We start from the raw sequence: 52,978 nt of genomic DNA, 5'->3' as shown, positions 1-52,978 counted from the left end.
TCCCTCCCACCCCCGTCCTGCATGTCCCCCCCTGGCCCCACCCCCGTCCTGCATGTCTCCCCCAACATCTGCTCCCAAGGCACTTCCTCTCCTCCCCCCCCCCCCGGGGCTCCTTTATCTGCCCTCCGGTTCCCCCCTCCCCCCAGGTGCACCCAGGTGCTCGGATGGAGCTCGCCGTGGTCGGGCGGGGCTCGTTGCTAGGGAAGCGAAGGCGCCTCGTCTCTGTCCGGTCGCCAAGGAAGTGAGACCGGTTGCCAAGGCGGCCTGTGGGGCCGGTTGCTAAGGAAGTGATGGCGTGGGGGCGGGCGCGCGGGTTGCCAAGGAAGTGAGCGGCGGTCGATCCCCCCGTTTCCGGTGCAGCGGGAGTGGCGGCGGGGCTCCATGGTGACAGCGCAGGTGAGTCCCGCTCTGACCCCCCCCCCCCGCCTCCCATTCACAGGGTCCGAACCGGGCCTGAAAGGGCCCCAGCGGGGGGATGCGCTGCGGGGGTGGGGGGCTTCGTAGCGACCGGCAGGGAGCCCCCTCCCCATCAGAGGGGCGAGCAAAGGAGGGGCGGCAGCGCTGTTGCACACGCCTATCCGCGTCGGGCCGTGAAAAGGAGAGATGGCAGCCGTGTCGTGCACGTGCGTGCGCAAAGGAGGACCGGCAGTCCCTGTTGCACATGCGTGTGTGCACCTGGGTGTGCAAAGGTGGGACGCCACCCCGTTGCACGCGCGTGTGCGTGCCTGGGTGTGCCAAGGTGGGACGGCACCCCCTGTTGCACGCGTGTGGGCGCACCTGGACGTACAAAGGTGGGACGGCAGTCCCTGTCACATATGCGTGTGCATATCTGGGCGTGCAAAGGGGGCATGGCAGCCCCTGTCATGCATGGGTGTGTGTATCTGTGTGCAAAGGGGGCATGGCAGCCCCTGTCATGCATGGGTGTGTGTATCTGTGTGCAAAGGGGGCATGGCAGCCCCTGTCATGCATGGGTGTGTGTATCTGTGTGCAAAGGGGGCATGGCAGCCCCTGTCATGCATGGGTGTGTGTATCTGTGTGCAAAGGGGGCATGGCAGCCCCTGTCATGCATGGGTGTATACACCTGGGCATGCAAAGGAGGGAGTGTTCCCACCCAGATGAGCATGTGAAGGAGGAACCAATTCCATGAGTATAGAAAGGAAGAAATCTCTCCTGTGGACATGTAAACGGGTACTTTTCCTTCCCCCATCCCTTTCCTATGCATGTGTCAACCTCTTAATCGGATTGCTGTGTATTTTCAGAATGATTTCTGTGGAGTTACAGGCTGTTGGTGATCTCATAACCCACTGCAATAGCTTTGAGTTCTCTCCACCACAAAGTTCACTATTGGTCAGCTGCATTTATTGTGTGTTATCATGACATTTAATGTCCTATCCGAGATCTAATGTGTCACAGTACCTACAGTATAGGATTGTTAGTCTGTATAGTGTGGTTCTCGTGTTGGTTTGAAGCTGAAAGCGGACACTCAGAAACTTTGTGATCTCATAACCAGAGATGAAGTTACAGCCTTAAATGTTCATGTAGCTTGGGGTTTACATAACTCTCTGTAAGCTCTGGTGGGAGGAAGGTATCTGGGAAGTAATAATGCCCAAACAGTGTTGGGATTGTAATGGGCAGCAGATTAAACATGGGTTTGCATTGTCATATGGCAACAAAAAAGGAGCAAAGGGGTGATGGTCCCTTTCTGTGGTATGATCACACCTGGGACAATCTGTTCAATTCTGGGCACTTCTTTAGCAGAGAGTGAGAGAGAAAAAATTAGTGGGAAAGACCAACAGAGTGGGGGTAGAAGGTATTGGGTTCTGAGAAAATATTAAAAGAACTAAATGCAGTTAAGTGAGTACATAAGTCTACAAATATCTGAAGACCGTACACAGCAAGAAGGGAATGTAGTTATTTAGGATGATGCTTGGCGGTATAACCAAAGTACGGAGATGCGATTTTGAAAAGTAAGAATTAGGCTGCATATTAACAAAGTCTTCCTGACAGAAAGACCTGTTAAGTTTTTCAGATATAGCTGCTCCTTTGCTTGGGAGTATTAAAAATAGAGAGGTTAAAGCACACTAGCATATGTTCAGTATGGTATCAGTCCTGTATTGGCCCCATGGACTGTTCACTACCATCTCTGATTTCTAAAATTCTAATGATTAAATGTGACAATTTGTGAGATCACTTATTTTTTTTCCGGGTATGACTTCATAGTGTAGTAAAAGAGAATAGGGCTTAAAATTCTTCCTGCAATCATTCAGGGCAAAATTTAAAATACACTAATCTCAGTCTTGAAGTCTAATGGATTAGAGGCCATTTGGGATTTTATCCAGATCTCTTTAGATTTACTGGTTTCATGACGAACAACTGTTAATCATAGCATACAAATAAATGGTGCTGTGACGCAAAGCAAGTGATAGTTTACAAGCCCCTCTATCTCCAGCTGTTTCTTGTAGTGCAAATTTTGCAATATAATTTTTGGTGACTATAAAATATGCAGTATAAATTGTCCTTTAATTTTTAGGTGAGACAAATTTCTGTTCAGATTCCCTAGAATAATTTATAATGCTTTCACGGGGAAGAAGAGTTCAACTAATTAATACACAAGTAACTGTTAACAACAGCAACCAGCAGCAATGGAAATGAATCATGATGAGTTAGCATGACAATAGTGCAAATCAGGGATGAGATGAGATGAAGGAACTGACTTGTTTGTGGCAAAAGTAGATCTGAGATGTGCATTTGAGCAAAGGCAGTCCTAGGTGACTGACAAATAGACAACATAATTCTCACTAAATATATATAGGATACCAAACTGAGAGAGTGAGTGGTTGATTCCTCTGCTGTTATGTGTATTTTCTCTTACATTCAAGATGGCCACATGTGAATAGCAATATGCCCTCGTACTGAAAAAAAAATCTACCAGAAGATTAAATGAACCTAGGATCACATAATCCTAGTCAATATCTCTTGCGGAAGGTGCCAGAGATAGAGGCAAGAGGATAACATTAAAAATAAAACACACCTCTGGTTCTGGCTGCTGAATGAATTTCATTTGTGAATAAAAAGTTAGTCTGTTGTTGATAAGGTACATCCCCAGCAGTATTAATTATTGTGTTGTTTTTGTTTTATTTTTCATAAACTTTTTGGCCCAAGAAGAATCTGGAGAATATGTCTTGTATATAGTTTTGATTAACAGAGTCTGCTTCAAAGAATCCTGTAGGACAGTTTGCTGCTACAAACGTTAGTTTAATTTGTTTGACAGAAGAGTGTTACCAAAGCAGTCGGAGATGGTCTTATTCAAAGATTATCCACATTGATTAGAGGTGGCATTTCTGTAACAGATCATAGCCCATGCTTTCAGAATCTCATGAACATTTCCATGCCTAATTTGAACGTACGTATGGTGGTAAAGGTGCAAACAGATGCACATTCATTTTTGTCCATGCGGTTCTGAGATATTTTCAGTTGCAGGAACTCTGCATGCCAGGGCAGAGGTGGAGGGAGAATCATATATGTAGGTGACATTCACAAGTTTATCAGCAAAGAAGGAGGGTATGCTTTGTGTGCTTTTACAAGTCTTCAATCTGACTTTCATATTTTCTCTAGACTGGCATTTTTAAATATGTATTCCTTTCTGTCCAGGTAGTAAGCCTATCCTTATTGGAGTTGTGAATCAGGAGGGAAAAGATCACTGTATTTTAGTCAGCAGCATCTGGAGACTCATTGGCTATACACTGTATTGAATCCTTTGTGCAAGTCTATAAAGCACTGATGCTTAGCCACTTTGGTCAACTCAATGCACGTTCCGGATCATCTACTTTGAGTTCTAAGTGTCTTCATATGGCATACCTTCTCCATGCAGGGAGGCAAGCAGTTTCCATTAAGGCACTGAGATAATTTTAAAGGTCTTACTGAAATTTCAGTAAATATTATTACATGTGTTTCTTCGGTGCTCTAAGATTACCTCCTGTTCTTATAAATGCCTTGTTCCCAGCATGGGCATTGGGATAGAAAATGTTGCTGGTCCTTTAGCTCTACACCTGAACTTCTCAGGAGGTCCCCTCAAGGACAGAGACAAGATGCAATTACAGAATCAAAAATGTAGTCCTCAAATGTGGTATTTTTGCTACAGATCCAGCTAGCATTAGAATAGAGGGAAAGCCCTGAGGGAACCAAACAAATTGACTTTGAAATGTTTCCAACAGCTGGACCTAAGTATAAAGCAAGTTCAGAAAAGCCCATCTAGGATTTAAACAGGCATCCTTCTTAGAGGGTTCATTTTTTTAAAATTGGTTTGTCTGAAACCTTTCAGTTGCGTTTTATGAGCTATGCAGTCACATACTTTTGGTGGCAGCCCATTGATGAATGGCTGCACATTTTCTTTTAAAGGGAAGCTCAATGTGCTAATGACTGGGGATGGATGAGCATGTTTCACCATCTCCAGGTGTCTCCTCATTACAGAACCCATAAACTGCGGGGCTTTGTGAATCAAATTGTTATGTAGCATGAGTTTTGTCTAATGCAGAACCTTGTAAAACTAGATGGCATTCGATCACTTAGTACTTTAGATCTTGGTTGTGGAATATATTCCATCATTTTTGGGTTCTGGAGCAGAGCTGGCCTAGACAAAGAATCCAAATAAAGGTATATTGAGACGAGAATAATTATGCCATAGATTTGTTGACCCTGTGACATCTAGAGTACATATGGCTATCTTCAGCTTAAGATGTATGAGTTGAAGCTGGGGGAAACTGGTGTTACTTTGCAAGCCCCAACCCTAAAGTAGCAGTTACACTAGAAGAAGGTGGAGTATGATCAAAGACCCATGTACTTTTTGCTCGTGTTATTTATTTTGATATTAAGTTTAATTTATTTTATTCTTTTCTCTAATTTTTAAGGACAGGGTCCTCGGCCTCTCATAACAAGTGGTGCAAACGGGCCTTAAACCAGCCTTAGGAGGGAGGAATGTCAGGCTGATGTAAATCTGGTATCCTGAGTCTCCCATTCTCCATCTCTCCGCTCCATGCAGAATATGTATTGGGGCTGGCTACGAGGGGATAGGGGCATGATGGGAGTTGGAGGATGAAGATCCAGGACCACACTCAGTGCACTTTGCTGATCCCTTGTCAGCTTAGTTGTCCCAGGTCGTATAAGTTATAATAGCCTATGGCTGCTCTAACTTGCACTAGGGGCTGGTTCAGGACCAGAGAGTTATAAACATAACCTAGAGCCATCTTTATGGCTTCTTCCTACCCACTCCCCTATGCTAATTGTGAATTGGGACCTGCGTCCTCTATTTTTAACATGCTACAGATGTTTGTATTGCAAATGCATAACTGCACCATAGATGTTGGTAGGGAGGAACCTGAAGGTTTTGGCAACGATCGGGAAGGGAAGCTGAGTTTTACAGCTTTTAATACTGTATGGGAATACTCCTTCCACCCACCTTATGAGCATAGTTGGTGGTGACTTGAAAGTTTGTCATAACCAGCAATGCAATCCTTAACAGCAAAAAGCTGTCTGATTGCGCCTGCCTCAGCATCATCCACTATCTCTAACATCCACAACAAGCACAGTAGTTAAATTAAGTGTTGATATTTAATTGCCAGTTCGTTTCAGAGTTAACACACCATTAAGATGAATGGGGATGGTTTACTCTGCTTTCCTAAGTGTGCAGACAACTCTGCCTTGGTTTGTGCCAATTCACATTGAAGGTTTTCTTTGCAATGTTAAGGACTATAAATACATTTGTGTGTGTGTGTGAGAGAGACTGTTTAGCCCTGGTACACGCTACAAATTTCTATCAGTATAACTACATCTCTCAGGGGTGTGGAAAAACCACACTCCTGAGTGACGTAGTTATACAAACCGAACTCCTGGTGTAGACAGTGTTATGTCAACAGGAGGGCTTCTGTCGACATAGCTACAGCCTCTTGGGGAGGTGGAGTTACCTATGCCAATGGGAGAAGATTTCCTGTTGTTGTAGGTAGCATCTTCATGAAGCGCTACAGTGGCAGAGCTGCACCAGTGCAACTGCAGTGCTGTAAGTGGGGACAAGCCCTTAGATTCTGCCACATGTTTATATCACAGACAGTCGATTCTGTATCAAATTCCAGGGCTCTGGAAACACAGACCATGCTAGGTATAATAGTTGAAAGGCGAAAATAAAGCTTTATTGGTTTCTCTTGAATCCTGGCAGCTACGGCAGTTCCATTAAAGATTTATTATGCTGTAATTAGACCTACAAAAGGTGACTTAAAATGTAACAAAGAAAAGGAAAAAGCATCCGTGGTACTTTTCCGGGCAATATCTTTCCTTTAAGAGATCCTAGAGATGAGTTTTAAACTTGTGGCCAGAAACTGAAGCACTGCATCTTTCTGATGACATAACATGTAAATAACATAGGACTAATTAAATCTGAATCCTGACCCTGAAGTGCCAGAACCCAAATGTGACTCCCTCCAGAATCCAGTGTATTTATATTTGATTTCCAAAGAACCTCACAGTCTGTCAGGTGCTGCTGCAGTAAAAACAATCAAGGACAATTTTTAGGCAACTAAAAATGCAGGCAGTTAAAGCTGGTAGTGCATAAGAGGCTGCACAAAGGCTGCTGTTCACCAGTTCCTTTTTGTCCTGTGATGGTCTCTGTGACCTTCCATTTCTCTGCAGTATAAGGGCAGCTGAAGAGGGGGAGGCAGCAGCATTAGGTTAATGTAACTGTTTGATGCCCTTTCCCTGAAATTAAATGTGCTGTGCCAGGAAGGGTTTTGGCAGGGGAGTGGCTACTCTAAGCTCTTCATTATGAAATGAAAATGTTTAGTAACAGCAGGTAGTTTTAATCAGAGACATCTTTCTAAATTTATGTATAAGTTCTTCAGATGTGTCCTGAATTTATAATTTTGCTGGATGAGTTGAGGCTCTTGATCTAAACACTGATAAGGTTCCTCACAAGAACCTCTAAACAGCATCTTTAATGCAGTAGGCAGCAGCATAAGCACCAGATAAAGTGACTCAAAAGTCATGTGTATGTTAGATTGATAAGAGCTGTGATTTGAACCTGAAGCTAATGCTTTTAATTGACTATTCCAAACCAGAATGTAGAAGAAGTTGATTGCAATGGGTTTAACTAATAAAAAAAAGTGTTAAACAGCATTTCTAATTTTTTTTTAAAGGGAAGGGAAAGGGGTAAATTGACCAACTATAGTGATTTTATTTCATGAAGATTCTTTGCAACATTTCTTTACATAACAAAATATTAATCCATATGTAAGATTTTGATAGATTGTTTCAAATAGATGAAGGCTTTTAAAAATGTTTACCTGAACTGTTATTTACAGGTCAGGTGACCCAAAGTCTGCAGAATTAAATGAGTTGAATCTGTGCCTTTGCCCAAAAAATGACTGAAAGCTGTAGTCACGCGCCCTTCCTTTGTTTATTTCTAGGTTTTCAGCGCTCCTGGCCTTCCTGGATCACCTGTCTGTCAAATCTCCCCTGCCACCGTCCTGTCATCATGTCCAAGTTAAAGAGTTCTGAATCCGTCAGAGTGGTGGTGCGGTGCCGGCCAATGAATGGGAAAGAAAAGGCAGCTTCATATGACAAAGTTGTTGATGTGGATGTCCAGTTAGGGCAGGTATCAGTGAAGAATCCCAGGGGAACATCTCATGAGCTGCCTAAAACTTTCACCTTTGATGCTGTCTATGACTGGAATTCCAAGCAGTTTGAACTTTATGATGAGACCTTTAGACCTCTGGTGGATTCTGTCCTGCAAGGGTTCAATGGGACTATCTTTGCCTATGGGCAGACTGGGACAGGGAAAACATATACAATGGAAGGAGTGCGTGGTGACCCTGAAAAAAGAGGGGTCATCCCCAATTCGTTTGACCACATCTTCACCCACATCTCTCGATCTCAGAACCAGCAGTATTTGGTTAGAGCTTCTTATCTGGAAATATACCAAGAAGAAATCAGAGATTTGCTATCAAAGGATCAGTCCAAGAGGCTGGAGCTGAAAGAGAGACCAGACACTGGTGTGTATGTGAAGGACTTGTCATCTTTTGTCACAAAGAGTGTCAAAGAGATCGAGCATGTCATGAATGTGGGGAACCAAAACCGCTCAGTTGGTGCTACCAACATGAATGAGCATAGCTCCCGTTCCCATGCCATTTTTGTGATCACCATTGAGTGCAGCCAGGTGGGACTTGATGGGGAGAATCACATCCGTGTAGGAAAACTCAACCTAGTGGACCTTGCAGGCAGTGAACGCCAGGCCAAGACTGGAGCACAGGGGGAAAGGCTGAAGGAAGCTACCAAGATTAACCTCTCCCTTTCAGCTTTGGGCAATGTTATATCTGCCCTAGTAGATGGTAAAAGCACTCACATTCCATACCGGGACTCAAAACTAACTAGGCTACTTCAGGACTCACTAGGTGGCAATGCTAAGACTGTGATGGTGGCCAATATAGGCCCTGCCTCTTACAATGTAGAAGAAACTCTTACTACCCTGCGATATGCCAACCGTGCCAAAAACATCAAGAACAAACCAAGAGTTAATGAGGATCCTAAGGATGCACTGCTACGAGAATTCCAGGAAGAAATCGCTCGGCTCAAGGCACAATTGGAAAAACGGTCTGTTGGTAAAAGAAAGAGGAGAGAAAGGAGAAGAGATGGTGGGGAAGAGGAAGAGGAGGATGGAGAAGAGGGTGACGAAGGGGATGACAAAGATGACTACTGGAAGGAGCAGCAGGAAAAGCTGGAAATTGAGAAGAAAGCTATTGTAGAGGATCACAGCTTGGTGGCAGAAGAAAAGATGAGGCTGCTAAAGGAGAAGGAGAAGAAGATGGAGGATCTCAAACGAGAGAAGGAAGCAGCAGAAATGCTGGGTGCCAAAATCAAGGTAGAGTGCTTGTTGGACTCCTTGAAGGGAATGTTCTCTGCGTTTAAGGAAGGATGGCAGTTCATCAAATTGGGACAATAACTTTGTAGAGAAAGTTTCAGAGTAATGGTGAGAGGAGGTGCCTGGGTCAGAAGTTTTAAAAATCAACTTTATGTAGACAGAGGTGGGAATTCCTTTAAAAATTGAATTTAGAATTAGTGGTTCACATTTGTAAGATGTTTTATATAATTTATAAACTGTGGTTGTAGAACCTACTTGTAGGACCTTGGGAAGTCAATACAAGAGATTAAATGTGATATACACACTTCTTATTGTGCTGTAACTTCTAAGTAACAAGCTTCATTCTGTTACTGATTATTATGTGTGAAAGCCTCCATCTCAACCTCTCAAAATGTGGGACAGATTGCCACAATGAAGAACACAAGACAAATTACTAGTGCATTAACCTTACAATTATGTAGGATTTGACAGAGAGAACAATTTCCATAACAACAGGTTTAAATTTGGCTGTTCAGTCAGTGACACCCGTTATAAAGGAGAGTTCAGTGGTAAGTATGTAAGGAATTGTTTTTTTTAAAAGGATGGGTTACATGGCTGCTTGAGAGGTTAACCTCTCGGTATATTTTTTCTTTCAGGCAATGGAAAGCAAGCTCCTTGTTGGAGGGAAAAACATTGTGGATCACACAAATGAACAGCAGAAAATCTTGGAGCAGAAACGTCAGGAAATTGCAGAACAGGTAAGAGGCAGGAAACAGTTTATTATTTTGTGGCAAAGAGCTGCTATTCTAGACCTTTCAGAAAACATGAAGGTAAGAGAAACTATAAACTAGTGTTCTTGAGATTAATGATTGATCCCTAGCCCTAGTTTAATGATTACTGGCAAAAGAGAGATAAAAAGGGCTTGTGTCCTTCTTACTGCTTTATGATGTATAGAGAAGGCCTGTAATCTTTTTTTTTTCCTCATTGTTTTTTACATTAGAGACTCTGGTCCTGTCTTGGTTAGAAATTTCTGTGGTGGAGGACTAATGAAATGATATCCTCATAAGACCCTAGAGGGTGAAAGCTGCAGCAGTTAAATGAGGGGAGGGATATTTAGTCAGACTATTTACAACTTTTTCTATTTTGTGTTTTTGTTGGTGCATATTTAACTGCAATGACTAATTAAGATTTTGGAGAAAGAAAGTCCTTGCTACGGTTTCAACACTCCCACTCCTTTAACTGAGTTTATTCACAATAAATATCCTATGCGGCGCCCAACAAACCCTTCAAAGTCAAATAAACACAGGGTTGATGTTCCTGATATTTCTAAGGTAAAAAACAACTTGAAATTGGAATCTAAATCAAGAATCCTGGATCCCAGGCAAAAGGGATGCCTTGGATGTGGCTTTCATGTATGCAGGCACCAAAAGCAGCAATATGACAGTGTTGATCTAATCTTGTTTGTGGTATTCCTTAGAAACGTCGGGAGCGAGAAATCCAGCAACAGATGGAAAGTCGGGATGAGGAAACACTGGAGCTAAAAGAGACCTATAGTTCCCTGCAGCAAGAGGTGGACATTAAAACCAAAAAACTCAAAAAGGTAAAAAGTAAATAATGCTAGATCAGATGGATTAGAAACTGAATGGCACTGCATGTGAAGGTGATAACAACATTGCACAGTCATTGCTCTGGTTCTTCTCACCTGTTCCAGCTTTTTTCCAAGCTGCAAGCTGTGAAGGCAGAGATCCATGATCTCCAGGAGGAGCACATCAAGGAGCGGCAAGAACTGGAACAGACCCAGAATGAGCTTACCAGGGAGTTAAAGCTAAAGTAGGTCCCATTGCTCCATATGCTGCCCTTAACTCTTGCTAAAGGTATTTTATTCTTGGGAGTGGATTGCAAACCAACTGCTTACAGAACAAGAGACAGAACTAGAAATTCCTTCTCTTTTTCTAGGGCTGTGTTGGAGAGATGGTGGGATGTTAATTCTCCTATTTGCATATGTCCCATTTTTGTTCTTGCCTGTTATCTACAGGCACCTGATTATTGAAAACTTTATTCCACTGGAGGAAAAGAACAAGATCATGAACAGATCTTTCTTTGATGAAGAGGAAGACCAGTGGAAACTGCATCCCATAACTCGGCTGGAGTGAGTTTACCCCCTAACCTTTCTTTAAAACTGGGTCACATGAAGACTTCAAGCTGGCCAAAGCAAGATTCTCCATATAGTTTTAGCCTCATCCAGTAAGAGTTCTTAAAGTCAGAATGAAGTTCTAGCCAAACTATAACCTGAGTATAATAAAGGTGAAAGCAAAGTTAGGAAAACTCTAACCTGTGAGGAGAGGAAGGAAGTTCTACTGATAGTCTTACAGATATATATATATATATATATATAGCATCTTTCTTCCAAAGGATTGCGAATTGCTTTGCAAACTACATATAGTACTGTGTTTGTGATTTAAAAAGTCAACAGATTCAACATATCTACTACCATAGTTATTTCCTATTTTAAATATAAGCTATCTCAGAGGCCAGTGTATAGGGACTGCTGACAAATCCTGACTCTCTATATATGAGGTTCCAAAGAGCAAATGTAGAATGAAAGGGCCAGAGGAATGTACATCATCCTATGGTTTGTACTATAGGAATGTGTAGGAATCCCACAGTAAGCACAAAACAACAAATTGTAGAGGCTAACTTGTGAAGGACAGTATCTAATACCACTTGCTTGGGTTTTTACTGTTAAGTTGGAGCACATTCCCAGGTGCCTGTAGCAATCTTCTTTTTCCAAATAGATACACTGGATTGCCTCAGGGCATTGCAGATATTTTGATTTATTCAAATAATGAGAAATCTTTTTAGTTTTTGGCATGTGAAAGATTCCGTACTCATCTCCTTTTCAGTAACCAGCAGATGATGAAAAGGCCAGTGTCAGCAGTGGGATACAAGAGGCCTTTGAGTCAGCATGCCAGGATGTCCATGATGATTCGTCCAGAGGCCCGGTATAGGGTAAGCCCAAACATGGATGCAGACTGCATCTGTTTACCTCTTGTATTCAGAGGAGTATGAATTTCTGAGAATATATAGTTGTCCTACATAAACTGTGTGACAGATGCAGAAGACTGTGGAGAGGAAGCTTCCCTCTTGACATATTAAAAATGTGTCTTAAACCCAGCAGTCTGGTGTTGCTCAAGAAGAGTTTATGACCTTCATGCTGCTGCTAAGTTACCTTCACCTAGTGTTGATCAGAAGTGATAAAGTAAAAGCTTAAGCAGGGTGATAGGAAAGTCACAAGCCAGAGAGAATGCAGTGGCCCGAGAACAGTCTTTGTGACAAGGGTAATGTGACCACAAGCACAAGGGAAATATATGCTTCCAATAAATCTAGGAGTTCTGGTAACAATCCTTATCAAAGTGTGGAATACGTCAGTACAGTGAGTGGAAAGTATGAGTATGTGTGGACATTGATGGTTCCGGTTCTGCTTCCGCTTTCTTAGGCAGAAAATATTGTGTTACTGGAGCTAGATATGCCTAGCCGAACAACCAGAGACTACGAGGGCCCAGCCATTGCTCCTAAAGTGCAGGCTGCTCTAGAAGCAGCTCTGCAGGATGAAGATGAGATACAGGTGGATGCCTCCACTTTTGAGAGCATGTCAAATAAAAAATCGAAATCCAGGTGAGTCAAGTTGTAGAAAGTAGGTTATATCCACCTCTGTCCATTGGACCCCAGTCAGCAATGTATGCATGCATAGGGTCACTGTCCGTCTGCAGGACTGGTCAGTGAGATGAAAACTAAATTAGCCCTGAGGTAGGTGGAGAGAGATGGGTAAACAGGGCAGAGGAGCAAGCTGAGATTGTTAGAGAATTATATCCAGTCAAACTCATTCAGCTTTTGGGAGATTCGTTTTGATGTGTAACAGGCAACTTTCTTTGTTTTTACTTCTTCAGGTCTAAAACTGGAAGGAAATCGGGGGGATCCTCTTCCTCAGGCACCTCTGGGTCTCAGCTCTACCCACAGTCCCGGGGGCTGGTTCCTAAGTAAAAACAACAATTCCTCTCCAGGGCGTGAACAGCATTTACCTTCTGAGAGCGAAGACAAGTAAAAATCTGCAGAGAGGACTCTCAGCCAGACTCCAAGCCCTTTCCTTTGGGGAATAGCAATTGGCTCTTTGCAGTTTAACTGACTTGTGTCAAAATGTGCCAGTCCCAGGTGTGCTGAACCTTGCAGGAAAAGATTTGCTCACAATCTAGCAATCAGCCCCTATTGGGAACAGATTTTAGTTAGGAAATCAGAAATGCATGAGGTACGTTAAAGTGTGTTAGAAGCAATGGGAAGCATGAGGATCACCTCACAGCATCGCCCTCTCTCCTTCTGTTCCAGCCCCCTTGCTGTACTGGGCTCTCTTGCTGTTGGGCAACAGGAAAGAGTTGAAAGTCATCTCAACAGAATCAACTCTCCAGAACCTCAGAATGAAAACTTAGGGAGGTTAAAAAGTGGAGGGTATATCCAAGCTTGACTAGGTGCATTGTTTTCCTCTTTCTATTGAAAGAATGGCATCTTCATTTGGGGTTAGAGTTGGGTTGAACAATCCTGAGAAGGGCGGGATTGGAGATCTGTTTCCATGCACTTCACAGCTAGACCTTTCCACTTCCCTTTAGAAAAGTAGAACAAGGGAGGATCTTGGAAGTATATTTTGCTCCTATAGAATGGAAGAAATAGAAACTGAAGTTCTCTATCTGTTTACAGACATCAGTAAGAGCTCTTCTAAACTGACCTGCTAAAGACTCAACCCCTACTGGCAGGAACCACCTTGTCAAAGAATAAGTCTGCATACCAGTGCCAGATCCATACTAGCTCTCTTCCTCTCTCTTCTCCATCCCACACCTGGCTTTTTAGACCAGTTTCCATACTGAATATCTAAACCCCAGAGCTTGTATGGCCATTTTCTCAGATCTTCCACCATTTGTAGGAAATGTAGATCTAGCTTGGTGCTAGGTCTCTGCCAGGAGGCACACGTGGCCGGTTCTGCCATTCCCTATGACGTGGATGGAATCTGGAGCACTATGAGGCAAAGCCATATTAGACTTCACTTTTCTGATAAGTATGCAACCTTTCCCTTGATGTTATGAGGAGCTTCAGTGCAGGAGCTTCCTTTTGTGTCTCATCCTGCTCCAAGTTAAGAACATTCCCTTTTCAGTTTTAAGCTTCCCTGAATACAGTGAGGCTAGGTGGGAATGAGGGCCATGTGTAATCACCAGTCTGGGGGTGCAAGGAAATCCGATATAAATCCCAAGGATGGTACACTGAAATTGAAAGGGGAAGAACTCCTGCTTTAGATGGTCTCTTTTCAAAGTTTGCCCTATGACTAATATCACAGGCCTGCATGGTCCAGTGGGGAGAGGGGAGCTGCTGTATTGGATGGGCTCAGAAGGCAGAGTAAGGTGTTCCTGTCTTGCGTCTCACTGTTCAACTTGTAACTTTTAGTTCCTTGTATATTGAGAGTTGAGCTATTTTTTTCTTGATTGTTGTCAACTGTTGTCCTGTGATTGTTTTTTTACCCATTACCTCTCCCTCGCAGATGACCTCTCACGAGACCGACCAGTGTATGAGAACTTGCCTGTTTTTAGAAATACTCTAATGTAGGGACTCTACTTTGTGTTCTTGTTAAGTATCCATTGACTGACTCTGTCCAGTCTGGAACAACTCCATTGTATCTGACCGCCATGAGCAGAAGGAACACAACACTTCTGGCATAAAGCTCTCCTCTGCATCTTGCTGGCATGGTGCCTTGGTGAGTCAGCTGCTCAGGCCTTTTGTCCTTTCTGCTTAACTTGGGTTAAGTTCTAACTCAGCTGCTTTGATTCAAGGAGTATATTTCTGGATGAGAACCAAATTAATATTTTTTTTAAATTTTGATGGGGGGGGGGGAGGAGAGTTTTGCCTATGGGTGAGGGAGGAGCCATCTGCTCATTTTCTGCTAACCTAATAATGGAAGCCTAACATAACTTTCTTTTTTGTAAACCACTGTTTCTGTACAAAAAGCCTTGTGATGGTCTCTTGTGGTATAAAACAGAGTGTCAACGTCCCATCCCCCCCCCCCCCCCCCCCGGGTATATAATCTTGTTTACTTCATAATTGAAAAAGAGGATTGTATGGTTTAAGTATTCAGAGAATTGAAATGAGACAAAGTGACTGTACAGACTGCGATGGTACTATATACATCTATGCCTCTTCACTCACTACTATTCCATTGGGTTTCTGTATGAAATTTTGTAGTATTTCCCATGTGGCAGGAATAAGTGCATTGGAAATCACAGCCCAAACCCAGACTGTTCTGCTTTTACTCTTAATATGCTAGAACGGCTGATACCTCAGAAAGCCCTGTTTATAAATGCGTATAAGTGAGGGTGAGAGAAAGGGAATGGGGTAAGCAAAGTATAAAATTGACTTTTAGTTAGCTTTACCCACAGCTCCATTTTAAACAGTATGTCCAGTGAATAAGAGATAATAAGCAAATCTCAGGGCAACAGCAGCTTTCAGCTTCTCACTCTGATTACCTACCCCTTGAGTAGATCCATAGGGTACGTCTACACTGCAATTAAAAAATTGTGACTGGCCTGGGACAACCAGCCTGGGCTTGTGAGGCTCAGGCTAACGGGCTATTTAATTGCAGGGTAGACAATTGGGCTCAGGCTGGAGCCTGGGCTCCAGGACCCTGCAAGGTCCCAGAGCTCAAGCTGGAGTCCAAGCCCGAACATCTACACCACAATTAAACAGCGCCTGAGCCCTGTGGGCCCAAGTCAGCTAGCACAGGCCAGCCACGAGTATCTAATTGCAGTGAGGACATACATTTTGTGGGGCAGCGATATTGGGATGAAGTGAATGCATGTATCTTAAATTGTACAATGTTAGTGAAGTTCTGGATTGACATGTCTAAAAAGTTATCCTGCCAGGCTTGTCTCTCTCTGCTGCATGTGGGTATGATCTGAACCATCTGGGCTTCCTGCAGGTTAACAGCCAAAGAAGACAGGAAATCCACCAAGTTCCTGGAAGAGACCCTGGGAGAGTGTACACAATCAGTCTCTTCAGAGGACTGTTTAAAATCCTCCTCCTCTTTGCTCTGCTCTGTATAATTGGATACGATTTTATTTTTCAAGTTACATGCAGTAAAGGTAGCTTTTCTGTTCCAGAGTCAATTCCCACATGAAACCGAACACATAGGAATTACAGCACTTAACATTCTTAATATAGGTCTGATAGCCCCTTGTTGAAAGGTTTGCATGCTGCTTGAATCTTATAGAACATATACCTCTGTGATGACCTTTTGAACTGTAATGATGCAATATACAGACTTTTGGTTTGATACAGAACTCTCTAGCTGTAGTACTTCCTCACTGTGTCTAGATTCATTGCCAAGTTTCAGAGAAGCACTGATTCCTGTAAATCTGGATATTTTATCTGACCTGTCTTTTAATTTCTGATATCTGACCATACAACCAGGCCTTAAAAGGGGAAGAAGTGATTCTTGTGGCTTTCTTTCTACAGTGTTAAACACATAGACAAATGAGAAGAACATATGTGCACAATGCAAAAGCCATAATCAGATGCTCAGCTGGAACTGAACAAGAACAGTGGTGCCTGGCTGCTTTGCACCGTGCAGTGGTCATTTAGCTCTCTATGATCTAGGCACTTAATACCTTACCCTCCTCAGCCCAATTTCGCTAGTTTCTGGAATGAAATGCCCAAGGATACTTGTGGGCACAACTGTCTTTGTGAGATTTCACTCCTTGGTCTTACACTGATCTTGACCTTTTCTTTGGCGACCTGTAGACAATGAAAGTCCCTAGTTCTGTCAATAGGTTTTACAACTTATATTTATTTGTATCATCTCTTTTGGCTAGGAATGTAAAAGTGATCCTAAAGTAAGATATGTAATAAAATCAATCAGATTTATTGTATCTACCAAAACGTGTCCTTTCTTCATTCTTAAATGAATTTATAAATCATTGCAATGTTCACAAATCCTTAGGTGGCTGTAAAACACCAGGCCCTCATTCTATTAGAAAGTGTCTGCAGAAGCTAGCCTGTTATAACAATGGAATGTAAATGTCATTGTGACAGGTAGCCCCAGAGAATAGCATACTCTTGTTATTAACAGAATATGTATAGTTCAAGCCATAGCAGCACAAACGTCCTCGTTCCCCTCCCCGAAAATGTGGCTCACCTCTATCTTGGAGAGACCACTTGTGGGGCTGAAAGGGTAGGTTAGTCCTTTTGTCCTTTCTGCTGAGTGACAAAAAGGGATCCAGTTAGTGGTAATTATGGTGGAGGTTTTTGTGATGTAAACGTCTGGACAATGGAGTGAGACCACTAAGCTCATTTCATATAAGTCACTATATGGTCTCTAATGAAAGTTGAGTATTTTGGTTGGGAAAAAACCACTGTCTTTCAATTTTGATAATTTATTACATGAAGCCTGGTGTTCTGTTCCTCAGGTATTTTATGACATGGCATGGTGAGGGACCTGTGTCCAAAAAAAAAAAAAAAAGCTCCAACGGAAAAACCCTAAGCATTCATTCTCTTCGAGCCTCTCTCACTACACACGCTCAGCAGTAAGACCCAGCTCTACAAAGGTATTTAGGCTCCTAACTTATATTGATATAAACAGAAGTTAGAAGCATAAAAAGGGGGAGGGTGTTCACACGGGGGTTTATGGCCCTGGGTCGGAGGGGGGGGTTCACACATGGGTGAATGGCTCTGAGTGGGGGGAGGTGTATGGCTCTGGGGGGGGTGGTCACACGGGGGTGAATGGCTCTGAGTGGGGGGGGTGGTCACACGGGGGTCAATGGCTCTGAGTGAGGGGGGGTCTATGGCTCCGGGGGGGGTGGTCACACGGGGGTGAATGGCTCTGAGTGGGGGGGGGTGGTCACACGGGGATCAATGGCTCTGAGTGAGGGGGGGTGTATGGCTCTGGGGGTGGTGGTCACACGGGGGTCAAAGGCTCTGAGTGGGGGGAGGTGTATGGCTCCGGGGGGGGTGGTCACACGGGGGTCAAAGGCTCTGAGTGGGGGGGGTGGTCACACGGGGGTCAAAGGCTCTGAGTGGGGGGGTCTATGGCTCCGGGGGGGGTGGTCACACGGGGGTGAATGGCTCTGAGGTGGGGGTCTATGGCTCCGGGGGGGGGTGGTCACACGGGGGTCAAAGGCTCTGAGTGAGGGGGGGGTCTATGGCTCCGGGGGGGGTGGTCACACGGGGGTCAAAGGCTCTGAGTGGGGGGGGTGGTCACACGGGGGTCAAAGGCTCTGAGTGGGGGGGGTCTATGGCTCCGGGGGGGGGTGGTCACACGGGGGTGAATGGCTCTGAGGGGGGGGGTGGTCACATGGGGGTCAATGGCTCTGAGTGGGGGGGGTCTATGGCTCCGGGGGGGGTGGTCACACGGGGGTCAAAGGCTCTGAGTGGGGGGGGTCTATGGCTCCGGGGGGGTGTTCACACGGGGGTTTATGGCCCTGGGTCGGGGGGGGGTTCACACAGGGGTAAATGGCTCTGAGGGGGGGGAGGTGTATGGCTCTGGGGGGGGTGGTCACACGGGGGTGAATGGCTCTGAGTGGGGGGGGTGGTCACACGGGGGTCAAAGGCTCTGAGTGGGGGGGTCTATGGCTCCGGGGGGGGGGTGGTCACACGGGGGTCAATGGCTCTGAGTGAGGGGGGGTCTATGGCTCCGGGGGGGGTGGTCACACGGGGGTCAAAGGCTCTGAGTGAGGGGGGGTCTATGGCTCCGGGGGGGGTGGTCACACGGGGGTCAAAGGCTCTGAGTGAGGGGGGGTCACACGGGGGTCAAAGGCTCTGAGTGGGGGGGGTGGTCACACGGGGGTCAAAGGCTCTGAGTGAGGGGGGGGTCTATGGCTCCGGGGGGGGTGGTCACACGGGGGTCAAAGGCTCTGAGTGGGGGGGGTGGTCACACGGGGGTCAAAGGCTCTGAGTGGGGGGGGTCTATGGCTCCGGGGGGGGTGGTCACACGGGGGTGAATGGCTCTGAGGGGGGGGTGGTCACACGGGGGTCAATGGCTCTGAGTGGGGGGGGGTCTATGGCTCCGGGGGGGGTGGTCACACGGGGGTCAATGGCTCTGAGTGAGGGGGGGTCTATGGCTCCGGGGGGGGGGGTCACACGGGGGTCAAAGGCTCTGAGTGGGGGGGGGTCTATGGCTCCGGGGGGGTGTTCACACGGGGGTTTATGGCCCTGGGTCGGGGGGGGGTTCACACAGGGGTAAATGGCTCTGAGTGGGGGGAGGTGTATGGCTCCGGGGGGGGTGGTCACACGGGGGTGAATGGCTCTGAGGGGGGGGGTGGTCACACGGGGGTGAATGGCTCTGAGTGAGGGGGGGTCTATGGCTCCGGGGGGGGGTGGTCACACGGGGGTCAAAGGCTCTGAGTGGGGGGGGTCTATGGCTCCGGGGGGGGGTGGTCACACGGGGGTCAATGGCTCTGAGTGAGGGGGGGTCTATGGCTCCGGGGGGGGTGGTCACACGGGGGTCAAAGGCTCTGAGTGGGGGGGGTCTATGGCTCCGGGGGGGGGTGGTCACACGGGGGTCAAAGGCTCTGAGTGGGGGGGGTGGTCACACGGGGGTCAAAGGCTCTGAGTGGGGGGGGTCTATGGCTCCGGGGGGGTGTTCACACGGGGGTTTATGGCCCTGGGTCGGGGGGGGGTTCACACAGGGGTAAATGGCTCTGAGTGGGGGGAGGTGTATGGCTCTGGGGGGGGTGGTCACACGGGGGTGAATGGCTCTGAGGGGGGGGGTCACACGGGGGTCAATGGCTCTGAGTGGGGGAGGTGTATGGCTCCGGGGGGGGTGGTCACATGGGGGTCAAAGGCTCTGAGGGGGGGGGTCACACGGGGGTCAATGGCTCTGAGTGAGGGGGGGTCTATGGCTCCGGGGGGGGTGGTCACATGGGGGTCAAAGGCTCTGAGTGGGGGGGGTCTATGGCTCCGGGGGGGTGTTCACACGGGGGTTTATGGCCCTGGGTCGGGGGGGGGTTCACACAGGGGTAAATGGCTCTGAGTGGGGGGAGGTGTATGGCTCTGGGGGGGGTGGTCACACGGGGGTGAATGGCTCTGAGTGGGGGGGGTGGTCACATGGGGGTCAAAGGCTCTGAGTGGGGGGGTCTATGGCTCCGGGGGGGGTGGTCACACGGGGGTCAAAGGCTCTGAGTGGGGGGGGTCTATGGCTCCGGGGGGGGGTTCACACAGGGGTAAATGGCTCTGAGTGGGGGGAGGTGTATGGCTCTGGGGGGGGTGGTCACACGGGGGTGAATGGCTCTGAGGGGGGGGGTCACACGGGGGTCAATGGCTCTGAGTGGGGGAGGTGTATGGCTCCGGGGGGGGGTGGTCACACGGGGGTCAATGGCTCTGAGGGGGGGGGTGGTCACACGGGGGTGAATGGCTCTGAGGGGGGGGGTCACACGGGGGTCAATGGCTCTGAGTGGGGGGAGGGTGTCGGTAATGAGGCCTGGGGTGGCTCCTACGAGATCCCGGGGTCAGGGCAGGGAGCGGCTGGAGAAGGGGCCTGCGGGGCTGCCGGAGCCCCCCACCGGCGTGTGGGGACAATGGCCGCCCCCGGGCAGGGAAGCCGGGCCCGGCGGGGCCCTGTCAGCTAACGTGGGCAGGGCAATGACGGCTCAAGCCCAGCGTGCTTCCGTCACCGGCACGCCGGCCCTGGGCGGCCTGGTGCCGGAGAGCCTGCTGGGAGGTGTAGTCTCGGGGCTGGAGCGGCCCGTTCGCCGTTCGCGCCGGGCCGCGGTGGGACTACAATTCCCATCAGACCCTGCGGGTTGTTTTCCTTCAAACGGAAAAGCTCCCCGCCTCTTCCCCCCGCCAGAGCCGAGCGCGGGGGTTGGATTGTCCTGCCGAGGCCACCGTTGAGGAGGTCCCTCCCCCTCCACCTCGGAGCCCTTTGACCCCGTTGTTATGTCGGGCCTGAGCCGCCACTGCTGCTGCATTCCATAGCGCCCGGGAGCTACCCCTCCCCTTGCCTCGCGCCCTCCCTGCCGCCGGCCGCGCCAGCCCCGCCCCCCGGCTAACGGTCCGCACCCGCACCGCGCGCTCCCGCCTCCGAACCCCGGCCCGCGTGCCCGCGCCCCGGCCCCCCACACCTCTCCCCTCAGCCCGGAGCAGGAGGAAGATGAAGGAGATGAAGCAGCGGAGGAAGAAGGAGCGCACATGGGCTGAGGCCGCCCGCCTGGTGAGGGGGAGATCCCCCTAGGAAGGGGGGCGGGGAGGCCCCGCGGTGGCCGGGGCTGGGGAAACACCCTGCCCCCGTGACTAGCGGGGCCCGTGCTGGGCGGGGGGGGGCCCTGCGGGAAGGGTTGTGAGGAGACGGACCCCGGTGTACAATGGGGAGAGGGCGGAGATCGCCTTCCCTCGGGGCGAGGTGAACCCCCCCCTCGGAGGGAAGATGGGATGTCTCCCAGAGAGGGGCCCGGGCACGCTGGGGGGCTCCCCAGTGCAGCCAGGGCAGTGGTCGCTCCAGGGGGGTTGGGCGCAGGGGGGGACACCCCACCCTGTGAGGAGAAGGGGCCTGGCTCCAAGGGAGCTGAGAGACACCTCCTGAGGCTGCTTAGCATTATTTGTGTTGCTGTCGTGCCTGGGAGTCCCCATCCTGGACCAGGACCCCTTTGTGCATGCTAGTGCTGTGCAAACAAAATAAAGAGCTGGTCCCTGCGCCAAGGATCCTGCAGAGAGGCCAACATCCCCCTCCCACCCAATCTGGACATTGCTTTTCCCATACAAGAAAAGAGAGAGAGAGAGAGAGCAACCTCCTCCCCATCTTCAATATGAGATGGGAAAGAGAAGAGGCTGTTTTAGAGCACAACACCCCCCACACACATCCAGCCCAACATAATCACAGCATGACTTCTTCTGTAGAAAGGTGGAGAGTCACAGCTCCCACCATTACAACTCTGCCCGCTCCTTTTTTCACCTCCATCCCTCAAGAGAAAGAGATAAATTACTAGCCTCTTTTCTCTGTATATTACTGGTAGGAAGAAAGGGAATGGTTCTAGTCCTAACACATGCACACTCTGTACTGCCAGCAGGGTCTTCATTGCAAACTACAGGAGTGCTTCCAGAAACACTACCTCTATAGTTGCAAAAGAGTCCTGTGGCACCTTCTAGACTAACAAATGTATTGGAGCATAAGCTTTTGTGGGCAAATACCCACTTCGTCGGATGCATGCATGACTACATGCATCCAACGAAGTGGGTATTCACCCACGAAAGCTTATGCTCCAGTACGTCTGTTAGTCTATAAGGTGCCACTCTTAGTCTGGATCTGTAAAAGTGGCAAACATGTCTACCTCTCTGATACTTTACCTCGACAGTATCCTCTTGAGAGACTGTCATATTACATGGGGGAAGGGTCTACTGTCAGATATTTCTCCCTTCCAGATTGCCAGGTTTGTGGGGGCTTCTCTCAGAGAGGGTGAGAAACAGGTCCTTTCACATGCTCTCACACATATTACCAAGGGGAGGGAATGGGTCTTCTAGAAAGAGATTCTCCTTTAACCATGGAAAGAGGAGGATTTTCTCTTTTAGAAAGGTGTGACCACACACCCCATTTATGGTGGTTGGATAAGGCATTTTTCTGGAGAGGCCTTCAGCAGTTTGTAAGCATTGCTTAGATTTCTCAGTATCTGTCTTACAGTATCTTCTCAAATGGTATGAATAGTCTGACGAGGCATTGACAAGGTCTGAGGTGATTTCTTCACCGTAGAAAATGGTACTGTTTGTTAGAGAGCCTTTAATTTTTCTGCTTGGTTCAATTTTACTTACAGGTCAGCAAAGTCCGGGCAGTAGTATAGTAACCATTCTCAGTTTTGTCAGGTCCTACTTCTTATTCTGCTTTCCCTTCTTAGATTTATTTAAACCTCCTTGGAAGGGATCATAGCTTGAGGTCCAGAAAACATTACTGTCAGGAATTTCCTTCATGGCAACAAGCTTCTCCCTGACACCACTAGTATGGGGAAACTAGGTATTGTAAAGGCTATGGTGTTCAAGCGTACATGAAAACATAAATATCCCTCCTGTCTACCAAAGGGCTTTACTTGTTTAGTGTCTTCATGGTCAACATTTTCATTTGGTCATAAGCATGTTCTTGGTAACAAATCTGGTATGTGTGTGGTTAATTTTGTGGCATGTATTTTCATCAGTTTTTTAAAAATTCCATTCATTCAAGCGGCAGATTTCTAGAATAAATACCTGCTTTGGTTATAAGAACATAACGGCCATACTGGGTCAGACCAAAGGTTCATCTAGCCCAGTATCCTGTCTTCCTACAGTGACCAATGCTGGGTGCCACAGAGGGAATGAACAGAACAGGTAATCATCAAGCAATCCATCCCATCACCCATTCCCAGCTTCTGATAAACAGAGGCTAGGAACACCATTAATTATGTCCATTAATACCATCCTATTGGAGCCTTGCTGTACAGGCAAGTCTCATCTTAAGCTGGGGTTACGTTCCACAGTCAGTGCATAAAGCGAAAATTGCGTATAGTCAAAATTACATTGAATGTAAGGGTGGGCGGAATCACCCACACTACAGGTACAGTATTTAAATTGTTATTTTTCTCTTTTTTGTTTGTTTATTTTTGCCAACCGCGCAAAGCTGAATTCATGCGTGTTAAATGCACGTAAGATGAGACTCGCCTGATGAGATTCTGTTGCCTATCACCATGTGGGACAAACCTGTCTTTTATAAAAGAACTAAAGCCAGATCTTAATCTGGAATCCAGAGGTCAACTGTAAAATCTAAAATGGAAACAAATTTTTAAAAAGTCTGTACCAAATAAGAAAATATAAACCCACCAAGAAACTAGAATCAAACTAAAATTTTTAAAAGAGGAGGAAAAGACGGGAATATGGGCCAGTTGATCCAAGTGGAAATTGAACTCTTCAACTGTTGTCTGAACAGTTGGTGCCTTTAATACCCAGCCCCTTAATTCAGTTCATAACACTCTCCATTTCAACTCTGTTGGAGTGGGAGAATAGTCACGTTGCAAATGGCACACTCAGCTTTTTGCATGCTTTATTGTGCTGATTGTTGCTGCTATCTACTTTTAATGCTGATTGGAAAAAGTTTGTTTTGTTTTGTTTTTTCCTCCAGGAACCAAAATGTCTTCACAATAAACTTTTAAAAAATAAAATCCATGAATGTAAGTGACTAGGGGAGGCACAGTGATCCTGCTGTCTCCATGTGAATACTAGTGGATTGGATAGTTTTTCTTCTAAGCTCTGTTTGGGCCAAAGGCACTTGATCATTGATTTACTGGCACAAGATACTTTGTGTGTAGTATGTTGGCATCTATATAAATAATAATAAATGCGTCTTGGGGTTTTTTGTTATGTATTTTATGTATCAAGGTTATGTACCAGATCATGTAGACATTTAATAAGAGCTGGACAATTGTCTTGGGTCCATCCGATTTGGCTTTGCATCCAGTGGATTCTAGTAGTTATTCTAGCTTTTTCTGAATAGGACTTGCTTGCACGCAAGAGGAGATTCCCAGGGCTGACCAACAAAGAAAACATAAGAATGTTCTGACGCAGTATGGCCAATGGTCCATTTAGCCCTATATCCTGGCTTTTGATAGTGGCCAATGCCATATGCTTCAGAGAGAAAGAACAGGATAGGGCAGTTATTGCGTGATCTATCCCCTGTTGTCCAGTCCCAGCCTCTGGCCGTCGGAGTCTTAGGGACACTCAGAGCATGGGGTTGTATCCATGACCATCTTGGCTAATAGGCATTGATGGATCTTTCCTCCATGAATTTACCTAAATCTTTTTGGAACCCAGTTATAATTTTGGCCTTCATAACATCCCTTTGCAACAAATTCCACAGGTTAGCTGTGTGTATTGTGAAGAAGTACTTCGCTATATAACCTATTCAGACTAGAATGTCTGCCTTCTGGTAGCTTGTATTGTCCTTTGTGTGAAGATTATTATTTTTGAGCTCACTTGACTTTGACTTTCGTTCTTCTCCTGCTCTTCAAGCTAAAAGTTGCAGCTGGAAAAAAACTAGTGCCAGGTTCATGCTCAGAAGTGCTTCAGCCCGCAGCTCCTGTGTGGGTCCTAGTCTTGTGGGTGGAATACTTGAATGTAGGCACTTGGGGTCACCTGCCAGCAGAGCAGCCCCAGTGTGGGGAAAAGACTAAGGTTATATGTGCACTAGAAATGCTACAGCTGTGCCACTGTAGTGTAGACACTTATTATAGCGAAGGAAGGGGTTCTTCCATCGCTGTAGTAAATCCACCTCTCTGAGAGGAGGTATCTAGGTTGAAGGAAAAATTCTTCCATTGACCTAGCACTGTCTACATTGGGGCTTAGGTCAGCTTAATTTACATTTCTTGGGGGAGTGTGTGAATTTTTCACACCCTCTGAGTAATGTAGCTAGATCAACTTAACTTTCTAGTGTAGACCAGTGCTAAGTCTGCTTGCATAATTTTTCTCGCCACCCAACACACTAAACTCTGTGGTAACTCACTGCTTATTGGCTGTCCAAAAAGTAAGTCTGCAACTCATCTACTTTGGCAACTCATCAGTAGTAATTTAATGGCATAGCACCCATGTTAGTTAATCCTCACTGGTATCTGGTCTACCAGTGAATCTCTTCATGGATGTCATTTGTTACCTTCCTCATGGTTGGGGCCTCTCCCTATGTGCATTAAGTGTATGAGGTCTCTAAACCCCAGCTTCATCTTTGTTCTATTTCTGGTTTGTCATTGGCTCAACCTCATACCAGATTATCCTCTTAGGGAGACCAAGCCTTTCCTAGCTGTTCTGGGTTGTGGGGCTCCTTGCAAGCTGATCTTAAATCCATTAAAAATAGATGTTTGTTTAGTACTAGGCTTTACCACACCCCTGTCAAAGTGTTTTTAATTTGACTCTGTTACATTTTTTATTCTGTTAGATGCCTCCATGGATGGGAAGGAAAAGAACTTTTTGCAGCTTCTAGTCCTGTGGAGTGAATTCTTTGCACATACTTTTTTTTTTTTTTTTTTAAACAGAATTTTGAGATTCAGTGTAGTACATATAGCCACAGGGAATATTGAACAGGTGTGTTCAGGTATATATACCTGTTCATAGAATCCTAGATATATGTTCATATATATACAGGTATATATACCTGTTCATTATAAACCTGAGGATTATATTGCTAGTCTAGTAGTAGGGTAATTGGAAGAGTACCATAAAGGTTCACAGTTAGGGTCTTTGGGAAGGCAGGAAATGGAAATATTACAAACAACACATTCAATTTCTGTGGTAAGTGTTGTCTTATCCCAGTGGTACTCAAACTTTTGTGCTGGTGACCCCTTTCACATAGGAAGCCTCTGAGTGCGACCCCCTTTATAAATTAAAAACACTTTAAAATATATTTAACGCCATTATAAATGCTGGAGGCGAAGTGGGTTTGGGGTGGAGCCTGACACCTCGCGATCCCCCATGTAATAACCTTGTGACCCCCTGAGCGGTGCTGCCCCCCAGTTTGAGAACCCCCAAGATATTCCTTCTGGCCAGTGCTCAATACTGCATTAATAGGTTCCTAATGGAGCCACGATATCCTGCCATAATCAGCCAGAGGAGGCCTTGCTTCAGTGCATGCAGGGCCTTTCAGGGTAGGTGAAGGAATGAGAGAGAATCTTGTTGGATGCTTTCTCTTCCAGCTCTAACACTTAAAAGTAGTCATACATCTGATACAGTTGGGGGTAGGAACTGTTCTGAGCAGGGCTTTTTGTTTCTGGCAGTAAGTATTCACTCATTCTCCATTGTGGGCTGTGTTTTATTTGGTTGTCATTGAGTTCAGTGTTTTCCAGATGCATTATGGGCCGTGAAGGTTTTTCTTGATTTGGGAAACATGAATGTTCCATTTCGTGCCTCTCACATTTGACTGTTGAGTGATGTGTTGTCCACATCAGATGCCCATTTCATTTGGGTGATGAAGGGTGACAGTGTCTGATGATGGCACTGAATTATTGTACCCCAAAGAAAACTTGATCAGTGCAGGAGACTGTAGTAGAGCTGTACTGCCTCCAAATAAAAATGGTTTATTCCATTTAAATATAGGTTATCATACTGCTTGCAGTTCTGGCTGTCCCATCTCAAAAATATATTAGAATTGGAAAAGGTGCAGAGAAGGGCAACAAAACTGTTTAAGGGTATGGAACGACTTCCATACGAAGAGAGATTAAAAAGACTGGGACTGTTGCGCTTAGAGAAGAGACAGCTAAGGGGGGATATGACAGAGGTCTACAAAGTGATGAATAGTGTGGAGAAACTGAATAAGGAAGTGTTGTTTGCCCCTTCATATAACACAAAACCTAGGGTCACTCAATGAAATTCATAGGCAACAGGTTTAGGATAAACATAAGGAAGTACTTTTTCACACAGCACACATTCAACCTGTGGAACTCATTGCCAGGGAATTTGGGAAGGCAAAAATTAGAACTGAGTTCAAAAAAGAAGTAGAAAAATTCATGGGGGATAGGTACATCAATGGCTGTTAGCCAAAAAGGCCAAGGATACAACCCCATACCCTGGGTGTCCCTAAACCTGTAACTGCCCCAAGCTGAGACTGGATGACCAGGGGTGGATCGCTTGAAAATTGCCTTGTTTTCCGTCTGAAGCTTCTGACACTGGCCACTGTCGGAAGACAGGATACTGGGCTATAGGTGGACCATTGGTCTGACCCAGTATGGCCATTCTTATGTTCTTATTTCTTGGGCTTTCATTGCCTTTAACCATGGCTTTCACAATTCCAAACTTCCAGTCCCCTGGCAGGCTAATGCTATAGTGCTTTGTGTATTATTTTCAGATACTTAAATGTGACATGGTGGATATGATTTGGTTTTGCTTTTCTTGAGAAGTGTAGGTAGACTTTTAATTGCAGTACAACACTGGAGTGTGTCATTCAGTTTGGACTTTTTCTTTCCTTTAGGAGGCTGGGAAGTGGGGGTGATAGAGATGGTGACCTGCACTGTTTTCTTGCAGACAGTCCTGCTACTGTACCTTTCAAATGGAGACTTCAGTCATTGGTTCCTGACATGATGCTGCAGTGACTCAGTTCTAGACATTGCGGACATAAAAAGGGCATTCATTTTCTTCGCTCACTACTTGTACTAGTTGAATTGAAAGACAAAATTGCATTGCCAACTTGTATGAAGTACTGTCCCTCATAAAATCAGAATTGCATGTCATTGTGGCCATTGAGTTAGGGGAATTTATTAAATTATTACTAGCAGAATATCCCAAACTGAATATCTGTTGCCTCTTCTCTCAGGTACTTTAGGCTATATAGTGAAATGTATTTTTACATTGGAGTTGCTATACTGGATCAGACTAGTGGTCCATGTAGGCCAGTATTCTGTCTCTGACAGTACCCAGTATAAGTTGCTTCAGAGAAAGGTGCACGAACTCCTGCAGAGCAGGCAGTTATGGAGTAACCTGCCCCTAGGGAAAGTTTCCTCTTAAATCTGAATAATTAAAGGTTGGCTTCAGCTCTGAAACACTATGGTTTACATCTCTTCTGAAGCTTTGTTATTTTTAATATTTACGATTATAATTCTGGTTATTCTTGTTATCCATATAAATGCCCAATTCTTTTTTGAATTCTGCTAAGTTGTTGGCTTCAATGATATTTTGTGGCAGAGAGTTCCATAGGCTTATTCAGCATTGTGTAAAGAAATATTTTATTTTGTCACTTTGAATTTGTCATCTTTCAGCTTAATTAAATGTCCCTTTGTTCTTGTACTATGAGACAGATGAAGAGCAGCTCCTCATCTACATTCTTTAGACCATTCATTACTTTATACCTTTGTCATATCCTCTCTTACTCATCTCTTTCTGAGACAAACAGTTCCAATTGTTTAAATCTTTCCATGCAAAAAATGTTTCCATGCCCCTAATCATTCTTATTACCAGTCTCTGAAACCCCTCTGTTTCTTCTGTATTCTTCTTGAGATGGGATGATCAGAACTGAATACAGTGTTCCAGCTGAGTTTGTACTATTGATTTATGTAATGACATTCATATTTGTAACTCCAATATGATAGATGCTTAACAGATAGGTATGAAGAGAAAGTCTCTGCCCCAAAGAGCAAACAGTCTATATCTACTATGTTAATGTCTATTTCAGTGGAAGCCTTTGGTTCTTTTATATATTTTAAAGGTTGTGTGCAGTAAGGGCTTTGTCTGATGTTTACGAAAGTCTGTGGGAAAGCATCCATTAACTTTAATGGTGCGGGATCAGTGCCTAATTCCCCAGCTCTCCCCTTCTCCCCATACTTGCACAATTGTACACTTAATTAGAGACCTGATGACAAAACAGGGCAAGCCATTTGTAGCCCTAGAAAAAGTGCAGGGATCATGCATATATACCGTAGTCTGCTCTTGGGTTAACCTGAATTTTGTAGCAGGTTTTCTTGTGGAGATATTAAGTTTTAGCAGACATATTCCTATATTTGAATCCCAACCCAGGAAACAATTCAGCGAATAAGAATAGAAAATGTTGAATGAAACTTTGGTATTTATATCTCTTCAGGTGTTGGAAAACTACTCTGATGCTCCTATGACCCCGAAACAGATTCTGCAGGTCATAGAGGCTGAGGGACTAAAGGAAATGAGGTCAGTATTGATCTTCTTGTTTATAATGAAGTGTGTGGAGTGTGGGGGAAGGTGGATAAAAAGGGCTGGATTACTTAGTGGAGTTCGCTGTCCTTTCTCTAATCCACCTTTCTTTTCTCTCTCTCTCTGTAGCCCAATAATTTGGGGTAAGAATATACTAGCTGTTTTTCTTTAACTATTGCTACTGGAGGATTTCCAGTTTCTTGTAAACACGGAGTGAACATCTCTGCCTTTCAGTGGAGTTGTAGGATTTTTGTAAAATATTTTAAATGCCAACCATGTGTCTGGCTCTGATATAAATGCTTCTCCTTTGTGTGTTTCTTCTACAAATAAATTACTACTACTGGTCTTCCAGTGTTGGGCCTGTGTTTATGTAATGAGTCAAACTCAGTCCTCTGTAGAGCTTCACCTCTAGAGCAGAGACTCCTCCTTTTTCTGGGGTCAAGTAAGAAGCTTCCCTTATATACGCAAGTATACTGCTCTTTCTACATATTCTACCATACCACAGTGTTAATTCTGCTGTATTTTTTGTGGCCCTTGATATGGATCTCAGAACATATATCACCTGAAGAAGAGCCTGCACAGGAATGTAGGAAACTATAGGGATGGATGGAACCCCAGGTGTTGTCTTAAATTAATTTCCTGGAATTTCCATCTGCTTTTGTTGAATCTAGGAGAAAAGAGATACAAAATACCTTGTAGGTCAAAGGAAGTAGATGTTTGCTAGCCATCATGCTGCAAACTCCTTAACTTGGGTTACAAGATGAAAGTTCCCAAGTTTGACTGCACACAGTAAATCAAGCTATCTTTGGCAGTTCAGCATTCATTGACTCCCATGTGGGATGTTAACTCTGTGCTGTTCTAACTATGCTCTGTTTTTCTTTTTGGTTTATGAACTGTCTTCCACCATGTTGCCTGCATCACGGTTGAACTGCTGTATAACTATAGAAGGTAAATGAATCCCTTTGGGACTGAAGCAATTCAGACTGTTAACTTGTTTCTCATCTCACTATCCCTGAAATTAGGAAACAATCATGATGGTTAGAGTAGCGAACAGCTTCGTAATTAACAGACAGAGGTATAAGGTGTAGGAGTTACCATTGTTCAGAGAGGGACTGTGCCAGCATGCTTTGTTCCCTTGATAGCAGAGCTGTTAGAACACCACTCAATACTCAGGGTTCCTCACAACTAGGTTTATAGTGGGAATGGACTTGGGTGATGGTTTCACAGCATGGTATGTAGAGAGTGGAATAAGGATGGGCTTATAGTGAAAAGCTCCATATTCCTTCTCTTTTAATCAGATATTCACTCTGCACTGACCTACTTTCTTTGATCAGTCCTTTTACCTAGAGAGGTAGGTGCACTATTTGAGGGTCTGTGAGCACTATGCTGTCTTTACTAATGGCAATAACAGGGTGTCTTTTCACTAGTGCAGATTTTCTTGCTGTCTTCCAAGCTTTGACTGGTAACTTATCAAAATGGGTATTTAAAACCAGGCTTCTCTGCGTGTGTGAAGTTAAATCCTTCAGAGCTAAATCATTTTTCTAGAAATTGGTATTTCCCTCCAGGTATATCTGTTTCCCTTCACCCAATTGTTAATTTTCTGCTTTGGGGAAAGATGGCTTTCTTTCTTTATCGTATAACTGAAAGGATCAAGTATTGTTCATAGACCCAGTGTCAAAATACCAACTGCCCACCAAGGCTGTGATCTTGTGTAGCTAAATAGCATTGAACGTTTTCAATATTTACATGGGGTGCTTGCAAAGAAAACCTAAGTTCTGAAAGAAGTAGCATGATGACTCAAGGGACACTCTGAACTAATGCACCCTGATTCTACGAAACACTCAGTAGTTGGAGTGCTGCCTTCCTGAAGAAGTGCAAAATAGCGATCCCCTGTGGTTTATGCAAGAGCAGAGATGTTGGGTCCAGTCCCATGGCTAAATTGTAGCTCCAATGAATGTTTTGACATCTCTTTTGTCTACTGTTTCAATTAGGGAAGTTAATCTTTTCCTTTCCTAAAACTTGTCCTGTGGCTGGTAATTTACTTGCAGCATTCTGCTCAGTGCAGAGGGGGAAAAGATGTGTAATTTACAGGAGAGCGAGTTGGGATTTCTCTGTGGTGTATAAAATGACACATGGTAACTTTGGCTACCTCCAAGGCTTGCAAATAAATGCCAAAAAGCAAACCAGCAGAAAAACAAACTCAATCAAGATTAACTGAGAAGTTGTTCTAAACCCAGTTTTCGGTTTGAGAAGTTGAGACTCAATAGTTTAAGCTTTTGAGACTGAAACATTTCAATTAGACCAATTTTCAGTTTCACTTTTAGTAATAGTGAACTCTTCCATTGCTTTAATAACGTCCCTTGCAGGCTCTAGAGGTAATGTTTTATATGTGCATGTGTGATTATGTGGAAAATCTGATGATGTGGTGTGTCACAAAGGTTTCATTAGCATGAGTGTGGGTTGAGTGGTTTACTTACAAATGACAAACAACCACTAAGTTATGAGGGCCATCCAAAAAGAGTGCCGTTAAATCCTTTCTGTTACACTATACTAACATGTATTCTCTTTGTGTTATGTATATTGAAAGAAAACTATTTCAGAAATACTTGATTTTATAAACATTTTATTGATAGGGTTTTTTTGAGGTTTTCCATCTATAAAGTAAGGCTGGCTTAGTACCATGAATCCAGCTACAAAGAATTCAGAGAGAGAGCGAGAAAAATATCTCAAGTGATAAACCTCTAAAAATGACCTAGAATGGCTTGAACATTAGTATAATGTGCTGCTTTCCTATTATCTGAGACTTATCTCACTATGATGTGCCTTAGTGGTAAGCAGCTCAGATAGGAAAGCTATAATAGTGTTCAGACTTGTTGAGATCCTGTACCTTAAATCTCGTCACCGTCCCTTCTGCTACCTGCCTTTGATTTAAAAAAAAGAAAAAAAATGCTGTAGGGTTTTGTGTATTATTTAAAAATTGGCAATTAGATACTCTAATCCTCATCTCCCTTTTTCTCTCTGGTTTCAGTGGCACTTCGCCCCTGGCCTGCCTCAATGCCATGCTACATTCCAATTCAAGGGGAGGTGATGGACTCTTTTACAAATTGCCTGGACGTATCAGCCTTTTCACACTCAAGGTGAATTGTGAACTCCTGTCTTCCAGGCTGGGGACAGAGTGTGAGGTCAACTTGTTACGTATTGCTGTTATTGTTAATCCATCACTGGTGATCGCTGTATGAGTTTAGCATACCGCCCTTGGTAACATCATGCGAAACGGAGGCTCTGGGATCCATAATTCTATACATGATGGTTCTTGTGCCTATAAGCTATATGTAATACATTTGTTTTTTAAATTTTATAATTCTTAAATTACACAAGCAAGATAAACTCTCTTCTTCCAGGACATGGAATGTCAGAATTTAGTTCATGCAGTCATAAAGGATAGAGCATCATCAAAATAATGAAACCTGTACGTTTCCCTTATACAGTATACTCCCGTTCATCCAAAATCCCATTACCCGAACCTTTGCATTATCCAAATCTCTTTCTTGTCCCCCATGTATCTCATGCTGGAAGACAAGAAAGGGATTTGAATAATGTGGAGGTTTGTATAATAGAGTAGATACTCCTGGTCAGGACCTCAAGGAGGAGAAAGACAAGCCCCTGGCTGTGGGGGAGGTCACTCTGCTGCTTAATGGATCCTGCAGCAGTGCAGGGAGGCCTGTTCAGCCCTGCTGTCATGAAAGTGAGTGAACAGGGCCATGGCAGTGGAGCTGCAGAGGCCTCCCTGCACTGCCGCAGGCGCAAGGAAGACTGCAGTCATCTGGCAGAGCAGAGTCCTGGCTGTGGGGTCTGTGCTTTGTCCTGCACCTTGCACCTGCAGGGATCAGGTTTCACTGGCAGGGAACCCTCTGCAGCCCCACTGTGAAGAGAGTAAGTGGGGAAGAGCAGATTTCCCCTTCCTCCCCCCGGCCAGGACTGTAAGGAAGATGAGACGGTTGAGTCCCTGACTGCAAGGGAGGCCACCTTGCTGCTGAATGGCTCCTGTTCCCTCCATTATCTGAACTCCCAGTTATCTGAATAAAATCCATGTACCCGTTGCTTTTCGGGTAGTCGGGAACTTATTGGATACCAATCTCAAAGGGATGCAGTCAGCTTACAGATAACATTTGTCTGAAAGTTTTGTACAGACAATAGATACAAGTAACACCTAATATTACTATAATTAAAAAGTTAACCAAAAATCATTTTTCAGTTTGTTTACTCTGTGTTTGACAGCAATCTGCATAGTTCATTCTCTCCTCCATATTGTCTGTCTTTGTGCTGAAAAGACCCTTAAAAACATCAACCAAGAAAAAGGAAAAAATGTATCAATTTTTTGTTTAAGGAATTTTTTTTAAAAGTCAAGACATGCTGTTTAAAGAGGCTTTACCTAATGCAGGTTTTTTAGTACAAGTTGACAGTCCCTTTAATTTGAAATATAGAAAAATATGCTTCTGCTCCTATATTTTTTTAGTGTCTCAGAGATGTTCCTCCTCTCCCACCCCACCTCCTCAAATGCACCTTTGAACCTCTCTCTTCCCCCAAAAGATGCCTTATGTTAATGTGTCATTCTGTGTTTGAAAATGGACTGAATTCCAAAATATTTTAATTTGCCATTTGTATAATGAATGAACATCACAAGTTTGGCATCTCTGCAGCTGTTTGCTGTTTGACACTGTTGTCTCTTTATCTCTAGGAATAAAAAGTGGCTAAATATTGTCACACAGTTTCTCAGCCCAAGAAAAAATAATTTTTCTGAATATTAAAAAAATACCCTCAGTAGTTATGCATGGACAAATATGAGCAAACTGTTTTATTTTTCTCAAGTGTGTTTGAGTTGCACATCTGAAAATGGTCCACAGAGTATGCCAGTAATTCAGTTCTACTATTTGAGAAGATGGTGTGCGAGTTAATTTAATTAAAATGAACTGTGCTGACTTCTGTCCTGTTAGGAGCTTGAATCTATTGAAGTTCCAGGGGATTAAAATATGGAGGTGGAAAAATCAAGTAAAAGCTGAAAGTCTGCACTGCTGCTGTCTGTGTTGGCAGCATGGTATGAGATCAGAATAAAACCAATGGATTCTGCCAGGAAGTGGTGGGACAGTGGGCCCACAGTTAGGCAAAGGCAAGGGCAGTAATGACAGCAGAAAGTAAAACTGCCTGCTAACACAGAAACGGAAGAGCAGTTATTCCTCCCACTGCTTACATTTGTGTGCTCACACACACTGCTGCTTTGCAAATTTAACTCTGGAACACTGGATTTTAGACCTTAATATACATATGAAATGTTATATCAATGCATGAGTTTTTCTCTCTTTGCAGATCAAGCGTTCTCATACAGCTCTCGAGTTCTAGCTCCATAATTCTTGCACACGCACATTGTGCAATGCATCATAGTTGGACTGTTAAAAGATATGGGGGCACTTGTATGATTATGAATTCTTTAAGTTAATTCTTGCTTGAAATTTTTGATCATTTATAATTAGGGCTGTCAAGTGATTAAAAAAATTGCACGATTAATCACACTGTTAAACAATAATAGAATACCGTTTAAATATTTTCGGATGTTTTCTACATTTTCAAATATATTGATTTCAATTACTACACAGAATACAAAGTGTACAGTGCTCACTTTATATTTATTTTTGATTACAAATATTTGCACTGTAAAAACCAAAAGAAATAGTATATTTCAATTCACCTAATACAAGTACCGTAGTGCAATCTCTCTGTCATGAAAGTTGAACTTACAAATGTAGAATTTATGTACAAAAATAACTGCACGCAAAACTAAAACAATATAAAACTTTAGAACCTACAAGTTCACTCAGTCCTACTTCAACCAAACAAGTTTGGTTACAATTTGCAGGAGATAATGCTGCCCACGTCTGTTTACAATGTCACCTGAAAACAAGAGCAGGTGTTCGCATGGCACTGTTGTAGCTGGCATTGCAAGATATTTACGTACCAGATGCGCTAAAGATTCATATGTCCCTTCATGCTTCAACCACCATTCCAGAAGACATGCGTCCATGCTGATGATAGGTTCTGTTCAATAACGATCCAAAACGGAGCAGACCGACGCATGTTCATTTTCATCATCTGAGTCAGATGCTACCAGCAGAAGGTTGATTTTTTTTTTTGGTGGTTCGGGTTCTGTAGTTTCCACATCAGAGTGTTGCTCTTTTTAAGACTTCTGAAAGCATGCTCCACACCTCGTCCCTCTCAGATTTTGGAAGGCACTTCAGATTCTTAAACCTTGGGTCAAGTGCTGTATCTATCCTTAGAAATCTCACACTGGTACCTTCTTTGCATTTTGTCAAATCTGTAGTGAAAATGTTCTTCAAACAAACGTGCTGGGTCATCATTAGAGAATGCTATAACGTGAAATACAGCAGAATTTGGGTAAAACAGAACAGGAGACGTACAATTCTCCCCCAAGGAGTTCAGTGACAAATTTAATTAATACGTTATTTTTTTAATGAGCATCATCAGGATGGAAGCATGTCCTCTGGAATGGCGGCTGAAGCATGAAGGGGCATATGAATCTTTAGCGCATCTGACACGTAAATATCTTGCAATGCCAGCTACAACAGTGCCATGCGAACACCTGTTCTCGGTTTCAGATGACATTGTAAACAAGACGTGGGCAGCATTATCTCCTGCAAATTGTAACCAAACTTGTTTGTCTGAGAGATTGGCTGAAGTAGGACTGAGTGGACTTGTAGGTTGTAAAGTTTTACATTGTTTTATTTTTGAACGCAGTTATTTTTGTACATAATTCTACATTTGTAAGTTCAACTTTCATGACAGAGAGATTGCACTACAGTACTAGTATTAGGTGAATTGAAATGAATGTTTAACATTGGCACATAAATACCTTGCAATGCCGGCTACAAAAGTGTCATGCGAATGCCTGTTCTCTCTTTCAGGTGACATTGTAAATAAGAAGTAGTCAGCAGTATCTCCTATAAATGTAAACAAACTGGTTTGTCTTAGCAATTGGCTGAACAAGAAATAGGACTGAGTGGGCTTGTAGGCTCTAAAGCAGGGATGGGCAAACTTTTTGGCCTGAGGACCACATCGGGGTTCCGAAACTGTATGGAGGGCCAGGTAGCGAAGGCTGTGCCTCCCTAAACAACCTGGCCCCCACCCCCTATCCGCTCCCTTCCACTTCCCACCCCCTGACTGCCCCCCTCAGAACCCCTGACCCATCCACACACACCCCCTCCTTGTCCCCTGACCACCAACCCCCACCGGAACCCCACCCCTTATCCAACACCCCCCCGTCCCCTGACTGCCCTGACCCCTATCCACACCCCCAACCCCACCCGCTGACAGGCCCCCTGGGACTCCCACGCCTATCCAACTGCTCCCTGACCCCTTACCATGCCGCTCAGAGCACCAGGACTGGCAGCCGCGCTGCCCAGCTGGAGCCAGCCACACCGCTGCACAGTCTAGAGCACCGGGGCAGGCCGGCGGCTCTCGCAGCTGCCCTGCCCGGCAGGAGCTTGCAGCCATGCTACCCAGAGTGCTGGCGGCATGGCGAGCTGAGGTTGCGAGGGAGGGGGGACAGCAGGGGAGGGGCCCGGGGGCTAGCCTCCCTGGCTGGGAGCTCAAGCACCGGGCAGGACGGTCCCACGGGCTGCAGGTTGCCCACCTCTGCTCTAAAGTTTTACTTTGTTTAATTTTTTGAGTGCAGTTATGTAACAAAAAAAAACTCTAATTTGTAATTATGCTTTCAGGATAAAGAGATTGCACTACAGTACTTGTATGAGGTGAACTGAAAAATACTATTTCTTTTGTTTATCATTTTTACAGTGCAAATATTTGTAATACAAAATAATATAAAGTAAGCACTACACTTTGTATTCTGTGTTTGTAATAAAAATCAATATATTTGAAAATGTAGATAAACATCCAAAATATTTAATAAATTTCAATTGGTGTTCTATTGTTTAACAGTGCGATTAATCGCGATTAATCTTTTTAATCACAGTTAATTTTTTTGAGTTAATCGCGTGAGTTAACTGCAATTAATCGACAGCCCTATTTATAATTATTGTGAACATAGTCAGGATTAGTGATTGGATTAATAAAAACAAGATTCTATGACCCAGTGTCATAATTTGGTTACGTTATATTCAAGAGTTTCTTCCTGAGGAAGTGTAACTGTAGCCATGATTATGTATGTTCCTGTCAGTCTAGCTCATAAAGCTGCAGAGGTAAGGACTCTAATCACTCATGTTCTGTTTGGCCTTTCTAGAAGGATGCCTTGCAGTGGTCTCGGAACCTATCTGTGGCAGAGGGAGAGGAGCTGGATGATGCAGAAAGCTGTGGGTCCAATGAAGCCAGCACTGTGAGTGGTGATAATGATGGTAAGTGTCAAATAATATTAATATTAGACCAGGGTTCTCAAACTTCATTGCACCACGACCCTGTTCTGACAACAAAAATTACTACCTGACCTCAGGAGGGGGGACCAAAGTCTGAGCCCACTCGAGCCCCGCTGCCCTGTGGGGGGTAGGGGCAAAGCCAAAGCCCGAGTCCCACCGGCCCAGGCAGGGAGCCAAAGCCCAAAGGCTTCAGCCCCAGGCTTTGGGGCTTGGGCTTCACCTTCAGCCCAGGGTGGTGGGGCTTGGGCTTTGGCCACAGGTCCCAGCAAGTCTAATGCCAGCACTGGCAACCCCATTAAAACAGGCTCGCGACCCACTTTGGGGTCCCAACCCACAGTTTGAGAACCGCTGTATTAGACTATAAGCATCTTCCTCAGGGTCTGATCATGTGTTATTTTCTTCCAGTGTCTCTTGATGAAACCTCTTCTAATGCATCCTGTTCCACTGAATCTCAGAGTAAGAGTCTCTCCACTTCCAGAGAGAGCTGCAGAGCAGCCTCACAGGTAGGGGTGAGTGTGGGGTTAATGTCAAGGGGCAAAGCCAGGAGTGTTTATTCTTGAGGAGAGATCTCAGAGCCACATGAAGGCTGGGTGGTAGGGAGAGGGATTAGACACACATCAAGGTCGTCTCCTCAAGCAGGGGCAGAATTATAGAGCCACCTCATGGAGTTGAAATGAGTGTGAGTGAAAGCTGCAGCAAAGGTAGATCTATTATATAAGGCCTTGATTCCAGGGTGGGTGGGTATGTGGCAGTGGTGCAGGATTCTCTGCTGTTAAAGATAAGTTTAATCAGTGAGTGACACTTGAATACTTGGCTGGTGGTTCATTTGTGGCCAGGTGGAGCGATGTGTCTGAATTCAGCTAGGAAGAGGTGCAGTTTAGGTGACCTACATGTACTTTAGCACCCTAAATAGTTTGTATCTTGTTTTTCTCTGGAACACAGACAAGCAAACAAAAGAAAAAGACTGGTGTGATGTTGCCCCGAGTTGTCCTGACTCCACTGAAAGTAAATGGGGCACATATGGAGTCAGCCTCAGGTGAGCATTTGTTGCACCTTGACTGTTTTCAGCCAGTTGCATGGCATGGCCCTTCAGCACTGGTTCTATACAGCTATCCCCATAAGCTCTTCCTAGGCCAGGACAGGAGAGAGATTTATTTAGTGCTCACTAAACATACAACTGATTCTAATTAATTTGTGCAATGCTGCCTTATTGGATAAAATTTGTGTTAACAGTCACCCACTCAGAACTGTCGGTGATGGAGCAATGACCTAATTTTGTCTGTCTAAAAATGGGTCTGTTGTAAGCAGATCGTTGTCATGTGCTAAGACCTCTCCTCCCGTGGAGCTTCTGCTACTCGTCCATGAATCTGTGACAAATGGCTTTGCCTTTAGGTTTCACAGGAAGGCACGCTGATGGAGAAAGCAGCAGCACTTCCAGCAGCAGCCGCTCCTCTTTGGCCCTGTGTAGTGCCACGATGCGCAGTAGGACAGAAATCACCAGGGATACTCCACAGCTGCTGAGAGGTATCCGGAAGCCAGCTGCTGGTACGTGCTTCTGAATAAAGTTGTAAGAACTGGCCATAAAAACCTGAAGCAACTATCAGTTGTGTCCAAGTCTGTCCCCTTCTTATGGAAGAACTCCAAGACTTTTATCCTTCTGAGTGTCTCTTCCAATGTTAAGGCTCCTCACTATCAAACAACTTCTCCTCACCCTCAGTGAGGAGGCAGGGAACTCCTAGATGCTATTTGCTTAATCTGAAATGGAGCATCTGGACCCTTGATGGTGTGTTCGTGAGAGCATGCGTACGCGATGTGGAGTTCCAGAGACGTACTTTCCAAGTCTTTGGGAACAAATGGTTTTTATAAAAACCATTGTGATTGAAGCTTAGTTTTTATCATCAGTTATCTTGTGCATGTTTCGCTATGCTGCACGTTTTTATCCATGTAATAATTCATAAGACACATTGGATTCAGTGACGTGATGCATCCAGAAATAGTGCAAGTCCCTCACCTCTATAAATGGTCTAGCCAGGTGAACTGGAGAGTGATCCTTTTGGAAACTCCTTAGTCCCATCCTTTGACTCTATCACAAAGATACAGGAGTAGAGAAGCGTTGCCTCTTTAATGCCATTGGCCCCATGAGCACAGAAGGTGCTGGCTGGGATCACTAGCCTCCTATATATTAGTCCAAAAGTGCTCTGACTGCAGGAACCCTGGAAAGGATGGTTCTGAAACATACAAGAGGATTGTGTTTGTATGCTGTGATTAAGGTATTCAGGGAACTAGTCTCTGAGCCACAGTGGGGTAGTGCCTTAAAAAGCAGCTCATTTATGGTGTTTGAAATCAAGTTATCTAAGAAGGGCACTCTTATGTCAAAACAATAGCCATCTCCTTTCTCTATTAAATATGCTACCTAGTAATGTAGTAAAATATGAATTACTTGTTTAAAGGTGTTTGAGAGATCCTTCCTTTGTACTGGCATGCCACAGCCTGTTCTCTTGTAATTTGCTCATTTGCAGCAGCAGGTTCGCTTATGAAATGTTGTCATAAATAGTTTTGATTTTATTTTTTATTTGGTTTTCTGAAAACTACAGGGCAAATGAAACGAAACAGAGGTGAGGATATAGATTTTGAGACACCTGGTTCCATTCTCGTCAACACAAATCTCCGGGCACTGATAAACTCCAGAACCTTCAATGTACTCCCCCAACACTTCCAACAGCAACTCCTCTTCCTCTTGCCAGAAGTTGACAGACAGGTACAGGCACACAACAATCACTGTGCATCTTGTGGCTTGTTATGTTGTATCACCCCTGTTCCCAAAGAGCTGATGCATGTGCTTTCCAACTATTATACTTTTGTCCTCCATAGATGGGGGCAGATGGGCTGATGCGTCTCAGTGGCAGTGCTCTCAATAACGAGTTCTTCACCCATGCTGCTCAGAGCTGGAGAGAGCGACTGGCTGATGGTGGGTAGAGTGCTGTTTTGAATGATTGGGAGAAGCCTGCTGTGTACCTTATTTGGTAGAAGAGAAATAAACTGTGGAGTTTGATTCTGTACCAGCTTTGGAGCCTGTTTGGCTACATTGCCTTTTTTTAAGATTTTACCTTACACTTTTTTTTAGATGCCCAGAGGCCTTAAAAACAAAGTGCCAGCTAGATTTGTGTGGTCTCTCTCATACTGCCTCTATTGGGTGGAATATGACTCTCAGACCTGTTCAGGTGTGTATGGTCATGTTGCCCTTTAGTGGCTGCAGTGTGCAGAAGCTGTAATCCCTAAGGTAGAGGGAGGACAGATGACAAGGCGGGGAATCTACCTCTAAACTATTTTCAGGTCCTAGCTACCATTAACTTATTTTTTAAATGTTGTTTTGGGGTTTTTTTTGTTATGGCACTTTCAAGATGTCTTTTTATTATTTATTTATTTATTTGCCTACTCAACCTTACTGTATTAAGTTGGGCTTCAGTTATTCTAAATTGAAAGAAAAATAAACAATAAAGAAACTTAATTGGGTGCTTTTTTTCTCACATTTTCTCTCTGGTAGTTAATGTATAAACTGAACACTGACCTCCTTATTGTGTGGCACATACAAGTTGCTTATTAATCCCATGGGTCCTCAGGCTTTTCCAGATAATGGGCTCATGTTACAACAGAGCAAAATGTTGGGGCCCTTTCCCCTATCTAGTCATAAAAGAAAGGGAGGGTGATCAGGACCTCCCTGGCTGTTTGTGACTCAATTGGAAACCCATGCTCTGATCGATGCATCTTTACTATGTTCATCTCTGTGGTATGTGAGCACTTACCCTTTTTTCCCTTCCTCGCTCCCCCCAGTCTTCCCATCACAAATAGTTACAGTAATTGCCCCTAGGAAGGGAGAATGCATATCCATTGGTGGTAATATCCCAGTCCAACTCCCTGTGTACTCTGTGGCAAACTGGACACCAGTTTTGTAGTAAGCTCCCTGGTTTCTGTGATATGGATGTAAATTGTGTGGCAGCTTCTAATAAATTTCAAAATGGAAACTTATTGAGTTAAGTATAAACATGAATAATACATGCAATACAGTATCCCTGCTACTGTTTTTTTATATTTAATGTAATTAACATTTCTTGTACATTTTCAATGTCAGAATTCATCTCTAATATAATGAGTGCGAGAATTTCACACCGCTCACAACTATTGTTTCACGCTGTCTGAATTCTCTGGGAGAAAGACATCCCTACATTGGTTATACTTATTTTACATTTTGAAGGATTTCTGTACAACTCTGAGAGCTAGAAACTTTTTTTTAAAGGAATGAAAGATTTAGAATTTCTAGCACAAGTACAAGGGAGGATTCTGTGGCTGAGTCTACACTGCACTTCAGGGGACTACAGGGTCACGAATAACTGAGCGCCAAAGCGCTGCGCTGTAACTCCCCCGTGTGGACCATGAGGGCATGAACGAAATGGTTCCTAGTTTGCATTAATGTAGTTCTGTTAGCGAGGACTACATTAATGTGAACTGGGAAATTTTTAGTTCATGTCCTCACTGTCCACAGAGGGGAATTACAGAATAGCACTTTGGTGTGCACTGCTATTTACACCCTTGTTGTCTGAATGGGATAATGTACACGTCCTGTGACAACTTCTGTGGCCCCTGAATCACCAAGTTTTCTTTTGGTTTTTGATGTTACTTAATACAGTTAGATGAGAGTCATTTCTTGCAATATAGTTTATCTCAAGGGGTGAAATCCTGACTCCATGGGAGTCGGTGGGAATTTTGCCATTGACTTGAGGCCAGAGTTTCACAATAGGGGTGGGGATGCTTGCTGTCAGTTGCATAAGTGTTTGGTCACAGCTGAGTATTGCTCTGGAGAAGACCGAGAGGCCTGCTTTTTTTCCCCCTAAATAAGTGATTTGGTGCTTTGACCATTAGCAATATTTCAACATGCCAGACTATCCCATCAGGATATCGAAAATTTCAAAGGGTAGAAAATGTCTATATACTGGCAGGATACTCTCTGGCAAGCACAGAATGTGTACTATGCATGCTCTGAGTGCTATGGATAGTAATGAAACTTGCACTTGCTTGTCTCTCTGCAGGTGAATTCACTCATGAGATGCAGGTTAGAATACGCCAGGAAATGGAGAAAGAGAAGAGGGTGGAGCAGTGGAAAGAGAAGTTCTTTGAAGACTACTATGGACAAAAGTAAGGAATGCTACCTCGTTGGTCTTGTTTTATTCAAGTCGGGTGGATGGGGAACTTCCCTTTTGGTAGCTAGCTGCTCTCTGAGAAGAAGCAACTCCATAATTATCCACTCCTTTTGGGATGCTAGTTACCGAGTGAATCATTCAGATTATCACTGCAAGGGAATACCTACCTAGTAGAATCCTAGAATCATAGAACTGGAGGGGAGCTCGAGTGGTCATCTAGTCCAGTCCCCTACGCTCATGGCAGGACTGAGTATTATCTAGACCACCCCTGATGGGTGCTTGTCTAACCTACTCTTAAAAATCTCCAATGATGGAGATTCCACAGCCTCCCTAGGCAATTTATTCCAGTGCTTGACTTCCTAACCCTTTCCTTTTCCTAATGTCCAACCTAAACTGCCCTTGCTGCAATTTAAGCCCGTTGCTTCTTGTCCTAGCCTCAGAAGTTAAGAAGAACAATTTTTCTCCCTCTTCCTTGTAACAACATGTACTTGAAAACTGTTATCATGTGCCCTCTCAGCCTTCTCTTTTCCAGATTAAACAAACCACGTTTTTTCAATCTTCCCTCATAGGTCATGTTTTCTAGACCTTGAATCATTTTTGTTGCTCTTCTCTGGACTTTCTCCAAATTGTCCACATCCTTCCTGAAATGTGGTGCCCAGACACAATACTGCAGCTGTGGACTAATCAGTGCGGGGTAGAGCGGAAGAATTACTTCTCGTGTCTTGCTTATAACATCCCAGAATTATGTTTGCTTTTTTTTTGCAACAGTGTTACACTGTTGACTCATATTTAGCTTGTGGTCCACTATAACCCTCAGATCCCTTTCTGCAGTACTCCTTCTTAGGCAGTCATTTCCCATTTTGTATCTGTGCAGCTGGTTGTTCCTTCCTAAGTGGAGTACTTTGCATTTGTCCTTATTGAATTTCATCCTGTTTACTTCAGACCATTTCTCCAGTTTGTCTAGATCATTTTGAATTATAATCCTGTTCTCCAAAGCACTTGCAACCCCTTCCAGTTTGGTATTGTCTGCAAACTTTATAAGTGTACTCTCTATGCCAGATTAGTTTTAGATTTTATTCTATTGTAATCTGTTACAGATTAGTTTTAGATTGTAAATCCTGACATCATTTAATCGTTCTCCTTGTTCCCCATGACAGTTACCAGGAGTAGTGAATACATAATATATTTCTTTGTAGATTGATTGAGTGAGATGAGTGACTGCTTTGTAATCTGTAATGCACCATGTACTGCTCTGGTAGTACATACTGTAAATAAACAACAATTTACATCCTTCCCAGGAGATGAAATCGGACCTAACAAGCTTGCTCTGGGCTTTAAATAATTCTGTGGTTGCTTTGCAGGTTGGGTTTGACTAGAGAAGAATCACAACAGCAAAATTCAGTACAAGATGATGCTGAGAACAGGACGGGATTGTCTGTTCAGGGAGAAGCAGCAAAGCCACAGCATGGTCCTTCCACACGTCAGCGAGATGGACACTTCAAGAAACGCTCTCGGCCAGATCTGCGATGCAGAGCAAGGAGGAGCCTGTACAAAATACGTGAGCCCGACCAGTCTGAGACCCCCAAAGAGACTGCGTCTGTGGGACCAGATTCCTCCTTCCATAAAGAGACTAACGCTGAGGTGGATTTGGGAGGAGATGATCTGACAGGCTCTTCGTCTGCATCTTTGAAGCCAGAGAGTTCAGAATTGCTGTTTTCTCCAGAGGCTTCCAGACTGCACAGTAAAATGGAAGATCTGTCATTTGCAGCTGCATCTGTAAACCGAATTCCCAGTTTGCCCCAAGAAAACTTAGATCGGGAGTCAAAGGACCAGAAAAGGAAATGCTTTGAGGAGGCTGCCTCTACCTCCTTCCCCGAAAAGAAGCCCCGGCTTGAAGATCGTCAGTCCTTTCGTAACACAATTGAAAGTGTTCACCCAGAAAAGCCACAGCCTACTAAAGAGGAACCAAAAGTCCCACCCATCCGGGTAGGAGAGACACTTATACCTGATTATTACATTAGGGACTTTGTGCCCAGTAGCACCAAAGTAATATGAAAATGTCATGTCATGTCATTTTCTTCAAAGAGGGGAATGGAAGAGTCTTTCATTGATAGCGCTGGCTAAGATCTAATTACTGCAGTGTGTTGTCTTGTTTAGACAGCCAGAGAGTAGAATGGAAAATTATTCCAAGGTCTCCTGTACAAGAATGCAGAGTAGCCTCTTTTATTATACAGCTCATTTGTAGTTTTGTGAGTACAGAGATGGCTTTTCCTGAAATGGGCTGATTTAATGCAGTCAAGATTTTCAAACCTTCTCATTGTAACCTTGTAGACTCCTCACCTACCTCCATGTGGGATGGAATCCTCTTGTCTCCAGCTTATACTCCCCTGTAGGTGCAATTGCGGCTGTGTCCTTTTTGGCAGCAGGAGGGCATCCTACTAATTTCAGTGCGAATAGATTATGCTTGACAGAAATCAAAACTCTCTTCTCAAGAGTCCAGATTCAGCTAGTGTTTAAGCCATCAGTTTAATACTTGTCTGGTGGGTAATGACATAGATGATCTCACTATAAAGTGGATTTTAAAAGATACCATGATATGGAGCCTGAGTAGAAACCTCTTGAGGACCTCATCAAGAGGCCAAGAGCAGCAGCACTACCAAATGCCAAAAATTACTTCCTCTAGGAATCTTAACTAAATATACTGAATTTCAATGAACCGATTTAAAGGTTTTTGCTCTCTGAGAATATCAAGTGTTAGTTTAACATCTTCTCCTCTGATTCTTTTTCAGATTCAACTTTCACGTATCAAACCACCCTGGGTGGTTAAGGGTCAGCCCGCTTACCAGATATGCCCCAGGATCATCCCCAACACGGAGTCCTCTGGTCGGGGCAGAACTGGTGCCAGAACACTCGCAGACATTAAAGCTCGTGCTCTGCAAGCCCGAGCCCAGCGAGAGGCCGCTACAGCTGCCATTGGAGGTGGGGGTGGGCCAGGAGGAGGAGGGAACAGCACAGATAAAGGAGGTGGTGGAGGAGACTCCAGTAGCCATACAGAGTGCAGGAGATCAAAGAGAACTCATGGAAGGTGTGCGTCAGATCTACAACGAACACAATTACTGCCGCCTCTCCATCTAGATGGAGAAAAGACTAACTTTGCTGAGGTAGCTGTACAGGTAGCTAAAATAAATGTATGTGAACCTGCAAAACAGGACCCCTACACTCCTAATGGTATGGGAGCCTTCATTCTTGAACATGCTGCAGATGTTGTCTCAGGTGGAACAGAAGATATTGCTCAACATGCTGACGGTTTAGCTAACAGCCAGCTTGGTGATGCTTTGACTGGACCATCTTTTGACACTGCAGCTTCTCTGGGGCGGGAGGAGAACTTTGAGCAGTGCCTCCATGACGTAAGAACTGAAAATGCACCGCATATTGCCTCTCAGGAAGGGCAGAGTAATCAGCAAGAATGCAGCGTTCCTCCTGAGAATGATCTGTTTTGTTCTCAGGTACAGGGGTCTGCAGTTTATCTCATAGATGATATCAATGTTGTACCAAGAATTGAAGATGTTGGCACTCCCGTAGAGTTGAATTGTAGTTCTCCTATGAAGGAAACTTTCTCCAATAATTCTAGCCTTACCCCAGAATTCTCATCAGATGGTAAAGAACAACATGAGCCAGAAATTGAAGCTAGATTTAATGGATCAAAGCCACCCATGGGAAAATGTGTAGCTGATCATGATGATTCAAAAACGAATACTGTTGGAATGGAGAACATGGGCTCAGAGTTACATGCCTTTACACACCTACAGACAGGAAAACAGCATGAAAGTGAACTACAGAATGGAGAACAGTATAAAGGGTCTTTGGTGAAACCTTTTTCACTTGGTGGTTTAACTGTTCAGAATGGAATAGGTACCTCTGAGAAGCTTCCACAGCTGTGGGAGAGGCCATCAGGAGCAAACACAGAAAATGTATGTCAACACATGAGAGAGACACAAGGATTTAAGACAGATGGAGATGATGAAATCCAGAGTACGCATAGCGAAACAACAGATACTGCTTCAGATTTTGAAGCTGACCTAACTGATGAGAATGTGGAGGTGGATATATACTTCAGGAATATCCACCTTAAGGAGGCTACAGGAAAAGGAAATGCCAGCCATAAGCGCAACACTGAGAGAGATGAAGGGATTAGATCGAACTCTTCTGTGAACACTGAGAGTCTCCCATACATGGTGGACTTGCCATCAGTAACAATGGTGAGCAACGTGTCTCAGCCTCAGAGATGGGCACCACATATGCCTCTTCCTCAAAAACCTTCTGAGAGTCAGAAAAAGCCACCAGGCTCCACTCGGCCTATATCTTCTATTGAAGCCAACAACCCTCTGGTGATGCAGTTACTTAAGGGGAACCTTTCTTTGGAAAAGGTTCTACCAGTATCACATGCCAGCATCAAGTTGGAAATTACGGAGTCACTTCTGGACAGACCATCAGAAAACCACTCATTACAAGTGGAGAGAAGTAGCAATTGCTGCTTTGGCCAAGAGTCTTCCCAAGATGTGGGAATAAATACAAGTAACCTAAGCAGAAGTGATGATTTCCACTCTCCAAGTGCTTTAAGAGATCCTCAGAAAAAACAGTGCAACTCTGGGACGGTACTGCCCAAAACAGAAAGCATGGAGAACCAGCCTGATGTTCCAGACAAGCATTCCAAAGTTGGCCGTAACTTGAGCTCTCCAGACCAACTGGCAAGTATGGTGAGTGGCTCTCAGAAACCTAAAGAGTTGGGCCCTAGAGAAAGAACATCATCTTCCTGTAGCTTTGAAGATCAAAAAGAGCTGCCCCTGGTCCATGGTGTCCCACAGCACAGTCCACTAACAAATACTATTACAAGTGAAAGCCCTGAAAAGTTAAACCCACCTGCAGCACCTAGATTTTTATCTCCAAATGTAACCTCTCTTGGTCCAAATCGGATCGGTGGAACCTCAATTAATAAAAGTTGTGTTGGCGTCCAGGGCAAAAAGCTCTTTGGTTCTGGTTTTCCTTGCAACGCTGCTGCTAGATTGCATCATCCAAGAGCTTTGGAGCACATTGCAACCATGGGAACCGCATCCCCCAGCAAGCAGATTTCACTAAATAAGAGCTCTGCATCTGGAGACGGAGCACCAACTGTCAGGGAAGACTGGCCTTCGAAGCAACATGCAAACACTCTAGGAGGAATAAAAAATGAGAACGTACTGGCCTGTGGAGGCCCAACCAAGGGTAGTATCATGAAGAACAGGAAGGATGTTACACGCAACCCAGTGGAACTGATGGAGCATTTGCAGAGTGTTCCCTTTGTTATGGACTTGCCATTTTTCAAGTTACCAAGAGAACCGGGAAAAGGACTCAATCAGCCCTTGGAGCCTTCTTCCATCCCCTCTCAGCTCAATATCAAACAAGCATTTTATGGGAAGCTTTCTAAGCTGCAGCTTCATTCCACCAGCTTTAATTATTCATCCAACACAACTCCAGCTTTTCCCAGAAGCCTTGCTGGAAGCGTGATGCAGCTAAGCCACAAAGCGAACTTTGCTGCAAACCATAATACTTCCCTTTCTGTGCAGATGTTTGCTGATAGCAGCAGTGTTGAAGAAATATCACTCAAATGTTCCTGCAGCCTTAAAGCCATGATTATGTGTAAAGGATGTGGGGCATTTTGTCACGATGACTGTATAGGACCCTCGAAGCTTTGTGTATTGTGCCTTGTGGTGAGATAATAAATTATGGCCATCGGGAAAATTGTATATTTAGTGTGTGTATTTTGATAACTGACCCTAAAACCTGTACACAAAATATTATTCTGTTTATAATAGACACAATATTACACTTTAAGTTTTGGTGAGAGAGTTGATTTGCCTTCCCACTAAAATTCACAGTGCAAAACCTGTTGTTCTTACTCACAGTTACACTCCCCAATCTGTGGGTTGTGCCCTACTGGAGCAATCTTCTGCTTAACGCCATCATGGAAATGTTGATTTGTGCTCTGGGCACACGTGCTGAGGCTACTACCTGACTGAGAGGCAGTTTGCTCTGGAAATCCATGGACCTTTTCTAAAGGAAACGTTTACATCCAAAGGAACTGGAACAGAGTGCTGTCTGTTTTTAAGGGCTGAGCTAGGTTAGTCCCAGCCATGCCTTAGCAGAGCAGAATACAGTCTTCCACTCTCCGTTCCCTGTCTGTGTGGAAAAAGTACTACTGTACAATAAATGTGGACATGAAGCTTCTCTATAGGTGGTGGCTGTGCAGTACTTTGAATGCTACAGCAGAATCAAGTAACTAGTAAAACACTCGGCAGGTGGCTGAAGAGCCATATATGGGTGATTGCATATTGGATGGAGCCAGTTAAGGGAATGAAAGAAGCAAATAGTAGTGGCTGCCAGCTTCAATGCCTTCTGCTGGACTGAATAAGATGTGTAGTCTGTGGAACTGTTGGACCAGGCTGCCTCTTCTGGCCAAATGTTGCTACAGACTTGTATGAAAAGCCAAGGAGTTCATTAGTGTGGCCGGTAACCTCCCCATATTACAGCCCTACAATGAGAACCTTGCCATGCCAGCATCTGACCACCTGTAAGTGTCTGGCTGTGCATCTGTGTGTGATGGTCATTTTACATTCTAAGCGGTGTTTCCTTTTTTTTTTTTTTATATTTTAACTTTTCATTCTTGGATGTATAAAGTGAATTATTTGATTCTTGTAAGTATCCTCTATGCATCTGTTTGATCATGTATTTATATGTTGTACACAGTACTGGCCAATTCTGTAAATGGATGTAATGTACATAGAACATAAAGGGGTTTTTTTTTGTTTCTTTATTTTCAGGCTCTACAGCAGTATTACATTAAAGTGGTGTTAGTTCTTAATCTACATCTGTAGTCAAAGCCACTGTATTCTGTGCTGCCTAATGTGAGGCTGAACATGCAAAGGGGTCACTCTTGGTTCAGATTGCCTCCCTCTGGCCTCCGTGGCTTTGCTGTGGGCAGATAGACTGCAACATGCAATCTCAAGGATGCCTGCCCTGATTTGCTGAGCTGGATGTAATTTGCTCCTCGCTCTTCTAAAAAATATTTCTATAACAGTTACTGGTCCTTGTCAGAACTGGTGAGTCTCCATGGACAGCTTGTGTGAAAGCCCGTACGTATCCAGAATTGATGCGAGCAGAAAAAGTGACCGACCCTCCTTTGAGTGTTTGCCTCTCGGGAATGGGTTGCTCTAAGTGGGGAAGAAGCAAACCTACCATTTCATTTACCAGCTTTCTCCCACCCCTTTCCTAGCTCCTACCTACCTCTTTCTTGACTATGCTTTTTTTTTTAATTGTAGACCTCCCTGTTTGAGAGCTGTAGAGAGTGTAAAATCTGTGGGCTGCAGAAACCTTCTTCGTCTCTGAAATGGTTTACCCATAACCCAGGTGGCAGTTTGATATTGTGAAATGGGAGAAAGAGAGACGGGGGTGAATTGAAATGCAGTATTAGTGAAGTCTTGAGGGGATGGTGTGAAAACCTGCTTACCAAAGATAGGGAGCAGAGCTGGGGCAGTCTGGCTCTGTATCCTTTGGGGCCACTGTAGGGTACAGATTGAAGCTGGTCTGGTCTGCAGAGCTCCCCAGCAGGGCCCTGCTCTTGTATGTCCCTTGTGGTATTGGAAAAATAAACATTCTGTAAAACCTGCATGTGTGGTTTCAATCCTCTTCTTCTGAAATGGGCTTGGTGTTCTGGGCTCGGGAACTTACCGGTTTGCTGTTGTCTTGCCATAGCCAGGCTCAGAGGGAAAACACTTGTTTTTTTCAGGCAGAGTTTCTCATTTTTGCCTTGGCAGTGTCCTCACAAGCTTTTAAACTGAGCTGATCAAAAGGGGACTGTCATTCTTGTCTGAACTTCAGTATGTCATTTTTATATACTAACATAATTGAAGACACTGCATCAACTGCCAGTAATGTATATGAGCCAAGTGAAGTTAAAAGTACTTACGGCACAAAACAAGTAGTTTGGGTTGTTGGACTTCTCTCCAGAGTGAAGTTCACTGCTGTACAAGCCCTTCTGCAATGGTATTGCTCCCGGATAGTCACCTTATTGGTGGTAATGCACTACACACAGTACAACCTACCTAGGGAATTCCTTAAGTATTCCTAAACAAGTATTTGGTCTCTGCTATTGTATGGCATTTTCTTCTGATGTCTGGTTAAATTGTTGGGTTAATGGGATTTTAAATGCTGATTTCAAATCAATGCAATGGTTTGGTACCAATTACAACACTTGAAACTAGCTGTAAGCTTAGATTGTCAATAAATTTGTTTCTCTTCCAGGCAGTGATGGTTTGTAGGGGATGGAGTGGAGGGAAGGTTAGTAAGACACTGACACTGCGGTCAGCTGTTGCATCACACGCCTCTATTCAGTAGATCCAGCTTTCACTGTAGTGGAATTTCAACAAGGCAAATGATCTGATAACTCATCTAATGCCACATTTGGAATATATAGATATACTACAGTATGGAAGCTAACTATAATGGTTTATATTCTACAGTGCTGCTGTTACAGTAGCACCCGGTGCTGTTGTCTTCTACTGGCTCCTGAACCTAGGTGACTGCATATGTTAGTTTAGCAGGAGTGGATTCATTCTTGCCTGTAGCTTCTTTAGTTTGCTTGTTAGAAAAAATTAATACCAGCCATAGAATCATAGAATATCAGGGTTGAAAGGGACCTCAGGAGGTCAACTAGTCCAACCCCCTGCTCAAAGCAGGACCAATCCCCAAATAAATCAACCCAGCCAGGGCTTTGTCAAGCGTGACCTTAAAAACTTCTAAGGAAGGAGATTCCACCACCTCCCTAGGTAACGCATTCCAGTGTTTCACCACCCTCCTAGTGAAAAAGTTTTTCCTAATATCCAACCTAAACCTTCCCCACTGCAACTTGAGACCATTACTCCTTGTTCTGTCATCTGCTACCACTGAGAACAATCTAGATCCATCCTCTTTGAAACCCCCTTTCAGGTAGTTGAAAGCTGCTATCAAATTCCCCCTCATTCTTCTCTTCCGCAGACTAAACAATCCCAGTTCCCTCAACCTCTCCTCATAAGTCCTGTTCCAGCCCCCTAATCATTTTTGTTGCCGTCCGCTGGACATTTTCCAATTTTTCCACATCCTTCTTGTAGTGTGGGGCCCAAAACTGGACACAGTACTCCAGATGAGGCCTCATCAGTGTCGAATAGAGGGGAACGATCATGTCCTTCGATCTGCTGGCAATGCCCCTACTTATACATCCCAAAATGCCATTGGCCTTCTTGGCAGCAAGGGCACACTGTTGACTCATATCCAGCTTCTCGTCCACTGTAACCCCTCAGTCCTTTTCTGCAGAACTGCTGCCAAGCCATTCGGTCCCTAGATTGTAGCGGTGCATGGGATTCTTCCGTCCTAAGTGCAGGACTCTGCACTTGTCCTTGTTGATTTCTTTTGGCCCAATCCTCCGATTTGTCTTGGTCCATCTGTATCCTATCCCTACCGTCCAGCGTATCTACCTCTCCTCACAGTTTAGTGTCATCTGCAAACTTGCTGAGGGTGCAATCCACACCATCCTCCAGATCATTTATGAAGATATTGAACAAAACCGGCCCGAGGACCGACCCCTGGGGCACTCCACTTGATACTGGCTGCCAACTAGACATGGAGCCATTGATCACTACCCGTTGAGCCCGACAATCTAGCCAACTTTCTATCCGCCTTATAGTCCATTCATCCAGCCCATACTTGGAGGGTATGGAGGA

At 44.6% G+C, this 52,978-nt stretch overlaps 2 protein-coding genes across 3 annotated transcripts; both read left to right on the top strand.

Annotated features, from left to right (window-relative positions):
- The first annotated feature begins 202 nt into the window (after positions 1 to 202).
- KIF3B (kinesin family member 3B) lies at positions 203 to 14,979 on the top strand. The gene is made up of 9 exons (XM_073308757.1): positions 203 to 396; positions 7,452 to 8,902; positions 9,538 to 9,639; positions 10,359 to 10,481; positions 10,593 to 10,711; positions 10,917 to 11,030; positions 11,785 to 11,890; positions 12,378 to 12,556; positions 12,829 to 14,979. The coding sequence occupies exons 2-9, from the start codon at positions 7,520 to 7,522 to the stop codon at positions 12,920 to 12,922; spliced, it is 2,220 nt and encodes a 739-aa protein (XP_073164858.1). The 5' UTR covers positions 203 to 396; positions 7,452 to 7,519; the 3' UTR covers positions 12,923 to 14,979.
- Positions 14,980 to 20,759: 5,780 nt separating this feature from the next.
- On the top strand, positions 20,760 to 51,573 carry ASXL1 (ASXL transcriptional regulator 1). 2 transcript variants are annotated; one of them, XM_073308641.1, is made up of 12 exons: positions 20,760 to 21,116; positions 29,469 to 29,551; positions 32,583 to 32,691; positions 37,863 to 37,974; positions 38,398 to 38,495; positions 38,935 to 39,028; positions 39,385 to 39,537; positions 40,587 to 40,750; positions 40,864 to 40,960; positions 43,077 to 43,182; positions 44,549 to 45,173; positions 45,977 to 51,573. In XM_073308641.1, exons 1-12 carry the CDS (start codon positions 21,057 to 21,059, stop codon positions 48,941 to 48,943), a joined length of 4,668 nt encoding a protein of 1,555 aa, XP_073164742.1. In that variant the 5' UTR covers positions 20,760 to 21,056; the 3' UTR covers positions 48,944 to 51,573. The 2 variants fall into 2 exon arrangements, with proteins under 2 accessions (XP_073164742.1, XP_073164743.1); XM_073308642.1 differs by lacking the exons at positions 20,760 to 21,116; positions 29,469 to 29,551 and adding an exon at positions 29,574 to 30,502 and having other exon boundaries at positions 38,398 to 38,501.
- Positions 51,574 to 52,978: the final 1,405 nt, after the last annotated feature.

The sequence above is a fragment of the Lepidochelys kempii genome, chromosome 13, assembly GCF_965140265.1.
Source record: "Lepidochelys kempii isolate rLepKem1 chromosome 13, rLepKem1.hap2, whole genome shotgun sequence".
Classification (NCBI taxonomy): Eukaryota; Metazoa; Chordata; order Testudines; family Cheloniidae; genus Lepidochelys; species Lepidochelys kempii.
Note: the sequence above shows the minus strand (reverse complement) of the source record. Positions and strands in the feature narration are given on the sequence as shown.

Excerpts from the sequence above, each read along its gene's own strand:
- ASXL1 (XM_073308641.1), top strand. The coding sequence starts at position 21,057 with ATGAAGGAGATGAAGCAGCGGAGGAAGAAGGAGCGCACATGGGCTGAG. Across the intron at positions 21,117-29,468 it reads GGGCTGAGGCCGCCCGCCTG|GTGTTGGAAAACTACTCTGA; the intron begins GTGAGGGGGAGA and ends ATATCTCTTCAG. Across the intron at positions 39,538-40,586 it reads TATCCGGAAGCCAGCTGCTG|GGCAAATGAAACGAAACAGA; the intron begins GTACGTGCTTCT and ends TGAAAACTACAG.
- KIF3B (XM_073308757.1), top strand. The coding sequence starts at position 7,520 with ATGTCCAAGTTAAAGAGTTCTGAATCCGTCAGAGTGGTGGTGCGGTGC. Across the intron at positions 11,891-12,377 it reads GTCCAGAGGCCCGGTATAGG|GCAGAAAATATTGTGTTACT; the intron begins GTAAGCCCAAAC and ends CCGCTTTCTTAG. Across the intron at positions 12,557-12,828 it reads AATAAAAAATCGAAATCCAG|GTCTAAAACTGGAAGGAAAT; the intron begins GTGAGTCAAGTT and ends TTACTTCTTCAG.